The sequence below is a fragment of the Triticum urartu genome, chromosome 1A, assembly GCF_056163025.1.
Source record: "Triticum urartu cultivar PI428250 chromosome 1A, HENAU_Tu73, whole genome shotgun sequence".
Lineage (NCBI taxonomy): Eukaryota > Viridiplantae > Streptophyta > Magnoliopsida > Poales > Poaceae > Triticum > Triticum urartu.
In genome coordinates, this window is record NC_141873.1 from 360,779,970 (window position 1) to 360,852,058 (window position 72,089).

Here is a 72,089-nt window from a genome sequence, read left to right on the forward strand (position 1 = left end):
GGCTACGGAATAAACGGAGACTAGCTAAAGGTGAGCTGACGATAAGTGTTGGAAGTGTTTCCAATGTTGATATGATCAAGCATCGCACGCTCCCTCTACCATCGAGATTGGTGTTTGCGTTGAGCATAGACATGATTGGATTATGTCTATCGCAATACGGTTATTCATTTAAGGAGAATAATGGTTACTCTGTTTATTTGAATAATACCTTCAATGGTCTTGCACCTAAAATGAATGGTTTATTGAATCTCGATCGTAGTGATACGCATGTTCATGCCAAAAGATATAAGATAGTAATGATAGTACCACCTACTTGTGGCACTGCCACATAAGTCATATCGGTATAAAACGCATGAGGAAGCTCCATGTTGATGGATCTTTGGACTCACTCATTTTTGAAAAGTTTGAGACATGCGAACCATGTCTATTGGTGTATATGCATGAAGAAACTCCATGCAAATGGACCGTTTGGACTCACTTGATTTTGAATCACTTGAGACATGCAAATCATACCACATGGGCAAGATGACTGAAAGCCTCGTTTTCAGTAAAATGGAACTAGAAAGCAACTTGTTGGAAGTAATACATTTTGATGTGTGCAGTCCAATGAGTGCTGAGGCATGTAGTGGATATCGTTATGTTCTTACTTCACAGATGATTTGAGTAGATGTTGAGTATATTTACTTGATGAATCACGAGTCTGAATTATTGAAAGGTTCAAGTAATTTCAGGGTGAAGTTGAAAGATCGTCGTGACAAGAGGATAAAAGATCTATGATATGATCATAGAGATGAATATCTGAATTACGAGTTTGGCACAGAATTAAGACATTGTGGAAATTGTTTCACAACTAATACAGCCTGGAACACCATAGTGTGATGGTGTGTCTGAACATCATAACTGCACCCTATTGGATATGATGCATACCATGATGTCTCTTATCGAATTACCACGATAGTTTATGGGTTAGGCATTAAAGACAACCACATTCACTTTAAATAGGGCACCACGTAATTCCGATGAGATGACACCGTATGAACTATGGTTTAGAGAAACCTAAGCTGTCATTTCTTAAAAGTTTGGGGCTGCGACGCTTATGTGAAAAGGTTTCAGGCTGATAAGCTTGAACCCAAAGCGGATAAATGCATCTTCATAGGACACCCAAAACAGTTGGGTATACCTCCTGTCTCAGATCCGAAAGCAATAAGGGATTGTTTCTTGAATCGGGTCCTTTCCCGAGGAAAAGTTTCTCTCGAAAGAATTGAGTGGGAGGATGGTGGAGACTTGATGAGGTTATTGAACCGTCTCTTCAACTAGTGTGTGGCAGGGCACAGGAAGTTGTTCCTGTGGCACCTACACCAATTGAAGTGGAAGCTTATGATAGTGATCATGAAACTTCAGATCAAGTCACTACCAAACCTCGTGGGATGACAAGGATGCGCACTACTTCAGAGTGGTACGTGATCCTGTCTTGGAAGTCATGTTGCTAGACAACAATGAACCTACGAGCTATGGAGAAGCGATGGTGGGCCCGGATTCCGATAAATGGCTCGAGGCCATATAATCCGAGAGAGGATCCATATATGAAAACAAAGTGTAGACTTTGGAAGAACTACTTGATGGTCGTAAGGCTGTTGAGTACAGATGGATTTTAAAAGGAAGATGGACAATGATGGTAAGTATAACCATTAAGAAAGCTCGACTTGTCGTTAAGATGTTTTCCGACAAGTTCAAGGAGTTGACTACGATGAGACTTTCTCACCCATGGCGATGCTAAGAGTCTGTTGGAATTATGTTAGCGATTACTGCGTTATTTATGAAATCTTGCAGATAGGATGTCAAAACATTGTTTCCTCACGATTTTCATGAGGAAAGGTTGTATGTGATACAACCGGAAGGTTTTGTCAATCCTGAAAGATGCTAATAAGTATGCAAAGCTCCAGCAATCCTTCTGAGGACTGGAGTAAGCATCTCGGAGTTGGAATGTATGCTTTGATGAGATGATCAAAGATTTTGGGTGTATACAAAGTTTATGAGAAACTTGTATTTCCAAAGAAGTGAGTGGGAGCACTATAGAATTTCTGATGAGTATATGTTGTTGACATATTATGGATCAGAAATGACGTAGAATTTCTGGAAAGCATATAGGGTTATTTGGAAAGTGTTTTTCAATGGAAAGTCTGGATTAAGCTACTTGAACATTGAGCATCAAGATCTATAAGGATAGATCAAAACGCTTAATGGTACTTTCAAATGAGCACATACCTTGACCTGATCTTGAAGGTGTTCAAGATGGATCAGTCAAAGAAGGAGTTCTTGCCTGAGTTGTAAGGTATGAAGTTAAGACTTAAAGCTCGACCACGGCAAAATAGAGAGAAAGGACGAAGGTCGTCCCCTATGCTTAAGACGTAGGCTCTACAGTATGCTATGCTGTGTACCGCACCTGAAGTGTGCCTTGCCATGAGTCAGTCAAGGGGTACAAGAGTGATCCAAGAATGGATCACAGTACAGCGGTCAAAGTTATCCTTAGTAACTAGTGGACTAAGGAATTTTCTCGGTTATGGAGGTGATGAAGAGTTCGACGTAAAGAGTTACGATGATGCAAGCTTAACACCTATCCGGATAGCTCTGAGTAGAGATACCGGATACGTATAATGGAGCAACAATTTAGAATAACTCCAAGTAGAACATTTATTTGAAATGGCTCCAAATAGAGTGTGGTAGCTGCATCTAGGAGATGACATAAAGATTTGTAAAGCACACACGGATCTGAAAGGTTCAGACCCGTTGACTAAAACCTCTCTCACAAGCAACATGATCAAACCCAGAACTCATCGAGTGTTAATCACATAGTGATGTGAACTAGATTATTGACTGTAGTAAACTCTTTGGGTGTTAGTCACATGGGGATGTGACCTTGAGTGTTAATCACATGGCGATGTGAACTAGATTATTGACTCTAGTGCAAGTGGGAGACTGTTGGAAATATGCCCTAGAGGCAATAATAAATTAGTTATTATTATATTTCCTTGTTCATGATAATTGTTTATTATCCATGCTAGAATTGTATTGATAGGAAACTCAGATACATGTGTGGATACATAGACAACACCATGTCCCTAGTAAGCCTCTAGTTGACTAGCTCGTTGATCAATAGATGGTTACAGTTTCCTGACCATTGACATTGGATGTCATTTGATAACGGGATCACATCATTAGGAGAATGATGTGATGGACAAGACCCAATCCTAAGCATAGCACTAGATCGTGTAGTTCGTATGCTAAAGCTTTTCTAATGTCAAGTATCATTTCCTTGGACCATGAGATTGTGTAACTCCCGGATACCGTAGGAGTGCTTTGGGTGTGCCAAACGTCACAACGTAACTGGGTGGCTATAAAGGTACACTACGGGTATCCCCGAAAGTGTCTGTTGGGTTGGCACGAATCGAGACTGGGATTTGTCACTCCGTGTGACGGAGAGGTATCTCTGGGCCCACTCGGTAGGACATCATCATAATGTGCACAATGTGACCAAGGAGTTGATCACGAGATGATGTGTTACGGAACGAGTAAAGAGACTTTCCGGTAACGAGGTTGAACAAGGTATCGGGATACCGACGATCGAATCTCGGGCAAGTATCGTACCGCTAGACAAAGGGAATTGTATACGGGATTGATTAAGTCCTTGACATCGTGGTTCATCCGATGAGATCATCGTGGAACATGTGGGAGCCAACATGGGCATCCAGATCCCGCTGTTGGTTATTGACCGGAGAGTCATCTCGGTCATGTCTGCATGTCTCCCGAACCCGTAGGGTCTACACACTTAAGGTTCGGTGACGCTAGGGTTATAGAGATATTAGTATGCGGTAACCCAAAAGTTGTTCGGAGTCCCGGATGAGATCCCGGACGTCACGAGGAGTTCCGGAATGGTCCGGAGGTAAAGAATTACATATAGGAAGTGCTATTTCGGCCATCGGGACAAGTTTCGGGGTCACCGGTATTGTACCGGGACCACCGGAAGGGTCCCGGGGGTCCACCGGGTGGGGCCACCTGCCCCGGGGGGCCACATGGGCTGTAGGGGGTGCGCCTTGGCCTATATGGGCCAAGGGTACCAGCCCCAAGAGGCCCATGCGCCAAGTGTAGAGGAAAAAGGGAGAGTCCTAAAGGGGGAAGGCACCTCCGAGGTGCCTTGGGGAGGATGGACTCCTCCCCCCCTTGGCCGCACCCTTCCTTGGAGGAAGGGGAAAGGGCTGCACCTCCCCCCTCTCCCTTGGCCCTATATATAGTGGGGAAAAGGAGGAGCAACCATATATAAGCCCTGGCGCCTCCCTCTCCCTCCCGTGACACATCTCCCTCTTCCCGCAGCGCTTGGCGAAGCCCTGTTGGAATCCCGCTACTTCCACCACCACGCCGTCGTGCTGCTGGATCTCTGTTAACCTCTCCTCCCCCCTTGCTGGATCAAGAAGGAGGAGACGTCGCTGCTCCGTACGTGTGTTGAACGCGGAGGTGCCGTCCGTTCGGCGCTAGGATCATCGGTGATTTGGATCACGACGAGTACGACTCCATCAACCCCGTTCTCTTGAACGCTTCCGCGCGCGATCTACAAGGGTATGTAGATCCACTCCTCCCTCGTTGCTATATGACTCCATGGATAGATCTTGGTGACACGTAGGAAAATTTTGAATTTATGCTACGTTCCCCAACATAGTCTCCATCATCCTTTCCTCACCGGGACAATGCTCTAATAATGATGATCATCACACTTTTATTTTCTTACAACTCAAGAATTACAACTCAATACTTAGAACAAGATATGACTCTATATGAATGCCTCGACGGTGTACCGGGATGTGCAATGACTCATGAGTGACATGTATGAAAGAATTATGAACGGTGGCTTTGCCACAAATACGATGTCAACTACATGATCATGCAAAGCAATATGACAATGAAGCGTGTCATAATAAACGGAACGGTGGAAAGTTGCATGGCAATATATCTCGGAATGACTATGGAAATGCCATAATAGGTAGGTATGGTGGCTGTTTTGAGGAAGGTATATGGTGGGTTTAAGGTACCGGGAAAATTGCGCGGTACTAGAGAGGCTAGCAATGATGGAAGGGTGAGAGTGTGTATAATCCATGGACTCAACATTAGTCATAAAGAACTCACATACTTATTGCGAAAATCTATTAGTTATCAAAACAAACTACTACGCACATGCTCCTATGGGGATAGATTGGTAGGAAAAGACCATCGCTCGTCCCCGACCGCCACTCATAAGGAAGACAATAAATAAATAAATCATGCTCCGACTTCATCACATAACGGTTCACCATACGTGCATGCTACGGGAATCACAAACTTCAACACAAGCATTTCTCAAATTCACAACTACTCAACTAGCATGACTCTAATATCACCATCTTCATATCTCAAAACCATTATCAAGTATCAAACTTCTCATAGTATTCAATGCACTTTATATGTAAGTTTTTATTATATCCCTCTTGGATGCCCATCATATTAGGACTAAATTCATAACCAAAGCAAATTACCATGTTGTCCTAAATTCTCTCAAAATAATATAAGTGAAGCATGAGAGTTCATCTATTTCTTCAAAATAAAACCACCACCGTGCTCTAAAAGATATAAGTGAAGCACTAGAGCAACAACAAACTACTCCGAAGGATATAAGTGAAGATCAATGAGTAGTCGAATAATTATGCAACCATGTGAAGACTCTCTAACATTTAATAATTTGAGATCTTGATACTTTATTCAAACAGCAAGCAAAACAAAATAAAATGCCATTCTAAGAATAGCAAACATCATGTGAAGAAGCAAAAACTTAGGATCAACCGAAACTAACCGATAGTTGTTGAAGAAGAAAGGTGGGATGCCAACCGGGGCATCCCCAAGCTTAGACACTTGAGACTTCTTGAAATATTACCTTGGGGTGCCTTGGGCATCCCCAAGCTTGAGCTTTTGTGTCTCCTTAATTCCTCTCATATCACGGTCTCCCTAAATCTCAAAAGCTTCATCCACACAAAACTCAACAAGGACTCGTGAGATAAGTTAGTATAAACCATTGCAAAAACCTTATCATACTCTACTATAGCAAATCACTAAAATTATTATTCAACATTGCATACTAAATGCCTCTGCATATTTAATAGTCCTATCCTCAAATAGAATCATTAAAGAAGCAAACATATGCAAACAATGCAAACATAACAGCAATCTGCCTAAATAGGACAGTCTGTAAAGAGTGCAGCAAGATCCATACTTCCCTAGTTGGTGTGTACTTACAAACCCAATGCACTCCACGAAAATTGACATGTTTATAGGAGACATTTTCATCATAACTAGTGCAATCATCATTAGTATCATGGATATTAAAAGAATTCGTACTAACAACATTGCAATCATGCTCATCATTCACATATTTTATGCCAATCATTCAATGTAATTCTTCTTCTAGTATTTGAGCACAATTTTCCTTTCAATCATACTCACGAAAGATATTAAAAAGATGAAGCGTATGAGGCAAACTCAATTCATATTTTTTTTGTAGTTTTCTTTTATAAACTAAACTAGTGCTAAAACAAGAAACAAAAAGATTCAATTGCAAGATCTAAAGATATACCTTCAAGTGCTAACCTCCCTGACAACGGCGCCAGAAAAGAGCTTGATCTCTACTACACAACCTTGTTCTTGTAGACGTTGTTGGGCCTCCAAGTGCAGAGGTTTGTAGGACAGTAGCAAATTTCCCTCAAGTGGATGACCTAAGGTTTATCAATCCGTAGGAGGCGTAGGATGAAGATGGTCTCTCTCAAGCAACCTTACAACCAAATAAAAAAGAGTCTCTTGTGTCCCCAACACACCCAATACAATGGTAAATTGTATAGGTGCACTAGTTCGGCGAAGAGATGGTGATACAAGTGGTATATGGATAGTAGATAATGGTTTTTGTAATCTGAAAATACAAAAACAGCAAGGTAACTAATGGTAAAAGTGAGCGTAAACGGTATTGCAATGATAGGAAACATGGCCTAGGGTTCATACTTTCACTAGTGCAAGTCCTCTCAACAATAATAACATAATTGGATCATATAACTATCCCTCAACATGCAACAAAGAGTCACTCCAAAGTCACTAATAGCGGAGAACAAACGAAGAGATTATGGTAGGGTACGAAACCACCTCAAAGTTATTCTTTCCAATCAATCTGTTGGGCTATTCCTATAAGTGTCACAAACAGCCCTAGAGTTCGTACTAGAATAACACCTTAAGACACAAATCAACCAAAACCCTAATGTCACCTAGATACTCCAATGTCACCTCAAGTATCCGTGGGTATGATTATACGATATGCATCACACAATCTCAGATTCATCTACTCAACCAACACATAGAACCTCAAAGAGTGCCCCAAAGTTTCTACCGGAGAATCACGACGAAAACATGTGCCAACCCCTATGCATAGGTTCATGGGCGGAACCCGCAAGTTGATCACCAAAACATACATCAAGTGAATCACGTGATATCCCATTGTCACCACAGATACGCACGGCAAGACATACATCAAGTGTTCTCAAATCTTTAAAGACTCAGTCCGATAAGATAACTTCAAAGGGGAAACTCAATCCATTACAAGAGAGTAGAGGGGGAGAAGAAACATAAGATCCAACTATAATAGCAAAGCTCGCGATACATCAAGATCGTGCCAAATCAAGAACATGAGAGAGAGAGATCAAACACATAGCTACTGGTACATACCCTCAGCCCCGAGGGAGAACTACTCCCTCCTCATCACGGAGAGCACCGGGATGATGAGTATGGCTACCAGAGAGGGATTACCCCTCCGGCAGGGTGCCGGAACGGGTCTAGATTGGTTTCCGGTGGCTACAGAAGCTTCTGGCGGCGGAACTCCTGATCTATTCTGCTCCCGGATATTTTTTTAGGGTATATGGATATATATAGGCGGAAGAAATACGTTAGGGGAGCCACGAGGGGCCCATGAGGGTGGAGGGCGCGCCCAGGGGGGTGGGCGCGCCCCCTACCTCGTGGCCTCCTCGTTGCTTCCCTTATGTGGACTCCAAGTCTCCCGGGTTGCTTTCCTTCCAAAAATAAGTTCCGTGAAGTTTCAGGTCAATTGGACTCTGTTTGATTTTCCTTTTCTGCGATACTCTAAAACAAGGAAAAAACAGAAACTGGCACTGGGCTCTAGGTTAATAGGTTAGTCCCAAAAATAATATAAAAGTGTATAATAAAGCCCATAAACATCCAAAGTTGATAATATAATAGCATGGAACAATAAAAAATTATAGATATGTTGGAGACGTATCAGTCATCTCAACGGATTTAGATGGTGCCTTATTTAACATGAATGCAGTTGTCTCTAATGCATAACCCCAAAGCGATAGTGGTAAATCGGTAAGAGACATCATAGATTGCACCATATCCAATAAAGTACGATTACAACATTCGGACACACCATTATGCTGTGGTGTTCCAGGTGGCGTGAGTTGCGAAACTATTCCACATTATTTTAAATGAAGACCAAACTCGTAACTCAAATATTCGCCTCCGCGATCAGATCGTAGAAACTTTATTTTCTTGTTACAATGATTTTCCACTTCACAATGAAATTCTTTGAACTTTTCAAATGTTTCAGACTTATGTTTCATTAAGTAGATATACCCATATCTCCTCAAATCATCTGTGAAGGTCAGAAAATAATGATACCCACCGCGAGCCTCAACACTCATCGGATCGCATACATCAGTATGTATTATTTTCAATAAGTTAGTGGCTCGCTCCATTGTTCCGGAGAACGGAGTCTTAGTCATCTTGCCCATGAGGCATGGTTACCAAGCATCAAGTGATTCATAATAAAGTGATTCCAAAAGCCCATCTGTATGGGGTTTCTTCATGCACTTTACACCAATATGACCTAAATGGCTGTGCCACAAATAAGTTGCACTATCATTATTAACTTTGCATCTTTTGGCATCAATATTATGAATATGTGTATCACCACGATCGAGATTCAACAAAAATAGACCACTCATCAAGGGTGCATGACCATAAAAGATATTACTCATATAAGTAGAACAACCATTATTCTCTGATTTAAATGAATGACCGCCTCGCATCAAACAAGATCCACATATAATTTTCATGCTTAACGCTGGCACCAAATAACAATTATTTAGGTCTAAAACTAATACCAAGGGTAGATGTAGAGGTAGCGTGCCAACGACAATCACATCGACCTTGGAACGATTTACGACGCGCATCGTCACCTCGTCCTCAGCCAATCTTCGTTTAATCTGTAGCCCCTGTCTCGAGTTGCAAATATGAGCAACAGAACCAGTATCAAATACCCAGGCGCAACTATGAGCATTAGTAAGGTACACATCAATAACATATATATCAAATATACCTTTCACTTTGCCATCCTTCTTATCCGCCAAATACTTGGGGCAGTTCCGCTTCCAGTGACTAGTCCCTTTGCAGTAGTAGCACTCAGTTTCAGGCTTAGGTCCAGACTTGGGCTTCTTCCTGGGAGCAGCAACTTTCTTGCTATTCTTCTTGAAGTTCCCCTTCTTTCCTTTGCCCTTTTTGTTGAAACTAGTGGTCTTGTTAACCATCAACACTTGATGCTCCTTCTTGATTTCTACCTCCGCAGTTTGGAGAATTGCAAAGAGGTCGGGAATAGTCTTTTCCATCCCTTGCATATTATAGTTCATCACGAAGCCTTTATAGCTTGGTGGCAGTGATTGAAGAACTCTGTCAATGACACTATCATCCGAAAAATTAACTCCCAGTTGAGTCAAGTGGTTATGGTACCCAGATATTCTGAGTATGTGTTCACTCACAATACTGTTCTCCTCCATCTTGCAGCTATAGAACTTGTTGGAGACTTCATATCTCTCAACTCGGGCATTTGCTTGAAATATTAACTTCAACTCCTGGAACATCTCATATGGTCCATGATGTTCAAAATGTCTTTGAAGTCCCGATTCTAAGCCGTAAAGCATGGCACACTGAACTATCGAGTAGTCATCAAATTTAGCTTGTCAGACGTTCAAAACATTTGGAGTTGCTCCTGCAGTAGGCCTTGCACCTATTGGTGCATGAAGGACGTAATTCTTCTGTGCAGCAATGAGGATAATTGATAACCCACAAGTATAGGGGATCAATTGTAGCCTCTTTCGATATGTAGGAGTGTCGAACCCAATGAGGAGCTAAAGTTAGAAGAAATATTCCCTCAAGTTCTATCGACCACCGATACAACTGTACGCATGCTTAACATTCGCTTTACCTAGAACAAGTATGAAACTAGAAGTACTTTGTAGGTGTTGTTGGATAGGTTTGCGAGATAATAAAGAGCACGTAAATAAAAGCTAGGGGCTGTTTAGGTAAATACACAACTAATTGAGTGTCAGTAGAGAGCTTTTTGTCATGAGAAAGTTATTTGTCCCTAGACAATCGATAACTAGACCGGTAATCATTATTGCAATTTTATTTGAGGGAGAGGCATAAGCTAACATAATTTCTCTTCTTGGATCATGTGCACTTATGATTGGAACTCTAGCAAGCATCCGCAACTACTAAAGATCATTAAGGTAAAACCCAACCATATCATTATAAGGCATCAAGTCCTCTTTTACTCCCATACACAAACAACCTACTTACTCGGGTCTATGCTTCTGTCACTCATGCCACCCACCATAAGCAAATCTTGAACATATTGCAAACCCTACATCAGGGATCCCTCATGCTTGCATGACACGGAGAGCACCATAGGACATCACCAATGATAAAACATGCAACTCAAACCAATCACGATCATCAATTAACCCATAGGACAAAACGGATTTACTCAAACATCATAGGATAGCCATACATCATTGGGAAATAATATATAGCGTTGAGTGCCATGTTTAAGTAGAGTAGAGATTACAACGGGTAGAAGAGGGGTTACACCGCTGCATAGAGGGGGAAGAGTTGGTGATGACGGCGGTGAAGTTGTTGGTGTAGATCGTTGTCGCGATGATGTCCCCGACGGTGTTCTGGCAGCACCGGGGATAGGGGGAGAGAGCCCCCCTTCTTGTTCTTCTTCCTTGACCTTCCCTCTAGATGGGAGAAGGGTTTCCCCTTGAATGAAATATGCCCTAGAGGCAATAATAAAGTTATTATTTATTTCCTTATATCATGATAAATGTTTATTATTCATGCTAGAATTGTATTAACCGGAAACATGATACATGTGTGAATACATAGACAAACAGAATGTCACTAGTATGCCTCTACTTGACTAGCTCGTTAATCAAAGATGGATATGTTTCCTAGCCATAGACATGAGTTCTCATTTGATTAATGGGATCACCTCATTAGGAGAATGATGTGATTGACTTGACCCATTCCGTTAGCTTAGCACTTGATCGTTTAGTATGCTGCTATTGCTTTCTTCATGACTTATACATGTTCCTATGACTATGAGATTATGCAACTCCCGTTTACCGGAGGAACAACTTGTGTGCTACCAAATGTCACAACATAACTGGGAGATTATAAAGGTGCTCTACAGGTGTCTCCAAAGTTACTTGTTGGGTTGGCGTATTTCGAGATTAGGACTTGTCACTCCGATTGTCGGAGAGGTATCTCTGGGCCCACTCGGTAATGCACATCACTATAAGCCTTGCAAGCATTGTAACTAATGAGTTAGTTGTGGGATGATGTATTACGGAACAAGTAAAGAGACTTGCCGGTAACGAGATTGAACTAGGTATTGAGAAACCGACGATCAAATCTCAGGCAAGTAACATACCGATGACAAAGGGAACAACGTATATTGTTATGCGGTTTGACCGGTTAAGTTCTTCGTAGAATATGTGGGAGCCAATATGAGCATCCAGGTTCCGCTATTGGTTATTGACCGGAGACGTGTCTCGGTCATGTCTACATAGTTCTCGAACCCGTAGGGTCCGCACGCTTAAAGTTTCGGTGATGATTGTATTATGAGTTTTTGTGTTTTGATGTGTCGAAGGTATTTCGGAGTCCCAGATATGATCATGGACATGGCGAGGAGTCTCGAAATGGTCGAGACATAAAGATCAATATATTGGACGACTATGTTCGGACACCGGAATGGTTTCGGGGAGTTTCAGACATATACCGGAGTACCGAGGGGTTACCGGAACCCCCCGGGGAGTTTAATGGGCCAAGATGGGCCTTAGTGGAGAATAGGAGGGACGGCTAGGGCAGGCCGTGCACCCCCTCCCCCTCTAGTCCGAATTGGACAAGGAGGGGGGCGGCGCCCCCCTTTCCTTCCTCTCTCTCCTTCCCTTCCTTTCCCCCTCCTACTCCAACTAGGAAAAGAGGGAGTCCTACTCCCGGTGGGAGTAGGACTCCTCCCTGGCGTGCCCTCCCCTGGCCGGCCGCCTCCTCCCCCTGGTCCTTTATATACGGGGGCAGGGGGCATCTCTAGACACACAAGTTGATCTATTGATCTATTCCAGCCGTGTGCGGTGCCCCCCTCCACCATATTCCACCTCGGTCATATCGTAGCGGTGCTTAGGCGAAGCCCTGCGTCGGTAGCAACATCATCACCGTCACCACGCCATCGTGCTGACGGAACTGTCCCGTGAAGCTCTGCTGGATCGAAGTTCGCGGGATGTCATCGAGCTGAACATGTGCTGAACTCGGAGGTGACGTACGTTCGGTACTTGGATCGGTCGGATCGTGAAGATGTACGATTACATCAACCGCGTTGTGCAAACGCTTCCGCTTTCGGTCTACGAGGGTACGTGGACCATACTCTCCCCTCTCGTTGCTATGCATCACCATGATCCTGTGTGTGTGTAGGAATTTTTTTGAAATTACAATGTTCCCCAACAGTGGCATCCGAGCCAGGTTTTATGCGTAGATGTTATATGCACGAGTAGAACACAAGTGAGTTGTGGGCGATACAAGTCATACTGCTTACCAGCATGTCATACTTTGGTTCGGCGATATTGTTGGATGAAGCGGCCCGGACCGACATTACGCGTACGCTTACGCGAGACTGGTTCTACCGACGTGCTTTGCACATAGGTGGCTGGCGGGTGTCAGTTTCTCCAACTTTAGTTGAACTGAGTGTGGCTACGCCCGGTCCTTGAGAAGGTTAAAACAACACTAACTTGAAGAACTATCGTTGTGGTTTTTGATGCGTAGGTAAGAACGGTTCTTACTCAGCCCGTAGCAGCCACGTAAAACTTGCAACAACAAAGTAGAGGACGTCTTACTTGTTTTTGCAGGGCATGTTGTGATGTGATATGGTCTAGGCATGATGCTATATTTTATTGTGTGAGATGATCATGTTTTGTAACCGAGTTATCGGCAACTGGCAGGAGCCATATGGTTGTCTCTTTATTGTATGCAATGCAATCGCCCTATAATTGCTTTACTTTATCACTAACGGTAGCGATAGTCGTAGAAGCAATAGTTGGCGAGATGACAACGATGCTACGATGGAGATCAAGGTGTCACGCCGGTGACGATGGTGATCATGACGGTGCTTCGGAGAATGAGATCACAAGCACAAGATGATGATGGCCATATCATATCACTTATATTGATTACATGTGATGTTTATCTTTTATGCATCTTATTTTGCTTAGATCGACGGTAGCATTATAAGATGATCTCTCACTAAATTTCAAGGTATAAGTGTTCTCCCTGAGTATGCACCGTTGCGAAAGTTCTTCATGCTGAGACACCACGTGATGATCGGGTGTGATAAGCTCTACGTTCACATACAACGGGTGCAAAATAGTTGCACACGCGGAATACTTAGGTTAAACTTGACGAGCCTAGCATATGCAGATATGGCCTCGGAACACTAAGACCGAAAGGTCGAGTGTGAATCATATAGTAGATATGATCAACATAATGATGTTCACCATTGAAACTACTCCATCTCACGTGATGATCGGACATGGTTTAGTTGATTTGGATCACGTGATCACTTATATGATTAGAGGGATGTCTATCTAAGTGGGAGTTCTTAAGTAGTATGATCAATTGAACTTAAATTTATCATGAACTTAGTCCTGATAGTATTTGCATATCTATGTTATAGATCAATAGCTCGCACATAGCTTCCCCGTTTATTTTTGATATGTTCCTAGAGAAAAATAAATTGAAAGATGTTAGTAGCAATGATGCGGATTGGATCCGTGATCTGAGGATTATCCTCATTGCTGCACAGAAGAATTATGCCCTTGATGTACCGCTAGGTGATGGACCTATTGCAGGAGCATATGCAGACGTTATGCACGTTTTACAAAGCTCGGTATGATGACTACTTGATAGTTTAGTGCACCATGCTTTATGGCTTAGAACCGGGTCTTCAAAAATGTTTTGAACGCCACGGAGCATATAAGATGTTCCAAGAGTTGAAATTAGTATTTCATACTCATGCCCATGTCGAAAGGTATGAGACCTTTGACAAGCACTTTGCCTACAAGATGGAGGAGAATAGGTCAGCTAGTGAGCATCTGCTCAGAATGTCTGAGTACTACAATCACTTGAATCAAGTGGGAGTTAATCTTCCAGATAAGATAGTGATTGACAGAGTTCTCTAGTCACTATCACCAAGTTACTAGAACTTCGTGATGAACTATAATATGCAAGTGATAACGGAAACGATTCCCAAGATCTTCGTGATGCAGAAATCAACGAAGGTAGAAATCAAGAAAAGCATCAAGTGTTGATGGTTGACAAGACCACTAGTTTCAAGAAAAGGGCAAAGGGAAGAAGGGGAACTTCAAGAAAAACGGCAAGCAAGTTGCTGCTCAAGTGAAGAAGCCCAAGTCTAGACCTAAGCCTGAGACTAAGTGCTTCTACTACAAAGGGACTGGTCACTGGAAGCAGAATTGCCCCAAGTATTTGGCGGATAAGAAGGATGGCAAAGTGAACAAAGGTATATTTGATATACATGTTATTGATGTGTACTTTACTAGTGTTTATAGCAACCCCTCAGTATTTGATACCGGTTCAGTTGCTAAGATTAGTAACTCGAAACGGGAGTTGCAGAATGAACAGAGACTAGTTAAGGGTGAAGTGACGATGTGTGTTGGAAGTGGTTCCAAAATTGATATGATCATCATCGCACACTCCCTATACTTTTGGGATTAGTGTTGAACCTAAAATAAATGTTATTTGGTGTTTGCGTTAAGCATGCATATGATTTGATCATGTTTATTGCAATACGGTTATTCATTAAAGTCAGAGAATAATTGTTGTTCTGTTTGCATGAATAAAACCTTCAATGGTCATACACCCAAGGTGAATGGTTTATTGAATCTCGATCATAGTGATACACATATTCATAATATTGAAGCCAAAAGATGCAAAGTTAATAATGATAGTGCAACTTATTTGTGGCACTGCCGTTTAGGTCATATTGGTGTAAAGAGCATGAAGAAAATCCATGCTGATGGGTTTTTGGAATCACTTGATTATGAATCAGTAGATGCTTGCGAACCATGCCTCATGGGCAAGATGACTAAGACTCCGTTCTCCGGAACAATGGAGCGAGCAACAGACTTGTTGGAAATAATACATACTGATGTATGCAGTCCAATGAGTGTTGAGGCTCGCAACAGGTATCGTTATTTTCTGATCTTCACATATGATTTGAGTAAGATATGGGTATATCTTCTTGATGAAACATAAATCTAAAACATTTGAAAAGTTCAAATAATTTCAGAGTGAAGTGGAAAATCATCGTAACAAGAAAATAAAGTTTCTACGATCTGATCGTGGAGGAGAATATTTGAGTTACGAGTTTGGTCTACATTTGAAACAATACGGAATAGTTTCGCAACTCACGCCACCTGGAACACCACAGCATAATGGTGTGTCCGAACATCGTAACCGTACTATATTAGAAATCATGCAATCTATGATGTCTCTTACCGATTTACCACTATCGTTTTGGGGTTATGCATTAGAGACAGCTGCATTCACGTTAAATAGGGCACCATCTAAATCCGTTGAGATGACGCCATATGAACTGTGGTTTGGCAAGAAACCAAAGTTGTCATTTCTTAAAGTTTGGGGTTGCGATGCTTATGTGAAAAAAGTTTCATCCTGATAAGCTCAAACCTAGATCGGAGAAATGTGTCTTCATTGGATACCCAAAGGAGGCAGTTGGGTACACCTCCTATCACAGATCTGAAGGCAAGACATTCGTTGCTAAGAATGGATCCTTTCTAGAGAAGGAGTTTCTCTCGAAAGAAGTGAGTGGGAGGAAAGTAGAACTTGATGAGGTAACTATACCTGCTCCCTTATTGGAAAGTAGTTCATCACAGAAATATGTTCGTGTGACTCCTACACCAATTAGTGAGGAAGCTAATGATGATGATCATGTAACTTCAGATCAAGTTACTACTGAACCTCGTAGGTCAACTAAAGTGAGATCCGCACCAGAGTGGTACGGTAATCCTGTTCTGGAGGTCATGTTACTTGACCATGATGAACCTATGAACTATGAGGAAGCGATGATGAGCCCAGATTCCGCAAAATGGCTTGAGGCCATGAAATCTGAGATGGGATCCATGTATGAGAACAAAGTGTGGAATTTGGTTGACTTGCCCGATGATTGGCAAGCCATCGAGAATAAATGGATCTTCAAGAAGAAGACGGACGTTAACGGTAATGTTACTGTCTACAAAGCTCGACTTGTTGCAAAAGGTTTTCGACAAGTTCAAGGAGTTGACTACGATGAGACCTTCTCACCCATAGCGATGCTTAAGTCCGTCCGAATCATGTTAGCAATTGCCGCATTTTATGATTATGAAATTTGGCAAATGGATGTAAAGACTTCATTCCTGAATGGATTTCTGGAAGAAGAGTTGTATATGATTTAACCTAAAGGTTTTATCGATCCAAAGGGTGCTAACAAAGTGTGCAAGCTCCAGTGATCCATTTATGGACTGGTGCAAGCCTCTCAGAGTTGGAATATACACTTTGATGAGTTGATCAAAGCATATAGTTTCATACAGACTTGCGGTGAAGCCTGTATTTACAAGAAAGTGAGTGGGAGCACTACATAATTTCTGATAAATATATGTGAATGACATATTGTTGATCAAAAATAATGTAGAATTTTCTGGAAAGCATAAAGGAGTATTTGAAAGGAGTTTTTTCAAATAAAGACCTCGGTGAAGCTACTTACATATTGAGCATCAAGATCTATAGAGATAGATCAAGACGCTTGATAAGTTTTTTTCAATGAGTACATACCTTGACAAGATTTTGAAGTAGTTCAAAATGGAACAAAGAAAGAGTGCTTACCTGTGTTATAAGGTGTGAAATTGAGTAAGACTCAAAGACCGACCACGACAGAAGATAGAAAGAGAATGAAAGTCATTCCCTATGCCTCAGCCATAGTTTCTATAAAGTATGCCATGCTGTGTACCAGATCTATTGTATGCCCTACACTGTGTTTAGCAAGGGAGTACAATAGTGATCTAGGAGTAGATCACTAGACAACGGTCAAAATTATCCTTAGTGGAATAAGGGTATATTTCTCGATTATGGAGGTGACAAAAGGTTTGTCGTAAAGGGTTACGTCGATGCAAATTTTGACACTGATCCAAATGACTCTAAGTCTCAATCTGGATACATTTTGAAAGTGGGAGCAATTTAGCTAGAGTAGCTCCGTGCAGAGCATTGTTGACATAGAAATTTGCAAAATACATACGGATCTAAATGTGGCAGACCCGTAGACTAAACTTCTCTCACAAGCAAAACATGATCACACCTTAGTACTCTTTGGGTGTTAATCACATAGCAATGTGAACTAGATTATTGACTCTATTAAACCCTTTGGGTGTTGGTCACATGACAATGTGAACTATGGGTGTTAATCACATGGTGATGTGAATTGTTGATGTTAAATCACATGGCGATGTGATCTAGATTATTGACTCTAGTGCAAGTGGGAGATTGAAGGAAATATGCCCTAGAGGCAATAATAAAGTTATTATTTATTTCCTTATATCGTGATAGTTGTTTATTATTCATGCTATAATTGTATTAACCGGAAACATGATACATGTGTGAATACATAGACAAACAGAATGTCACTAGTATGCCTCTACTTGACTAGCTCGTTAATCAAAGATGGTTATGTTTCCTAGCCATAGACATGAGTTGTCATTTCATTAATGGGATCACATCATTAGGAGAATGATGTGATTGACTTGACCCATTCCATTAGCTTAGCACTTGATCGTTTAGTATGCTGCTATTGCTTTCTTCATGACTTATACATGTTCCTATGACTATGAGATTATGCAACTCCCGTTTACCGGAGGAACACTTTGTGTGCTACCAAATGTCACAACGTAACTGGGTGATTATAAAGGTGCTCTACAGGTGTCTCCAAAGGTACTTGTTGGGTTGGCGTATTTCGAGATTAGGATTTGTCACTCCGATTGTCGGAGAGGTATCTCTGGCCCACTCGATAATGCACATCACTATAAGCCTTGCAAGCATTTTAACTAATGAGTTAGTTGTGGGATGATGTATTACGGAATGAGTAAAGAGACTTGCCGGTAACGAGATTGAACTAGGTATTGAGATACCGACGATCAAATTTCGGGCAAGTAACATATCGATGACAAAGGGAACAACGTATGTTGTTATGCGGTTTGACCAATAAATATCTTCGTAGAATATGTGGGAGCCAATATGAGCATCCAGGTTCCGCTATTGGTTATTGAACGGAGACGTGTCTCGGTCATGTCTACATAGTTCTCGAACCTGTAGGGTCCGCACGCTTAAAGTTTCGGTGACGATTGTATTATGAGTTTTTGTGTTTTGATGTACCGAAGGTAGTTCGGAGTCCCGGATATGATCATGGACATGATGAGGAGTCTCGAAATGGTCGAGACATAAAGATCGATATATTGGACGACTATGTTCGGACAACGGAATGGTTTCGGGGAGTTTCGGACATATGCCGGAGTACCGGGGGGGGGGGGGGGGGGGGTTACCGGAACCCCCCGGGGAGTTTAATGGGCCAAGATGGGCCTTAGTGGAGAAGAGGAGGGGCGTGTAGGGCAGGCCGCGTGCCCCTACCCCTCTAGTCCAAATTGGACAAGGAGGGGGGCGGCGCCCCCCCTTTCCTTCCTCTCTCTCCTTCCCTTCCTTTCCCCCTCCCACTCCAACTAGGAAAAGAGGGAGTCCTACTCCCGGTGGGAGTAGGACTCCTCCCTGCCGCGCCCTCCCGTGGCCGGCCGCCTCCTCCCCCCTGGTCCTTTATATACGAGGGCAGGGGGCACCTCTAGACACACAAGTTGATCTATTGATCTATTCCAGCTGTGTGCGGTGCCCCCCTCCACCATATTCCACCTCGGTCATATCGTAGCGGTGCTTAGGCGAAGCCCTGCGTCGGTAGCAACATCATCACCGTCGCCACACCGTCGTGCTGACGGAACTCTCCCGTGAAGCTCTGCTGGATCGGAGTTCGCGGGACGTCATCGAGCTGAACGTGTGCTGAACTCGGAGGTGACGTACGTTCGGTACTTGGATCGGTTGGATCGTGAAGACGTACGACTACATCAACCGCGTTGTGCAAACGCTTCCGCTTTCGGTCTACGAGGGTACGTGGACCATACTCTCCCCTCTCGTTGCTATGCATCACCATGATCTTGTGTGTGCATAAGAATTTTTTTGAAATTACTACGTTCCCCAACACCCCTCTGGTCCATGGCCTCCATGGAGGCGGAGGGGCGAGAGCCCCTCCGAGATTGGATCTCTCTCTTTGCTTCCTTCTGTTTTGGCGCTCTAGGATTCTGCCCTTTCACCGTTTCTTAAATTCTCGAAGATCCGTAACTCCGATTGGGCTGAAATTTTTGACATGATTTTTATCCGAATATTGGATTTTTTGCGGCGAAAGAAGGGCACCAACCGCCTTACGGAGTAGCCACAAGGGCTCAGGGCACGCCCTACCCCCTGGGGCGCTCCCCTCACCCTCGTGGGCCCCTCGGGCATCGTCTTGCGTTGATTCCACTTCCCAAAATTCACATATATTCCAAAAAATCTCCATAAGTTTTTATCCCGTTTGGACTCCGTTTGATATGGATTTTCCGCGAAACAAAAAACATGCAACAAACAGGAACTGGCACTGGGCACTGGATCAATATGTTAGTCCCAAAAATAGTATAAAAAGTTACCAAAAGTATGTATAAGTTGCAGAATATTGGCATGGAACAATAAAAATTATAGATACGACGGAGACGTATCAGCATCCCCAAGCTTAATTCCTGCTCGTCCTCGAGTAGGTAAATGATAAAAAAGATAATTTTTGATGTGGAATGCTACCTAGCATAATCTTGATCATGTAATCTAATCATGGCATGAATATTAACACACGAGTGATTCAAAGCAATAGTCTATCATTTGACATTAAGACAATAATACTTCAAGCATACTAATAAAGCAATCATGTCTTTTCAAAATAACATGGCCAAAGAAAGTTATCTCTACAAAATCATATGGTCTCGCTATGCTCCATCTTCATCACACAAAATATTCAAATCATGCACAACCCCGATGACAAGACAAGCAATTGTTTCATACTTTTGATGTTCTCAAACCTTTTCAACTTTCACGCAATACATGAGCGTGAGCCATGGATATAGAACTATAGGTGGAATAGAATATGATGATGGAGGTTGTGTGGAGAAGACAAAAAACGGAGAAAGTCTCACATCGATGCGGCTAATAAACAGGCTATGGAGATGCCCATCAATTGATGTCAATGCGAGGAGTAGGGATTGCCATGCAACATATGCACTAGAGCTATAAGTGTATGGAAGTTCAAACTGAAACTAAGTGGGTGTGCATCCAACTTTCTTGCTCATGAAGGCCTAGGGCACTTGAGGAAGCCCATCGTTGGAATATACAAGCCAAGTTCTATAATGGAAATTCCCACTAGTATATGAAAGTGATAACTCAAGAGACTCTCTATATGAGGAACGTGGTGCTACTCTGAAGCACAAGTGTGGTAAAAGGGTAGTAACATTGTCCCTTCTCTCTTTTCTCTCATTTTTTCTCTTTTTTGGTGTAGGCTTCTTTGGCCTCTCTCTTTTTTTGGGGGGGGGGGCTTCTCTGGCCACTTTTATTTTGATAACCTTACATGGGACAATGTTCTAATAATGATGATCATCACACTTTTATTTACTTATAACTCAATATTACAACTCGATACTAGAACAAAGATATGACTATATATGAATGCCTCCGGCGGTGTACCGAGATGTGCAATGATCTAGCGTGGCAATGAAATCAAAAAACGGACAAGCCATGAAAACATCATGCTAGCTATCTTACGATCATGCAAAGCAATATGAAAATAAATGATCAAGTCATGTATATGTTATGATGGAAGTTGCATGGCAATATATCTCGGAATGGCTATGGAAATGCCATGATAGGTAGGTATGGTGGTTGTTTTGAGGAAGATATAAGGAGGCTTATGTGTGATAGAGCGTATCATATCACGGGGTTTGGATGCACCGGCGAAGTTTGCACCGACTCTCAAGGTGAGAAAGGGCAATGCACGGTACCGAAGAGGATAGCAATGATGGAAGGGTGATAGTGCGTATAATCCGTGGACTCAACATTAGTCATAAAGACTCACATACTTATTGCAAAAATTTATTAGTCATCGAAACAAAGTACTACGCGCATGCTCCTAGGGGGATAGATTGGTAGGAAAAGACCATCGCTCGTCCCGACCGCCACTCATAAGGAAGACAATCAATAAATACCTCATGCTCCAACTTCCTTACATAACGGTTCACCATACGTGGATGCTACGGGAATCACAAACTTCAACACAAGTATTTCTACAATCCACAACTACCCACTAGCATGACTCTAATATCACCATCTTTATATCGCAAAACTATTGCAAGGAATCAAACATATCATATTCAGTGATCTACAAGTTTTATGTAGGATTTAATGACTAACCATGTGAATGACCAATTCATGTCATCTCTCTAAATAGATATAAGTGAAGCAAGAGAGTTTAATTATTTCTACAAAAGATATGCCCACACTCTAACAAATATAAGTGAAGCAAAAGAGCATTCTACAAATGGCGTTTTTCTATGTGTAGGGAAATAGGCAATCCAAACTTCAAATGATATAAGCGAAGCACATGAAGCATTCTATAAAGCCATACTCAAAAGATATAAGTGAAGTGCAAAGAGCATTTTATAAATCAACCATGGACTATCTCATACCAGCATGGTGCATCAAAGAAAAGTGAAAACTGAATGCAAAAGACGCTCCAAGATTTGCACATATCACATGAACGAAACGAAACCGAAAACATACCGATACTTGTTTGTCAGGACCCCGATCCTAAGTCACACTGATCTAGCATGTAACACATCATATCACTTTGCGGCCTCACGCACGGTATTCCCACGGATTCCACCTTACCTGGCCCAGGACCGTTTGCGCCTTTTGGCTCACGTATATGATAGTGTCGCTAGCATCCATATGACAAAGAACCCGGGCCGACATGACTAGTCGTGAACCCAAAGTGGCACTAACTTACGGGGACATGCATACATGAATCAACATCGAGCATGTCGGTCAGCAGCGTGCGAATCCGGGCTGTAGCACTAGGCTAACAGGACTCCGCTGAATCGGGCTGTAGCAGGCTAGGCAGGACTCCGGATGTCACCGCGTGACATTTCCCCGAAGGGACTAACACATGAACAAAGTGAATCACATGCCGGCCAGTCAAGTGTTCCGGAGCAGTAGTGCTGGGCTAGCAGGACTCCAGTGAACCGGGCTGTAGCGGACTACTATGGCTCATGGAGGCACAAGACTACATTTCCCCATAAGAGAGGCTACCAAGGATAAACAACTAGGTTGTCGGATCCCACACATACCAAGCATTTCAAATCATACACACAATATGCTCGATATGTGTAAATACAACATGGCATCACAACTAGACTCTACGACTCAAAGTATTTATTCATTAAGCTCCGAGGAGCCAAGCATTACAAACATGGGTCTCATGACCCCAACATACAGAGCATACAAGCAACAAGCACACGCGGAAGCTTAACATGTCTGAGTACAGACATCTACAAATGAAAAAGGCTGAGAAGCCTGACTATCTACCAGATCCTGCCGAGGGCACAAGATCGTAGCTGAGGTATCAAGCTAAATGTCGAAGTCCACACGGAACTACTAGCGAGACTGACATCTCTCTGCAAAACATAAAATAGGCAAACATGAGTACAAATGTACCCAGCAAGACTTACATCAGAACTATCTATATATGCATCGGTATCAATAAAGGGGGTGGTGGAGTTTAACTGCAGCAAGCCAGCTTTGACTCGGTGTCTATCCTGAACTACGACTGCAAGTAACTCCTTTGTGGTGGCGCACACGAGTCCACATATTCACCAATCAATACACCACTATGGATCCGCTCCCGTCTCCCTACGAGAACGCCATCCATAGCACTCACTCTTATCTTGCGCATTTTAGAGTATCCACTTTCGCTTGTCTATGAACTGTACAGGCAACCCTGAAGTCCTTTACCGCGGACACGGCTATTCGAATAGATCATTTATAACCCTGCAGGGGTGTACTTCTTCACACACGCTCTCGCCACTTACCACCATGTACACGTCGTGTATCTCGACAACCTTCAAGCGGAAGCCTGGCGAGGGAGTTGGCCACGACCTGACTAACCACACAAGTCTCTAGTCCAGGTTTATCGCCTATTCAGGTTCCATCCGCGAGGAGATCCGGCCAGGGTTTCGCTCACAACCCCAAACGATGTGTGCAGGGTTCCCGAGACACCAAACGGGTGCTCGGTACACTGGGCCACGGTGTATCTACCGCATCATAGCCCACCCCTAGGGTCAGTGCTACGCACGGCCGCCAACACATATCCTACAAACACCAGAAACTAGTTGCAACTCCTGGACAGAGGACAAGGGCGGTTAATAAGTCGAGAGGGTCAATTAAGGATCCCAATGAGTGGTAGTAGCTGTTCATGGATCACAAACACAGAACTCAGTTCCTGAGGACGGCTTCAATGAGACAACCCACCATGTACTCCTACATGGCCTCTCACCGCTACCTTTACCAAATCGTGTTCACACACTTAGCTCACACACAGTAGGACATGTTCATCACCATTCCAATTCATTCCCGATGAATCAGACCCGACTCAACTCTAAGCAGTAGCAGGCACGACAAACAAGCATGAATGGTAGGCAAATCAGGGCTCAAACAACTCCTACTCATGCTAGTGGGTTTCATCTATTTACTATGGCAATGACATGTCATGCAGAGGAAAAGGGGTTCAGCTACCGCAACATGTAACAGTTGAATCGATGTTGTCCTAATGCAGTAAAAGAGAGCAGGAGCGAGAGAGTGGGATTGTATCGGAATGAACAAGGGGGTTTTGCTTGCCTGGCACTTCTGAAGATAATATAGCTCTTCATCGGTGTCATCAAACTCATCGTCGGAACCATGTCTATCGAGAGGGGACAAATACCGGCAATAGAGAAGGAAAACACAATCAATGCAATGCACAATATGATGCATGATCATGACATGTCAATATGCTGTGTTTTGAGCTAATGCAACTAGCAACATGTTAAATGGAGTTGGTTTGAACCATAGGTTCAAATTCAAACTCCATATGTGAGGGTTTAAATGCCATTTATATGATTTCTCCTAAACAACAGCGATAAGTTGTTCCAACATGCATGAAAATGGTACAGATGGATAGATTGGATTTTTCTGATCATTTTTCATATATAATTTATTTCATTTGGAGTTACAGTTTAATTGGTATGAATTTTATAAGTTTAGGATATTTTCTGAAATTTCCTGGATTTATCTCTAAATAAGAAAATCCAGTTAACTGCATTATGACGTCATCACTGCATCAACATGGCGTCAGCAGGTCAACCGAGTCAAATCTGACGTGTGGGTCCTACATGTCAGCGTAACAGTGGCAAATTGGGCTTAATTAATTCCTAACCAAAACATTAGCGGGGCTGGGACCCACTGTCAGTGGCTCAGTGGTGCGGTTAGGGCTAATTAAGCACGCCACATCGGCATGGCCGGGGTTAACCGCCGGCGACCATTGACCATGGCGGAGGCTCACCGGAAACACTGCTCCGGCAGTATTTCGATGCACCGAGGGCACCAGGAGATGCCACTTTCTCGCCCCCATCCAACGGACCAAGCTAGAGGGCACGGGGTGGTCAGAATCTCGCCGGCGTTGAGGTTTGGCGGCAGCAGAGCCACGGGCTTGAGGCAGGCAACAACTGCGGTGCACGGAGGTAGGCGTGGCTGGTGGCACTAGGTTGCTAGGGAGGTGGTGAGCACGGTGGCACGCACGGATGCGAGCTGCAGTGGCTGTAACCACGGAGGCAACATGGCCGGCGGCAGTGAGGTTTCGGCTCTGACGACTAACGCGGCTAGGAGACGATATCGAGCTCGGGGAGCAGGGGGAAAGATGGAGGCGCTCACAGCGGGGCTAGCAGAGGCGACGACGAGGTCGGGGAAGTTCTGTGGCCGGCGGATCGACAATGGCAGTGACGAAGCAGAGGCGGCGATGGAGACGACGGGGGCGGCGCTCTCCTGCTCCTGGTGTTGCGTGTGTCCACGAGGAGATGAAGATCGGGAAGGCGGGGCATCTGGACCGGTCGGAGAAGCGAAGGGGAGGCTGTGGATGCGGCGGTGCTCGTCGGCGTTCTCGGGCGCCCATGAACAGAAAGAGGGGAGGGAGCAGAGGAGGGGAAGAGAGAGCTGCGAGGGGAACAGGGGGAGAAGGTCTCGGGCGTCTCCGTGGCGCGTTTAGAAGAGCTGGGGCGTCGCGGTGGAAGCAGGAGCTGGCACGCGCGCGACGAGCACGCGCCCTGTCTACTGGCACGGGGAGGAAGACGATAGAGGGGGCTGCGGTGGTGGGCTGGGCTACCTGATGGGCCGGCTCAGGTGGGCTGCTGCTATAGGTAAGTTCTGTTCTGTTTTATTTTCCTTCTGTTTTCTTTTATTTAATCCTTTGCCACTGTTTTGAATTCAAACAAAATTCAAACAATGCCAGAACATCCTCTGAGTATTTTTATGTTGCCTCATGGACTTTTCTAGAGGCACATAAATTATCACAGAGCATTTGAAAACATATCCCATATATATTTGAATATATTTTCAAATTCAAATAGAATATTGTTTTAAATTCAGAGACCAAATAATCCCTTAAAATGTTCCAAAATTTTGGTTTGGTATATAACCCTTGCCAAAATTCTCAACACTATTTTTAAGGCAATTTGGAATCACTGAATGCAATTTAAAGGGTTCTTGCCCTTCTTTTAAGATAATTTCTGGGGCTTCGAATATTCCTCATTTCAATTTCCTTGAAATATAAACATGATGCAGGCTCACTAATGCAACTATTACACTTAGATATTCTAGGGTTGTGACATTGTTGAAGAAAGATGGGATGCCTTCTGGGGAATCCCCAAGCTTAGACGCTTGAGTCTACTTGAATATTTACTTGGGGTGCCTTGGGCATCCCCAAGCTTGAGCTCTTGCCTCTCCTCCTTCTCCTCAAATCGAGACCTCCTCGATCCTTGATCACTTCGTCCACACAAAACTCAACAAAAAGTTCGGTAAATCCGTTAGTATAATAAAGAAAATCGCTACTCTAAGTACTATCGAAAACCAATTCATATTTTGTTTTTTAATTTTTGCTACTGTAATATAACTTTTCTGTGGCTTAATCCACTGATAGAAATCAATAGTTTCATCAAAACAAGCAAACAATGCATCAAAAACCGAATCTGTCTTAAACAGGACAGTCTATAGTAATCTGAAAATTCACCAACTTCTGGTACTCCAATTTTTTTGAAAATCTTGGGAAAAATAAACAATTTGTATAGAAAGACAGTGCAAAAAGTTTCAGAACCGTTTGAGGTTCCAGTAAAAAAAATGTAAAATCGCGCACTACAACCAAAGTTTCTTTTTTGCACCGCACAAACCAACAAGCAATGTAAACATCCTAAAGGAAAATCTTAGCACATTATTTCTATAATACAATGGAATTTTACAAGGTGACAATTATTTTTGTTGAAAAGTTTCTGTAATCAAGATTCACAAAGTTTCCATGAGCATGAACAAAGTTCAAGGAGCTCCCTCACTTCAACAATGCTTGTCTCTCTCACTTTCACTTTCCTTTTTGAAAAGTTTTGGGTTCCCCTCTTTATTTTTTTTGTTTTTAAACTCTATAAAATCACTCAACAGAAATAAATGACTCTCTAAAACTTCCGGGTTGTCTCCCTGGCAGCGCTTTCTTTAAAGCCATTAAGCTAGGCATAAGGTGCTCAAGTAATGAATCCACCAAGGATCCCAAGGTATATCAAAGCCAATTTGCATTAGCAATGATTTGGAATTTAGTAGTGAGCACAAAGCAACATATATCAAGCAATGATGAAGTCTAACTCTCTTCCTATGCATCGACATGTCATACAAGAACAATTCATGCACATCAAGTAAAGGCCAATGCATAGCATAAGAAGTTTCTTGCAATTTTATCATGTTGGAAACATAGAGAGGCGAAGATGTAGTTCCTCTCTCATAATAATGGCAAGTAGGAGCAGCAAGCACATGCATATTATATTCAACAAAATTATCATGTGCAATGGTAAAAGGCCACCCATCAATATAATCCTTAATAAGTGCAAACTTCTCCGATATAGTGTAGTTTGGAGAATTAAAAAAGATAACAGGACTATCATGTGTGGGTGCAATAGCAACAATTTCATGTTTAACATAAGGACCAATAGCAAGTTCATCTCCATAAGCATAATTCATATTGGCATCTTGGCCACAAGAATAGCTAGCATCAAGTTCATCAAAAAGGGATATTTCAAATGAATCAACGGAATCATAGCAATTATCATGGCATTCATCCTTCGGTAAGAACGAAGGGACATTAAATAATGTATGAGTTGGAGAGTTACTCTCATTAGAAGGTGGGCACGGGTAGCTAATCCAATCTTCCTCCTTTTGTTCTTCGCTCTCCTCATCATCTTTTTCATCCAATGAGCTCATAGTTTCATCAATTTCTTCTTCTATAGACTCCTGCAAAATATTAGTCTCTTCTCGGACAGCGGAGACTTTCTCAATAAATTCATCAATATCATAATTGTATTTATAATTCTCATAGCAATATTTAAGGATAGCTAAATTTTCAGGTCTATAAACTGAATCATCAAAATCTTCAAACTCTTTAAACAAAGATTCAATTTCACAAGCACCCTTAAAAGCAACAAATTCTTCTATTCGTTCCACATCATAGTAATCATATATACCATTAGCGTAAGAAACTAAGGTTTCATTATCATTAAATTTGCATGAAAAGGGAAGGTGTGGAGCCTTCATCCTAGAGCAACAAGTATAATCATATCTCAAGCATAGTTGCCGATCATACCAATGCAACATATAAATTCGATCCAATAATAGTTTCCCTTTTTGAGTCAAGCGATAATCCCTAAAGTATTTACGTTGATCCAATGTGTCTCCCATTATATAATTGAATCGGGTTTTCTCAGGATTATTAAAGTAGTGCATAATATCTTTCACATAATGAGCATCGGGGGTTTTAGAAGGTTCCCCATCTTCATGAGTAGCAAGTAAACCTAAATTTTTTGGTATTTCGTGTTCCATATCCATAACTAAAGATAGAGAACAACTTAGAACAGCAAATAAAATCCACTTAGTGATAAAGCAAACAAGCACACACAAGAATATTCACCCCACGCTATTGCTCCCCGGCAACGGCGCCAAAAAAAGGTCTTGATAACCCACAAGTACATGGGATCAATTGTAGCCTCTTTCGATAAGTAGGAGTGTCGAATCCAGCGAGGAGCTAAAGGTAGAACAAATATTCCCTCAAGTTCTATCGACCACCGATACAACTCTACGCACGCTTAACATTCGCTCTAGCTAGAACAAGTATGAAACTAGAAGTACTTTGTATGTGTTGTTGGATATGTTTGCAAGATAATAAAGAGCACGTAAATAAAAGCTAGGGGCTGTTTAGATAAAGACACAACTAAATTTGTTTCAGTAGAGAGCTTTTTGTGATGAGAAAGTTATTTGTCCCTAGACAATCAATAACTAGAACGGTAATCATTATTGCAATTTTATTTGAGGGAAAGGCATAAGCTAACATACTTTCTCTTCTTGGAAAATATGCACTTATGATTGGAACTCTAGCAAGCATCCGCAACTACTAAAGGTCATTAAGGTAAAACCTAACCATATCATTATAAGGCATCAAGTTCTCTTTTACTCCCATACGCAAACAACCTACTTACTCGGGTCTGTGCTTTTGTCACTCACGCCACCCACCATAAGCAAATCATGAACATATTGCAAACCCTACAACGGGGATCCCTCACGCTTGCGCAACACGGAGAGCACCATAGGACAACACCAATAATAAAACATGCAACTCAAAGCAATCACGATCATCAATTAACCCATAGGACAAAACGGATCTACTCAAACATCATAGGATAGCCATACATCATTGGGAAATAACATATAGCATTGAGCACCATGTTTAAGTAGAGATTACAATGGGTAAAAGAGGGGTTACACCGCTGCATAGAGGGGGGAAGAGTTGGTGATGGCAGCGATGAAGTTGTTGGTGTAGATCGTTGTCACGATGATGTCCCTGACGGTGTTCCGACACCACCGGGAGAGAGGGGGAGAGAGCCCCATTCTTCTTCTTCTTCCTTGACCTTCCCCCTAGATGGGAGAAGGGTTTCCCCTCTGGTCCATGGCCTCCATGGCGGCGGACGGGCGAGAGCCCCTCCGATATTGGATCTCTCTCTCTTTTTCCTTCTGTTTCTGCGCTCTCGGATTCCGCCCTTTCACCGTTTCTTAAATTCCCGGAGATCCGTAACTCCGATTGGGCTGAAATTTTTGACATGATTTTTATCTGGATATTGGCTTTTTTGCGGCGAAGGAAGGGCACCAACCACCTTACGGAGTGGCCACGAGGGCCCAGGGCGCGCCCTACCCCCTGGGGCACGCCCCTCCTCGTGGGCCCCTCGGGCATCGTCTCGCGTTGATTCCACTTCCAAAAATTCACATATATTCCAAAAAAATCTCCTTAAGTTTTTATCCCGTTTGGACTCCGTTTGATATGGATTTTTTGCGAAACAAAAAACATGCAACAAACATGAACTGGCACTGGGCACTGGATAAAAATGTTAGTCCCAAAAATAGTATAAATGTTGCCAAAAGTATGTAAATGTTGTAGAATATTGGCATGGAACAATAAAAAAATTATAGATACGACGGAGACGTATCAATAATCCTCAAGTTACGGATCCAGTCCGTGTAGTTGCTACCATCATCTTTCAACTTAGGTTTCTCTAGGAATGCATTAAAATTCAAGGGAACGGTAGCACGGGCCATTGATCTACAACATAGATATGCAGAAACTATGAGGACTAAGTTCATGATAAATTTAAGTTTAAGCATATTACTTATGAACTCCCACTTAGATAGACATCCCTCGAGTCATCTAAATGATCACGTGATCCGTATCAACTAAACCATGTTCGATCATCACGTGAGATGGAGTATTTTTCAATGGTGAACTGTAAGTGCATCTAGTGCCACCCCTAGTTGGTTTTGGAGGATTGACGACAAACTTGGTTGAGGGACTAATGTGTTTGTGAGAATTGCAGGATAACACATGTAGTAGTCCCTCATTGATTCGGTTTACCTACCAGAGATGACCCCTAAAAATGTGTGAAGACATTGAAGACAATGGTGGTTCGTGAAGACATTCACGATGAAGATTATGACATGTGAAGACATTCACTTGAAGACTGTGGAGTGCGAAGACATAGTTGTTTCGTAGTTTCCTTTCTTCTTTACTGAGTCATAGGAACCACCGTACTATTAAGTGGGGTCCAAGTGAACAAAATCAGAGTGACTGATGTGATGCTCGACCAAAATCCTATGTCTTCGAGCGAAGACAATAAGGGCAAATCTTATCCAGAGTTGGATGAGTCATCTTGGCTTGTAACCCAAGTAAAGCTGTCGCGTGTGTTTGAAATCCAACCGTTGGACACATGTCGGTTCCTTAGTGACCCAGGGTCCTTTCAGACATATCAGGTCGGGTTGCCTCCTGGCTATAAATAGCCCACCCCTACACCATAAATTGGTGGCCGCTCAGAGTTAGTGCACGGCTTTTGTCATTTGAGAGCAACCCACCTCCGAAGCATTTGAGAGAAAGTTCCTTGCGAGGACAAAGCACAAAACACCCAGAGCCAAAGAGTGTTAGGCATCACTGAATGTTGGGGAACATAGTAATTTCAAAATTTTACTACACACACGCGAGATCATGGTGATGCATAGCAACGAGAGGAAAGAGTATCATCCATGTACCCTCGTAGACCATAAGTGGAAACGTTATGAGAATGCGGTTGATGTAGTCGTACGTCTTCACGATCCAACCGATCCAAGTACCGAACGTACAACACCTCCGAGTTCAGCACACGTTCAGCTCGATGACGTCCCACGAACTGCGATCCAGTAGAGCTTCACAGGAGAGTTCCGTCAGCACGACGACGTGATGACGGTGATGATGTTGCTACCGACGCAGGGCTTCGCCTAAGCACCGCTACGATATGATCGAGGTGGATTATGGTGGAGGGGGGCACCGCACCCGGCTTGGAACAATCAACTTGTGTGTCCTAGGGTGCCCCCCTGCCCCCGTATATAAAGGAGCAAGGGGGAGGCCGGCCGGCCCTTGCAGGGCGCGCCAGGAGGAGGAGTCCTTCTCCTAGTAGGAGTAGGACTCCCCTTTCCTACCCCTACTAGGAGGGGGAAAGGAAGGAGGATAGGAAGAAGGAAAGGGGGGCGCCGCCCCCCTTCCCTAGTCCAATTCGGACCAGAGGGGGAGGGGGCACGCGGCCTGCCCTGGCCGGCCGTTTCTCTCTCTCTCCACTAAGGCCCATGTGGCCCATTATTTCTCTGGGGGGGGGGTTCCGGTAACCCTCCGGCACTCCGGTTTTCTCCGAAATCACCCGGAACACTTCCGGTATCCGGACATAGTCGTCCAATATATCGATCTTTATGTCTCGACCATTTCGAGACTCCTCGTCATGTCCATGATCATATCCGGGACTCCGAACTACCTTCGGTACATCAAAACACAAAAACTCATAATACAATCGTCACTAAAACTTTAAGCCTGCAGACCCCACGGGTTCGAGAACTATGTAGACATGACCGAGGCACAACTCCGGTCAATAACCAATAGCGGAACCTGGACGATCATATTGGCTCCTACATATTCTACGAAGATCTTTATCGGTCAAATAGCATAACAACATACGTTGTTCCCTTTGTCTTCCGGTATATGTCCGAAACTCCCCGAAACCATTCCGGTGTCCGAACATAGTCGTCCAATATATCGATCTTTATGTATCGACCATTTAGAGACTCCTCGTCATGTCCATGATCATATCCGGGACTCCAAACTACCTTCGGTACATCAAAACACAAAAACTCATAATACAATCATCACTGAAACTTTAAGCGTGCGGACCCTACGGGTTCGAGAAACTTGACCGAGACACGTCTCCGGTGAATAACCAATAGCGGAACCTGGATGATCATATTGGCTCCTACATATTCTACGAAGATCTTTATCGGTCAAACCGCATAACAACATACATTGTTCCCTTTGTCATCGGTATGTTACTTGCCCGAGATTCGATCGTCCGTATCTCAATACCTAGCTCAATCTCATTACCGGAAAGTCTCTTTACTTATTTTGTAATGCATCATCCTGCAACTAACTCATTAGTTGCATTACTTGCAAGGCTTATAGTGATGTGCATTACCGAGAGGTCCCAGAGATACCTCTCCGACAATCAGAGTGACAAATCCTAGTCTCGATCTATGCCAACTCAACAAGTACCATTGGAGACACCTGTAGAGCACCTTTATAATCACCCAGTTACGTTGTGGGTAGCACACAAAGTATTCCTCTGGTAATCGGGAGTTGCATAATCTCATAGTCATAGGAACATGTATAAGTCATGAAGAAAGCAATAGCAGTAAACTAAAATGATCAAGTGCTAAGCTAACGGAATGGGCCAAGTCAATCACATCATTCTCCTAATGATGTGATCCCGTTTATCAAATGACAACTCATGTCTATGGTTAGGAAACATAACCATCTTTGACGAACGAGCTAGTCAAGTAGAGGCATACTAGTGACACTTTGTTTGTCTATGTATTCACACATGTATTATGTTTCCGGTTAATACAATTCTAGCATGAATAATAAACATTTATCATGAAATAAGGAAATATATAATAACTTTATTATTGCCTCTAGGGCATATTTCCTTTAGTCTCCCACTTGCACTAGAGTTAATAATCTAGATTACACAATAATGATTCTAACACCAATGGAGCCTTGGTGCTGATCATGTTTTGCTCGTGAGAGAGGCTTAGTCAACGGTTCTGCAACATTCAAATCCGTATGTATCTTGCAAATCTCTATATCTCCCACCTAGACTTGATCGCGGATGGAATTGAAGCGTCTCTTGATGTGTCTGGTTCTCTTGTGAAATCTGGATTCTGCCAAGGCAATTGCACCAGTATTGTCACAAAAGATTTTCATTGGACCCGACTGAGGGAGTCCTATACTAAGGGGTCCTTGGGCGTCCGGCCTGCTAGCCATGGGCCGGATTGATGGGCTGTGAAGATACAAAGACCGAAGACTACACCCGTGTCCGGATGGGACTCTCCTTGGCGTGGAGGGCAAGCTTGGCGACTAAATATGTAGATTCCTTTCCCTGTAACCGACCTTGTGTAACCCTAGATCCTCCCGGTGTTTATATAAACCAAAGGACTTAGTACAGATAGGGGAGATACTCATTACCATAGCCATACAAGCTAGACCTCTAGGGTTTAGCCATTATGATCTAGTGGTAGATCAACTCTTGTAATACTCATATTCATCAATATCAATCAAGCAGGACGTAGGGTATTACCTCCATAGAGAGGGCCCGAACCTGGGAAAATATTGTGTCCCTTGTCTCCTATTACCATCGACCTAAGACGCACAGTTCGGGATCCCCTACCCGAGATCCGCCGGTTTTGACACCGACATTGGTGCTTTCATTGAGAGTTCCACTGTGCCGTCAATGAAAGGTCCGATGGCCGTTTCAATCGTCGATAGTGACGTTGTCCAAGGAGAAACCTTCCTCCCCGGATAGATCTTCGTGTTCGGCAGCTTCGCACTGTGGGCCAACTCGTTTGGCCACCTGGAGCAGATCGATAGCTACGCCCCTGGCCATCAGGTCAGATTTGGGAGTTTGAACTACATTGAGGACATCCGTGGAGATTTGATCTTCACCGGATTCGAGACCGCGGCGACCGCTCCCGGTCACCTTGACGAACATGACCTAAATCTGTGGTCAGACCACATCTAGGAGATAGCTCCTGCGACCACCCCGGCCTGAAATCCAGAGCACACTGCGGCATCCAAGGATTGGAGGTTCAACCCCACCACGGAGGCCACAGATTCTCCAGCGTTGGAGCCGCACATGGACTTAATCTCACGCAATACTCGTGTCACTGGAACTCCAGACTCTTCTCTGGGTATAAGTTCCGAACCATGTAATTCTGCGGATACCGAACTTGATTGTTTATCGATCTTCGAGTTCAGCGCCGCAGACATCTTCTAGCACTCGCCTTTGGGTGATGTGCTAAACTCATTAAAGAGCCTGTCCTTGGCGGGGGACTCACAACCGAACTCTGTCTAGTTCGGACTAGGGGCTGATGATCGAGAATTTTGCTTCCCACCCGCCACCCACTTCATAGCCACTGTCGAGGATTTAACCGACATACTTGACTATGGCTCCGAAGACATCGCCAGTACAGACGGCGATGCCGACAAGGAGCAAGGCCAAAACCCGTCATTCACTAGACGACAGACGACCACTTCTTCCTACGGCGTATACATGGTGGACACGCCTGAAAAAACTAACAACAATGACAAAGAGGATCCAGTTGAGGATAAACCTCCTGAGAGACAGCCCAAGCACCAACTTCCTCGATGCCACTCTAAGTCATGTCGTTCCAAAGACTGCAGTACGGGCACCGGAAAAAATAATACTCTAGACGATGCCAAAAATAGTGAAGACCCCGTCAAGGTAACCTCTGAACAGGGGGAACGGGAAAATGGGCAAGTTAGCCCTGATGAACAAGCCATACACGGAGACTCAGAGGACACTAATTATCTTCCGCTCTACGAGGAAGAGGAGAGTCTCGGCAACGAGGATTTCATCGTGCCTGAGGAACCTCTCGAGCAGGAGTGCTTCAAACGCCGGCTAATAGCCACTGCAAGGAGCGTGAAAAAGAAGCAGCCGCAGCTTCAAGCGAACCAAGATCTGCTCAATGATAGATGGACCAAAGTCCTGGCCACCGAAGAATACAGCCTTAGTGGCCTAGCCAAAAGCTACCCGAAGCGTAGATTGCTACCTCAGTTCGATGACGAGGCGCTGGAGCTCGTACCATCATCGCGCAATGCGACATGTCAACCACAACTTGGTCCGGATAAAGGGGCAACTCAAGCCGAACACCAGACCACCCCACCTCGCCGTAAAGGCAAGAATAAAATAGCTTGGGGTTGTACATACGACCTTTGACATGACTTGGATAGTAGAGCAGGACACGCAAGATCGATCTATGGATCGCGAGGACATGCCTCAACACGTGGTGACGGCTACCTATTCGGACATGACAAACCCAGCCACGCCCGGGCCGAAAACCCCAAATGCACTCCATCGGAGGTACGTCGCAGTGTGGCCCAACATAGAGGCGCCGCACACCCTCTTTGCTTCACAGACGAAGTAATGGAGCATGAATTCCCAGATGGGTTCAAACCCATGAATATCGAATCTTACCATGGAACAACGGATCCTGCGGTATGGATCGAGGACTTCCTCCTCCATATCCACATGGCCCGTGTAGATGTCCTTCATGCCATCAAATACCTACCACTAAAACTCAAAGGACCAGCTCGGTACTGGTTAAACAGTCTGCCGGAAAATTCTATTGGCAGCTGGGAAGATTTGGAAGATGCCTTTCGCGACAACTTCCAAGGAACATATGTCTGGCCACCGGACGTCGATGACTTAAGTCACATTGTCCAGCAGCCCGGAGAGTCAACTAGGAATCTCTGGAATAGGTTCTTAGTTGAAAAGAACCAAATCATCGACTGTCCGGACGCGGAAGCCCTTGCGGCCTTCAAACACAACGCCCGAGATGAATGGCTTGCATGCCACCTCGGTCAAGAAGGACCTAAATCTATGATAGCCCTTACCGCTCTAATGACTCGCTTTTGCGCGGGAGAAGACAGCTGGCTCGTTCGTAGAAGCAACAGCGCCAGGGACTCGGGCACTTCCGAAATCCGAGACGGCAATGGCAAGCCACGAGGAAGCAAACACAACAGTCGCAATGATAATGAAAGATCACGCGACACAGCGGTCAACGCCGGATCAGCAATCCCAAACCCGGTCAACGGAAAAAGCCATTCAAGGCGAATAGAGACGGACCATCCAACCTAGACAGGATACTGGACCGACCCTGCCAGATTCACAGCCACCCCGATAAACCAGCTAATCACATCAACAGAAGCTGTTGGGTCTTCAAGCAGGCCGGCAAGCTCAACGCCGAACATAAGGGAAGGGGGCCGCCAGGCAATAGGGACGACGGAGTGGTTCACCAGCCAAATACCGGGGGTCAGTAGCAATTTGCCCCTGAGGATCGATCAATCCTGGAGCAGAAATAGCTGTTCGGCTTCCGCTGCCCACCTCATATACCCGCAAAATTTGTATCGTGCATACATCTCTACGCACTTAAGATACCATGGGCATTGGTGGAAGCACAATGCGGACAAGCCTGCAAGCACTCCCGTAACATTTTTTATCTACTTTCCTTTTTTCTTTCTTCATTATCCCTTAAAAACAGGTGGTGCAAAGGAAAAACATCTAAAACCGACTCTATCGGAGTTCGGATCCGTAGACTCACCTACGGGGCTACTTCCGTCAAGGATTCCCCTCGCCCAGGACAGGCGGCGCAGATGTGCGATAGGAGGTCCAAAGTAACTTTTTGTAGACCACACTCTTTTTCGAGCCTGTAACATGCCTTTTTCCTCCGCCTTCGACCCCGGCCATATCAAATAGCCGGGGTTGTGGACTTTATATATATATCAAGTAATCATTGGCATATCGCTCAGGTCCCACTAAACATTATCCGAATTAATCATCCGCGTCTTTTCAGAAATGAATACGCCTATTATGGTTGTTTCACAGATATATCCCAGCTTAACCTGCCAGGGGCTCGGTACGGGAATAAATGAGCTGCCAACAAAGTCCGAACAGCTTTTACAACGTACTTCGGCGTCACGAATTTGGCCTTATATGCATCAGCTCCGAATCATGTCTTAGGTCAATGGTTGGGTTGCCCGGCTCCTGTGTTTGCCACCCTACGTTCCGCTCTATCGGCTAGGGTAGTAAAGGGAGAACTACTGCAATTGTGTTTCCGGTTCATCTGGTCAAGCACCTTAGTAGAGAAAGCTGAAAACCGACTGTCATGATGCTGCGAGAGCTGGTCAACCACTCGATGACTTATTGGAATCCGTCGCGATTCCCTCCATATCACACGAAGGACCCTTTTTAGGTCATATATGTAACACATCATATTGGAATAAGCCGTATGCATACCAGGGGCTATATCGTAGCCCCCCCTGTAAAACTCCTATGGCTAAGTGAAACTGTTAACTATAGCCTGATTGCCTGGTTCGCTGCATTATCACCTCCTTCATGGACCAAGACGTTGGGCCAAGAGTGATCAAATGCTTTTCCGAACACCCCCATACTTCCTACGAGGGGGCTGAAGCCAATGACTGGAAAACTTTCAGATTATGTTAAAAACGGCCGCACAGGAGGAACACAAGCTTTCAAGCAAAATATAAAATAGATTAACTATAAAATTGTCTTTTTACAATTCTCATACACCTCACTCGAACATTTGTCTTTCGAGCATTGACCCTCTATCAAGCGGCCGGCCTCTAGGACGTCTTCAAAATAAGGGGTCCTCGGGCGTCCGACCTGCTAGCCATGGGCCAGACTGATGGGCTGTGAAGATATGAAGACTGAAGACTGCACCCGTGTCTGGATGGGACTCTCCTTGGCATGGAGGGCAAGCTTGGCGACTAAATATGTAGATTCCTTTCTCTGTAACCGACCTTGTGTGACTCTAGATCCTCTCGGTGTCTATATAAACTGGAGGACTTAGTCCGGATAGGGAAGATACTCATTATCATAGCCATACAAGCTAGACCTCTAGGGTTTAGCCATTATGACCTCGTGGTTGATCAACTCTTGTAATACTCGTATTCATCAATATCAATCAAGCAGGACATAGGGTATTACCTCCATAGAGAGGGCCTGAACTTGGGTAAACATCGTGTCCCCTGTCTCCTATTACCATCGACCTAAGACGCACAGTTCGGGACCCCTACCCGAGATCCGCCGGTTTTGACACTGACACCGATGCACTAGGTATGACACCTAGATCGGATATGACCTCCTTCTTCGAGACTCCTTCATTTGCTGCTTCCGAAGCAGCTATGTACTCCGCTTCACACGTTGATCCCACCACAACGCTTTGTTTAGAACTGCTCCAACTGACAGCTCCACCATTCAATATAAACATGTATCCGGTTTGTGATTTAGAATCGTCCGTATCAGTGTCAAAGCTTGCATTGACGTAACCATTTACGACGAGATCTTTGTCACCTCCATAAACGAGAAACATATTAAGGGAGTCCTAGATTAGGGGGTCTCCGGACAGCCGGACTATATCCTTTGGCCAGACTATTGGACTATGAAGATACAAGATTGAAGACTTCGTCCCGTGTCCGGATAGGACTCTACTTGGCGTGGAAGGCAAGCTAGGGAATACGGATATGTATATCTCCTCCTTTTGTAACCGACCTTCTGTAACCCTAGCCCCCTCTGGTGTCTATATAAACCGGAGGGTTTTAGTCCGTAGGACAACATACAATCATACCATAGGCTAGCTTCTAGGGTTTAGCATCTCCGATCTCGTGGTAGATCAACTCTTGTACTACTCATATTATCAAGAATAATCAAGCAGGACGTAGGGTTTTACCTCCATCAAGAGGGCCCGAACCTGGGTAAAACATCGTGTCCCCTGCCTCCTGTTACCATCCGCCTTAGACCCACAGTTCGGGACCCCCTACCCGAGATCCGCCGGTTTTGACACCGACATTGGTGCTTTCATTGAGAGTTCCTCTGTGTCGTCGCCGTTAGGCTTGATGGCTCCTTCGATCACCGATAGCGATGCAGTCCAGGGTGAGACTTTTCTCCCCGGATAGATCTTTGTATTCGGCGGCTTCGCACTGCGGGCTGATAAGCACATTTCATATACATAATTTTGGCATTGAATTATACCATTCGTTGAGTTATGCCCATCAATTCTTGCTAAGTTTAGTTGAATATTTGCATGAAAATCATATAATGAATCATTTATTAGTCATTGTGTTTCTTTTGCAGAAAAGTGCGACAAGGCACTATAATCTACAAGTTTCTGTCTAGAAAGAATTGAGGAACAAGATCACGGGCAAGAAGAGAAGAAAGCGGGACTCAAGCTTGAAGAAGATTAAAGCTTAGGGGGGCTAGCTTAAGAAGTGGAGGGATTATCTTGTGCCAAAAGAAGGAAGAAGGAGGGAAAACGTGCAAATGGAAGATCTGATCGAGGGGGTCAAATCCCTAGCGCTCTCAATCCCCAAAAGGAGGCCTGACATCTCTCTCTCCTTCCCCTGCATCCTTCTCCACCTCCGGCCGCTGCCGCGGTCAGGTTGGCGTGGCGGCGCGCCACTGCATATCCATCCACCACTCCACACCCATCCAACAACGCATCTACCGGCGCTGCATTAGCACCACCATTCGCTGCATCTCCCTTCACCGCGCCACCACTCAACCTTCCTCCGCACGAGTGCCCCTGCTGCCATCCTTCTCCACTCTCCAAGCGCCTCCTGCCGTCTCTCTTCTCCATGCCCTTGCCGCTGCTTCTCTTCTTGCCCAAACCTTGCTGCTGCTCCTTCTCTGAACCTGCTGCTTATACTGCTTCTTCTCCCACGTCTTTGCTGTTGCTCCTTTTCTTGCGTCCCTGCTGCTTCCTCTGCTTCCCTTGCTCTGCTTCTTCCCCTACCTTGCTGCTGCTCTATCCTCCGTTGCTGCTGCTTCTCTTCACCCGCATCAACTGCTGCTGTTCCTTTTCCCCGCGATCTGCTTCTACTCCTTCACACTCATCTCCCTACTGCTGCCGTTCTCTCAGAAGTTTATGTAATTTGAGATGTTTAGTACTTGATATATTCAGATTTTATAAGAGCTAGCAACTTGTTATTTGTTCAGTTTGGTACGGGTAAAATATATTGTTAATTTGGGAGATAATTGATCTATTAGAAATTGCTTCGGTGTATTAATATTCTGCTAGCATATGAATGTATTCACCCCTGTGTGTTTGTTCTCCCTGTACTAGTTTATTTCTACTAGTAACTTTTAGTTGTTAATTACTGTTGTGTTGATCTGTGGGTACTAGTCTTGTGGTTTGTATAATCTCGTTCATTTATGTGTTGTCACTCGTGTACTGCTCTTATTTCAAAGAAACTTGTTCAGTTTTGTAGTATATGTTTTAGCTCCAGTACTTGTGTTATAAAGGACTGTGATATAAATGCATCTTCCTTTTCTTATATATGTCTGCTAGATATATTTGTGATCATCTCTTGTTACTTTCTCTCTGTAGATGCTGATGTCCTGTGTCAGTATTTAGTTTCTAAAATGATATGAAAATACCAATATGAGAAAGTGAAGATAATCTTCATCTCCCTTTGCCTCTGTGTCATTCCCTTTGTTGATGATCCTTGTTGGTGTTGGTATTATTTTCTATTTTCATCACGCAACATCATGTGATCTAGATTTAGCCGAGCATAGTCGCCGTCGCCTAGTCCCTGTGGAGAACACGACACCCGTAGCTTTGGGTGTAGAAACCCCACTATACTTTCAATTGATTATTTTGGCGCCGTTGCCGGGGACTAGCGCCGAACGATTGTGTGAAGCTATAGACTAGGCTTAGTATAGTTTTTGTTTAAATTTCTAGTCAAATTTATTTCGGTGCTTCTTTTACCTTCTTACCTTTTGTTGCTTCGACTTATTAGGATACTAACTTTTTGACTAGTGTTTACTGTTTATGAGTGTGCGTAGGAAATCTGAACTAATTGTAGGTTGTTCTATAGTTACACTCGGTTAAGATGGCATTGCTTCGTGACCTTTGGATGCCCAAAAGTCAGTGCTATATCACAAGACCGGTTTGGCCAACTATTGAGGCAGAGAACTTCGAGCTGAAACCTAGTCTTATTGCTTTGGTTCAACAACAACAGTTTGAAGGACTGCCTACTGAAGACCCTTATGAGCACTTGCTCCGAGTCATGGAGTATTCAGATACAGTAAAGTATCATGGAGTTCCTCAAGATGTTATCAAGTGCATGCTGTTCACATTCTCTCTCCGAGATGATGCTCATGCTTGGTATCGATCCTTTCCATCAAGATCATTCAGTTGGAATGAGATATCACGAGCTTTCTTGGATAAATATTTCCCACTACACAAGTAGTCCGCAATTCAAGATGAGATCTTCAACTTCGTTCAGCGTGAAGGCGAGAGCTTGTATGATGCTTGGGAGAGGTACAACGCCTTATTCAGGAGATGTCCTAACCACGGGCTCGAGAGATGGTTAGAGCTGCAGCTATTCTATAGAGGATTAACTTCGGACACTCGATCTTACGTCGATATGGCAGTGGGTGGAGCTATTACAAACAAGACACTTGATGATGCTTTTCTGCTGATTGAGAACCTAGCCTTCCACCAACTTCAGTGGTACAACGAGAAGCCCACCTCTGGCCCAGTTGCTTGCTTGCAACAAATCACTTTATCTCAGCAAGAATCTCTTACACAAAAGCCGGAACCAGTTTCTCCGTGTGACAAGATTGAGCTTTCATGGATTATCCTTGATGATGATGACACCATTCTAGTTGACACACACACTTCAGATCATATGGATACTAGCATTCTAGATTCAGTTTTGCATTGTGATGATTCTTCTATGGATGAACCAGAGCTACAGTTAGTTACTTTTGATATTGAGGAGATACCTTTAGTTGATATTGATCATGTGCTGCTAGAGCCAGATATGGAAAAGTTCACCTTTGATGATGTTAGCCACATCGATTCTTCAACGCTTGAGCCTGAGATGGAAATCTTCATTGTTGATTATGATGAGGTCACTTCAGATGTCAAGGAGCAAAGCCCTACTATTTCACCTGTCGATACGAGCCCGATGGAAGTTTCTACTACCATGCCTTCCATGGTATCTTCAATTGAGGTAGTCATAAAACTTCTCCAAGGCCATTTCAGGTATTATCTCAGCTTTCTGGATAAGTTATGTCATATCGCTGATATTGCCTATGCACCATGTGACTTGTTGTTGATACATGTTCCTGATTTTCTCAATAGATATACTTATATGATAGGGTACTCTATCGATGAATTAGAGGGCATTCTCTCTGTCACTTGTATTGGCTTGGTTGTCGAGTGTTCTTTCAGGTTGATGCTTGTGCACCATTTACTGCGAGTTGACCGAGTTCGAGATGACATTCCCTGGGATCCTGGTGGATTCACGGCATGGTGATGAGGAGAAGCAATGGGCACACGCAAAGAAGAGTGAAGCTGGAGCATGCACGAGGAAGCAAGGGAGAAGAGGTGCAGCTTAGAGAGTGATCAAGCAAGTGTTACTCCATAGTGCCCGGTGAGCTGTTTCATGACCCATTCTGAGTATATCATCCATTGATACATGCTGAAATCAAATGTTATTTGGGTTGCTTATTAAGTCAGTTCTTAAATGTTGCCCCATTGAATTTTATTTGACATATGGTGCTTGATGAGAATATGCGAACCGATTGTTGAATGCCATGTAAACTAGTGATCTACATATTGCGTGCTTTGCTGAAATTAGTGAGAACTATTAGTTTTGAGTGCTCAAATCCCTAGCACACTAGAAAACTTTATCATTTTCTGCTTTTACCTCGATATACCTAGATCATTAAGTGTCAGATGCTGAGTTTGTGCCCAATGTGTTCCCATTCAGAGCAATCACTCACCACTATGGACTAGCATGCTATGTTCCCTGGATCGGTAGTATGTGAACCAGACTTGGATGAGTGATGATTCTTGTTTCCTTTTTGTATTCATTTGTTAAATAAGTAATAATGAATAAATAATTATCTGATCTTACCTAACAGTAGCATGTCATGTTCCCTGGATCGGTGGCTTGTGAAATCTGGTTGAATCGGATAGGACTTAATTATATTAAAAAAATTGTGATTGTCGAACCAGGTGTATACCATGTTCTCGGGATCGGTGGTATGTTCCTTTGGGGAGACAAACTAAAAAAACTAATAATTGGTCGAGCCAGGTGTATACCATGTTCTCGGGATCGGTGGTATGCTCCTTTGGTGAGACTGGTAAAATGTTATCATTACTTCCTTCACATTTAATAAGTGGTTCAACCACAATGTTATATTTCTGCAAATAAGTGATTTAATTCAAGTTCCTTTTGTTCTCAGGATCATGCTCTCTTTAGGAACCTTTTGGCACAGTCAGCATTTGAACTTGCTAATCTTCGTTTATCGTTGCAAAAGTTTAAAAATGGTCGAGTTTACTAGTGTCCTACTGCTTTCTAGCACTCTAACCATTAATTTTCAGTAAGTCTGAAGCATGCACTGTTTAGAGATCTACTTCACTTGACATTCTGCAGTCAGTTCACAATTCACTATCTAGTTCTTGTCATATTCCTTTGCTCGAGGACAAGCAAAGATTTAAGTGTGGGGGAACTTGATAAGCACATTTCATATACATAATTTTGGCATTGAATTATACCATTCATTGAGTTATGCCCATCAATTCTTGCTAAGTTTAGTTGAATATTTGCATGAAAATCATATAATGAATCATTTATTAGTCATTGTGTTTCTTTTGCAGAAAAGTGCGACAAGGCACTATAATCTACAAGTTTCTATCTAGAAAGAATTGAGGAACAAGATCACGGGCAAGAAGAGAAGAAAGAGGGACTCAAGCTTGAAGAAGATTAAAGCTTAGGGGGGCTAGCTTAATAAGTGGATGGATCATCTTGTGCCAAAAGAAGGAAGAAGGAGGGCCAACGTGCAAATGGAAGATCTGATCGAGGGGGTCAAATCCCTAGCGCTCTCAATCCCCAAAAGGAGGCCTGACATCTCTCTTTCCTTCCCCTGCATCCTTCTCCACCTCCGGCCGCCGCCGCGGTCAGGCCGGCGTGGCGGCGCGCCACTGCATCTCCATCCACCACTCCACACCCATCCAACAACGCATCTACCAGCGCCACATCAGCACCACCATCCGCTGCATCTTCCTTCACCGCGCCACCACTCAGCCTTCCTCCGCGCGAGTGCTCGTGCTTCCATCCTTCTCCACTCTCCAAGCGCCTCCTGCTGTCTCTCTTCTCCACGCCCTTGCCGCTGCTTCTCTTCTTGCCCAAACCTTGCTGCTGCTCCTTCTCCCACGTCTTTGCTGCTGCTCCTTTTCTTGCGTCCCTACTGCTTCCTCTGCTTCCCTTGCTCTGCTTCTTCCCCTACCTTGCTGCTGCTCTATCCTCCGTTGCTGCTGCTTCTCTTCACCCGCATCAACTGTTCCTGTTCCTTTTCCCTGCGATCTGCTTCTACTCCTTCACACCCATATCCCTACTGTTGCCGTTCTCTCAGAAGTTTATGTAATTTGAGATGTTTAGTACTTGATATATTCAGATTTTATAAGAGCTAGCAACTTGTTATTTGTTCAGTTTGGTACGGGTAAAATATATTGTTAATTTGGGAGATAATTGATCTATTAGAAATTGCTTCGTGTATTAATATTCTGCTAGCATATGAATGTATTCACCCCTGTGTGTTTGTTCTCCCTGTACTAGTTTATTTCTACTAGTAACTTTTAGTTGTTAATTACTGTTGTGTTGATCTGTGGGTACTAGTCTTGTGGTTTGTATAATCTCGTTCATTTATGTGTTGTCTCTCATGTACTGCTCTTATTTCAAAGAAACTTGTTCAGTTTTGTAGTATATGTTTTAGCTCCAGTACTTGTGTTATAAAGGACTGTGATATAAATGCATCTTCCTTTTCTTATATATGTCTGCTAGATATATTTGTGATCATCTCTTGTTACTTTCTTTCTGTAGATGCTGATGTCCTGTGTCAGTATTTAGTTTCTAAAATGATATGAAAATACCAATATGAGAAAGTGAAGATAATATTCATCTCCCTTTGCCTTTGTGTCATTCCCTTTGTTGATGATCCTTGTTGGTGTTGGTATTATTTTCTATTTTCATCACTCAACATCGTGTGACCTAGATTTAGCCGAGCATAGTCGCCGTCACCTAGTCCCTGTGGAGAACACGACACCCGTAGCTTTGGGCGTAAAAACCCCACTATACTTTCAATTGATTACGGGCCAACTCGCTTGGCCATCTGGAGCAGATCGAGAGTTATGCCCTTGGCCATCAGGTCAGGTTTGGAAGCTTAAACTACACAGCCGATATCCGCGGAGGCTTGATCTTCGACGGATTCGAGCCCCTGCCTAGTGCGTCACACGGCCATGATGAGCATGATTTAGCCCTGTCATCGGACAGTGTCCAAGAGATCACGCCGGCAACCGCTCCGACCCTCAATTCAGAGCCAGCTGCGCCTTCCATGGGCGGGTGGATAGACCCCGCCACGGAGGCCGCTCTCTCATCGGCGATCAAGCCAAGTATCGACCTTACCCTTCATGAGAGCCATGACGCCGAACTACCGAATTCCTCCCCGGCCACGGATTCCCAACCGCCTGCGCCCGTGCCTATCAAATCCGATTCGGCGCCGATCATGGAGTTTACCTCCACGGATATCTTTCAGCACTCGCCCTTCGGCGACATACTAAACTCATTAAGGTCTCTCTCTTTGTTAGGAGAGTCCTGGCCGAACTATGTCTGGCAGGATTGGGATGCGGATGACGAAGAAATTCGCCGCCCACCCACTACCCACTTAGTAGCCACTGTCGACGACTTAACCGACATGCTCAACTTTGACTCCGAAGACATCGACTGCATGGACGACGATGCGGGAGGCGAAGAGGAACCACTGCCCACTGGGCACAGGACAACCACCTCATCATATGATGTATACATGGTGGACATACCCAAAGAAAACGACGGCGAGGAACAGAAGGACGCAACAAAGGGTTGTTCCCTCGAGAAGCAGTCAAAGCGGCGGCGTAAGCGCCGCTCCAAATCCCGCCTCGGAAGAAACAACGGTCACATAGACCCAGCGATAGAGCAGGGTGAACCATCGCCCGACCAGGGCAACACGGAGAATCAAACCAAACAACCCGACTCTGTCGAAGATAACAGTCCGGACGACATCACACCGGACAGGCGCCCGGAGCAACAGAAGGCCCATCAAAGGCTTGTTGCTACTGCGAGGAGTCTAAAAAAGCAGAAGCAAAGGCTCAAGGCTGTGCAAGACACACTCAGAATCAGATGGAGTGAAGTACGCAACACTGCAGCGAAGTACGGCGGTAATCGCCACACCAAGAGCTACCTGAAGCGAAAGTTGCTACCTGAATTCGACGAGGAGGCCTTAGATCCCCGCAATTAGAAAATAAAACGGCCATCCGGTCGGATAGACGACCTCGCGGCCAATATAGATCGGCAAACGACGCCGCACATAAGCCAGTACTCGATCCACGCGAGGGCTCGCATCAAAAGGACGGCGCCACCAGATCCATATACGGGCCACGCAAGCGCGCTCCAGTATGCAATACAACACAACAAACGTCCGAACACCACGGTACACCCAAATACAGGGGTGCCGCACGCCCCCTATGTTTTACCGATGAGGTGCTGGACCATGAATTCCAGAGGGATTCAAACCCGTAAACATAGAGGCGTACGACAGAACAACAGACCCTCGGGTCTGGATTGAGGACTATATCCTCCATATCCACATGGCTCGGGGAGACGATCTCCACACCATCAAGTACTTACCCCTCAAGCTCAAAGGGCCAGGTCGGCACTGGCTTAAAATCCTCCCCGAAAACTCCATTGGAAGATGGGAAGAGCTCGAAGACGCCTTTCGGGAAAATTTTCAAGGGACCTATGTCCGACCACCAGATGTAGACGATTTAAGTCATATAACTCAACAGCCCGGAGAGTCAGCCCGAAAGCTTTGGAACATGTTCCTCACTAAGAAGAACCAAATAGTAGACTGTCCGGATGCCGAAGCCTTAGCAGCTTTCAAGCACAACATATGAGACGAATGGCTCGCCAGACACCTCGGCCAAGAAAAGCCGAGAACAATGGCAGCATTAACAAGCCTCATGACCCGCTTTTGCGCGGGCGAGGACAGCTGGTTAGCCCGATGCAGCACCAGCGACCCAAGTACATACGAAGTCAGGGACGGAAACGGGAATCACGAAGCAGCAAAAACAAGCGCCAGAATAAAGAAGACAGCCCGAAGAGCACAACGGTAAACGCCGGATTAAGAAGCTCTCGGCCAGGTCAACAAAAGCCGCCCTCCAAAGGCAACAGAGACGAACTGTCCAGCCTAAACAAGATTCTGGACCAAATATGTCAGATCCATAGTACCCCCGACAAACCTGCAAATCATACCCATAGAGAATGTTGGGTCTTCAAGTAGTCCGGCAAGTTCAACGCCGAACATAAGGGGCAGGATACACCAAGCGAAGACAAGGACGAGCCTCGCAAGTAAAGCATTGGGGAACAGAAGAAATTCCCACCTGAAGTTACAACAATCAACGTGTTACATGTAATAAAGGGGAGAAACAAAGCGGCACTCCCAGAGACACATGCCCCAGGGCCTATCACCGCGGAATTCTGCCACTGGTCGTCCCAACCGATCACTTTTGACCATCGGGATTACTCAGCAAGTGTCCAGCGTGCAGGATGGGCTGCCTTGGTGTTAGACCCAATAATTGACGGATACCACTTCACACGAGTTTTGATGGACGTCGGCAGCAGTTTAAATATGATATATCAGGACACAGTACGCAACATGGGGATAGACCCAGCAAAAATTAGCCATAGCAATACTACCTTTAAAGGAGTAACGCCAGGCCCAGAAGCCCATTGCATGGGCTCCCTACTACTAGAGGTTATATTCGGCTTCCCCGATAACTTCCGCAGCGAAAAATTAACCTTTCACATCGCTCTGTTCCAAAGCGGCTATCAAGCACTACTCGGACGCGAAGCTTTCGCTCGCTTTAACGCAATACCGCATTACGCATCCCTCATGCTTAAGATGCCCGGTCCACGCGACATCATTATAGTAAATGGAAATATTGAGCGCTCCTTGCGCGCAGAAGACCGTGCGGCTGCCTCGGCAGCCGCACACTAAACGGCCTCACTAACTAAAGCATCTGACAGGTCGTTAAGACCACAGACACGGTTGGACGAGTCTGGCGTAGTTATATGTAATTGATACAGGTTTGATGGCTATACCCCTATTACAATACAAGGGGATCAACGCGCGCAAACAAGTGGCAATTAGGCTCAACTTTACTCATCTTGAACTGTACATATTTTCTTTAGTATAACCTACCTTTTTGCACATCAACTTTTCAACTAAGCTCCTCTCTTTTATAGATGACCATCGTGCTACACTCGTCCAGGATACGGCACAACGGAGACACAGGCGCAGACGTGCAGCAGGGACCCGTTCCAAGGATTCTTTTTAGATTAAGACCCTGCGTAAACCCTTTTTTACTGTCTCTTGTTGATACACATCCCCCAGATTCTCAGTACAATTGAGAAGGATGCTGACGTATTGGCATGTGGCCACGTCAGAATATTGCGCATACCTGGACACCAGGGGCTTATTACAAAGGGCACTATCTAGGCCCGGTTCACACCATAAAGACCGAATACCTTAGGGAGTGTTTGGCGTCGCGAGTTTGGCCTTATATGCATCAGCTCCGAGTCATGTCTTTGGTCAAATGTTGGGTTTTCCCGGCTCCTGTGTTTTGCTGCCTTACGTTCCGCTCTATCAGCTAAGGCGGCACCAGGAGAACTACTGCGATTGTGCCCTGGTTCATCCGGACGAGCACCTCAGTAGAGAAAGCCGAAAACTGGCTGTCATGATATAGCGTGAGACTGGTCAACCACTCGATGACCTACCGGAATCTTTGGGATTCCTCCGCCTTAACGAAGGGCCGTTTCTCGGCCAGGCATGTGCGCACCCCGAATTCGGATGAGTGCGGAGCCACTAGGGGCTATATAGTAGCCCCATTGTCAAACTCCTCTGGCTAAGTGAAAGTGTTAAAGCATTATAGTCCGGTTTCCTAGTTCGCTGTGCTATCACCTCCCTCATGGACCAAGACGTTGGGTCAAGTGTGAACATGCGTCTTCTGTGAATACCCCCGCATTATATGCGTGGGGGCTGAAACCGACGACTGCAATCTTTTAGGTTATATACATATATACATAAACGGCCGCACAGGAGGCATCGTAATACTTTCGGGCAAAAGTATAAATACAGCTTTCATAAACTTAATAAAACATTGTTTTTACAATGGGAATACATGTCATTCAAACATAATATTCTTCGAGCACTAGGCCTCTATCGAACGAGCGCCTTCAAGAACTTCTTCAAAATAGTGCTCGGCAGCCACTCGGCCTATCGCCGAGCCCTGCGCCGCGACAGTGGTGGCATCCATCTCTGCCCAGTATGTTTTGACACGAGCAAGGGCCATCCGCGAGCCTTCTATGCATGCCGACCTCTTAATCGCATTAATACGCGGCACCGCACCAAGGAACTGCTGCACCAAACTAAAATAGCTGTTCGGCTTTGGCCTTTCCGGCCACAGATGATCCACAATAGACCTCATGGCGAGTCCGGACAATCTATTCAGCTCGGCCCATTCGGCAAGCCGATCAGTCAATGGAAGCGGACACTCTGGAACATTAAACTATGACCAGAATAGCTCATCCACTTCACAATCTGTTTGATCTCGGAAGTATTCGACCGCATCGACAGCACTCGCCGCCAAGTCCAGATATGCGTCCGCCGAACTCCACAGCCGGTCCAGAGGGGCATACTGAGGATCTCCAAACTTCCTCCGCAGCATGAAGGGTTTCCCAGCCGCGATATCCCTGGCTTGACGCAGCTCCTCCTTCTTCGCTCTCATCACAGAGCGGGTGTCTTTGGTCGCCATCGTGGCCTTTTCCAGGTCCGTCGCCTTCGCCCAGTTTTCTTCTTCAAGAAGCTGGCAATGGTCGGCAGTGTCTTTTAACTTTACAGCCATCTTGGCCATTTTCTCTTTGCTCTCGCAATGCGCGGCCTTTTCGGCTCTTAACTCTTTGGCCGCCTTTAAAGCGGCCGCATTACTACTCCTTGCTTGCTCCTTGGCTCGGGCAAGCTCCGCCCAAAGGGCCTCCACGGTGGCAGCTCCATCTGCAGTCACAACATATTAAAGATACTGGCATCATGCTGCTCTTATTATGTGACGATCACCAGATAAATCACTCACCCTGTGCCCCGTCAAGCCGCTTGTTGACAAGCACAATGTCGGCATCTGCCACATCTAGTTGCTGCTTTAGTCCGGCAAACCCATCAGTCCGGCTAGCCACCAGAGCTTCAACCACCTAGAAATAAAGGCGGTCTGGTCATTACCTAGGACTACGATCCTCTGTTCGCCGCCGTTCTCGACGACAACCAGAGTCTCAGGGGCCACTATCTACATAGGGCACACCTTAAAATGTGCGGTACTGTCAAAAATGTATATCATTTCACGTACCTCAAAACCCGTCAGTAGACTCATAAAGGCTTCGTGCAACCCGCTTTCGGCGGAAGAAATCCTTTCAATCACCATACCCATCAACGTACGGTGCTCTTCTGAGATAGTCGCTCGCTCTAGCAGATCCCTCAGTACGTCCGACCGCATACCAGACGGTGCCGGACTCTTTCGGTGGCTCTCTTCAAGAGCCGGATACTGGGGACTTCGGGTGGCCATAGGATTGTCTTCTGGCCTCGCCGGATCCGGAGAGACCCTCCGCAACGACACTTCAAGGTCACCCGCTTCTTGAGCTGGGGAGTCTAGGGGAGGCATTTTGCTCTCCATCATCTCCGGAAGAAGATCCCTCGAAGACGAGCTCTGCTGGGAAGGGCTAAGATCCGAACTGCAAGATAAATGCTTCGGTTATTTCCCTCAGAAGTAAGGTAGGATATCTTCACTATTAAGTACTTTTTGATTACTTACAACTTGTTACAGGGCTGATCCCCGCCCAGACATTGTACGGCAAGAGCACCCTCCGAGGCAGGACCCTCCGGTGGAGATTTCTTCTCCTGTTTGGAAGCCTTAGTTTCCGGATCTTCAGAGGTAGTCCTCTTCCTTCCCCGGGGCGAGAGAATGTCAGATTCTTCCCCTGGGTTGTCCTCCCTCACGGAGACGCTCATTCCCTCGGTTGGAATAGGTAGCGGTGGAGGCCCGCTTTCGCCCTCTTTATTCCCCCCTTCATCTTCCTTTGAGGGCACCAGGCAAGGTGCTGGCTCGAGCATCTTTTCCAGCACCGGATTGTCCAAGCCTTCAGGAAGGGGGGCCGAACAGCGGATCATCTTCGCCTTTGTTATCCAGTACTGGTCAAAGAGCGATTCTTCAGAACAATGTCATGATAAAAAAAAGGATAGTGTGTTCGGCCATGGGATTACTTACTTGGGCCGCGGTGCGGTTGCTACTCAGGCCCACATCCTCGGTAATGTCCGGACACTCTATTTGGGGTCCGAAGAACGATTTATACATCTCCTCGTGCGTCAGGCCGAGGAAATTCTGAATAGTGCGCGGTCCTTCCGGGTTGAATTCCCACATGCGGTGGGGCTGGCGTTTGCAAGGCTGGACGCGACGAACCAGCATGACTTGCATTACCATAACCAGACTGAAATCTCCCTCGAAGAGATCTTGGATGCGGCTCTGCAGTATGGGCATGTCCTTGGTCGGGCCCCAGCTCAGCCCCCTGCCGATCCATGACATCAGTTGGGGTGGAGGGCCCGAGCGAAGGTAGGGGCGGATACCCACTTGGCACTTCGAGGAGCTATGATGTAAAACCACTCCCGTTGCCACAATCCGGACACCTCTGGAAAGGAGCCCTTCGGCCATGGAGCGCCAGCAATTTTGCTTATTAGAGCACCTCCGCACGCTGCGTACGGCCCCTCGACCGTCTTTGGCTTCACGTCAAAGGTCTTGAGCCATAGGCCGAAGTGAGGGGTAATGCGGAGGAAGGCCTCACAAACGACAATAAATGACGAGATGTGAAGGAGGGAATCCAGGGCTAGGTCGTGAAAATCCAGCCCGTAATAGAACATAAGACCCCTGACAAAGGGATCCAGAGCGAGGCCTAGTCCTCGAAGGAAGTGGGAGACGAACACAACACTCTCATTGGGTTCGGGAGTAGGGATTACCTGCCCTCGGGCGGGCAGCCTATGCGAAATTTCGGCGGTCAGGTATCTGGCCTCCCTCAACTTCTTGATATCCTCCTCCGTGACGGAGGAAGGCATCCACCGGCCTTGAAGGCTGGATCCGGACATGATTGAAGGTCCGAAGCACCTGACCTAGGATTTGGGTGTTAGAACTCGAGGCGGGGGAAGGATTCGATTGAGCACGGGAGGGAAGAAGTAAACGCCTCGTCCCTTTATAAAGAGGGTGAATATCAAGCGTCCTCCTCGTGGCCGTTTGGGACTTGCCTAAAATCTAGGAGTCCTAGGCACGGTTGGGTTACCCACGTCCGTATTAATGAGGATCCCGTAATAAGGGGGACACGATCTCTGATTTGACAAGACATGTCAAGAAACCGCCTCGCGTTATGTATGGGGCTGGTTAAGGAAAAACGGTTCGAATAATTACCGGGCCATGGCATGATGTCATGTTGCCAAAACGTGTCAGCAGATTGGATTCGTGGAAATATTATTCTCTGTACGGTGGTATGTGGAACTTATTTTGTAGGGTCGGACACTATCCTTGTATTCAAAAATCTTCTGTGGTGTATTCGTAGGAGGAACCCGCCTTGCAATGCCGAAGACAACACTGTGCGCTGGACTCATCGTCATTGAAGCCTGGTTCAGGGGCTACCGAGGGAGTCCTGGATTAGGGGGTCTCCGGACAGCCGGACTATATCCTTTGGCCGGACTGTTGGACTATGAAGATACAAGATTGAAGACTTCATTCCGTGTCCGGATAGGACTCTACTTGGCGTGGAAGGCAAGCTAGGCAATACGGATATGTATATCTCCTCCTTTTGTAACCGACCTTGTGTAACCCTAGCCCCCTCTGGTGTCTATATAAACTGGAGGGTTTTAGTCCGTAGGACAACATACAATCATACCATAGGCTAGCTTCTAGGGTTTAGCCTCTCCGATCTCGTGGTAGATCAACTCTTGTACTACTCATATTATCAAGAATAATCAAGCAAGACGTAGGGTTTTACCTCCATCAAGAGGGCCCGAACCTGGGTAAAACATCGTGTCCCCTGCCTCCTGTTACCATCCGCCTTAGACCCACAGTTCGGGACCCCCTACCCGAGATCCGCCGGTTTTGACACCGACACATATCCTTAGTCCTTTTCAGGTATTTCAGGATGTTCCTGACCGGTGTCCAGTGATCCACTCCTGTATTACTTTGGTACCTCCCTGCTAAACTAACAACAAGGCACACATCAGGTCTGGTACACAGCATTGCATGCATGATAGAGCCTATGGCTGAAGCATAGGGAACACTTTTCATTTTCTCTCTATCTTCTGCAGTGGTCGGGCATTGAGTCTTACTCAACTTCACACCTTGTAACATAGGCAAGAACCCTTTCTTAGCTTGGTGCATTTTGAACTTCTTCAAAACTTTATCAAGGTATGTGCTTTGTGAAAGTCCAATTAAGCGTCTTGATCTATCTCTATAGATCTTGATGCCCAATATATAAGCAACTTCACTGAGGTCTTTCATTGAAAAACTCTTATTCAAGTATCCTTTTATGCTATCCATAAATACTATATCATTTCCAATCAACAATATGTCATCCACATATAATATTTGAAATGCTACACAGCTCCCACTCACTTTCTTGTAAATACAGGCTTCTCCAAAAGTCTGTATAAAACCATATGCTTTGATCACACTATCAAAACATTTATTCCATCTCCGAGAGGCTTGCACCAGTCCATAAATGGATTGCTGGAGCTTGCACACTTTGTTAGCACCCTTTGGATCGATAAAACCTTCAGGTTGCATCATATACAACTCTTCTTCCAGAAATCCATTCAGGAATGCAGTCTTCACATTCATTTGCCAAATTTCATAATCATAAAATGCGGCAATTGCTAACATGATTCAGACAGACTTAAGCATCGCTATGGGTGAGAAGGTCTCATCATAGTTACTCCTTTAACTTGTCGAAAACCTTTCGCAACAAGTCGAGCTTTGTAGACATTAACGTTACCGCCAGCGTCAGTCTTCTTCTTGAAGATCCATTTATTCTCGACGGCTTGCCGATCATCGCGCAAGTCAACCAAAGTCCACACTTTATTCTCATACATGGATCCTATCTCAGATTTCATGGCCTCAAGCCATTTTGCGGAATCTGGGCTCATCTTCGCTTCCTCATAGTTCATAGGTTCGTCATGGTCAAGTAACATGACCTCCTGAACAGGATTACCGTACCACTCTGGTGCGGATCTTACTTTGGTTGACCTATGAGGTTCGGTAGTAACTTGATCTGAAGTTTCATGATCATCATCATTGGTTTCCTCACTAATTGGTGTAGGTGTCATAGGAACCGGTTTCTGTGATGGACTACTTTCCAATAAGGGAGTAGGTACAGTTACCTCATCAAGTTCTACTTTCCTCCCACTCACTTCTTTCGAGAGAAACTCCCTCTCTAGAAAGGATCCATTCTTAGCAACAAATGTCTTGCCTTCGGATTTGTGATAGAAGGTGTACCCAACAGTCTCCTTTGGGTATCCTATGAAGACACATTTCTTCGATTTAGGTTCGAGCTTATAAGGTTGAAACTTTTTCACATAAGCACCGCAACCCCAAACTTTAAGAAACGACAACTTTGGTTTCTTGCCAAACCATAGTTCATAAGGCGTCTTCTCAACGGATTTAGATGGTGCCCTATTTAACGTGAATGCAGCTGTCTCTAAGGCATAACCCCAAAATGATAGCAGTAAATCAGTAAGAGACATAATAGATCGCACCATATCTAGTAAAGTACAATTACGACGTTCGGACACACCATTACGCTGTGGTGTTCCGGGTGGCGTGAGTTGCGAAACTATTCCGCATTGTTTTAAATGAAGATCAAACTCGTAACTCAAATATTCTTCTCCACGATCAGATCATAGAAACTTTATTTTCCTTTTACGATGATTTTCCGCTTCACTATGAAATTCTTTAAACTTTTCAAATATTTCAGACTGATGTTTCATCAAGTAGATATACCCATATCTGCTCAAATCATCGGTGAAGGTGAGAAAATAACGATATCCGCCGTGAGCCTCAACATTCATCGGACCACATACATCAGTATGTATGATTTCCAACAAATCTATTGCTCACTCCATAGTTCCGGAGAACGTCGTTTTAGTCATCTTGCCCATGAGGCATGGTTCGCAAGTACCAAGTGATTCATAATCAAGTGATTCCAAAAGTTCATCAGAATGGAGTTTCTTCATGCGCTTTACACCAATATGACCTAAATGGCAGTGCCACAAATAAGTTGCACTATCATTATCAACTCTGCATCTTTTTGCTTCAACATTATGAATATGTGTATCACTACTATCGAGGTTCATTAAAAATAGACCACTCTTCAAGGCTGCATGGCCATAAAAGATATTACTCATATAAATAGAACAACCATTATTCTCTGTTTTAAATGAACTAGCACACATGCCCGTGCGTTGCAACGGGATGATAAAATTACATGCCTCTAGCTTAATATAAGAATGGATCAAGACTCTCACATGACCGTATTCTCTACTTGAACATGGCACCATTTAATTAGAGCCGAACCAGTATATTCTGTTGTATTGGCACGTGCCCATAATTTCTTTCAATAATAATTAACCTGCATATTCTTTTTTATTGGCACATGGAAGCTATCACCATTAAAATTTATGGTGTCCCTTATTCTGAACAAGCTGACTTAGCTCGATGTGCCAGATACGGAGTATGGGAGTGATCGAACTCACGACCTTAAAAACCCGACCACATGTTGCTAGCCACTCAAACAAACGCATCCTGTTAACCAATGGTCAGCGTGAACATTAAAGAACATAATGCAACGCCAACTTCAAAACATTTTTTTTGAACTTTTCAGAAACTGATAACTATGAACTGCCAAATATACTTGGCAACATGAACAATTTTACAAATTACGAACATTTGTTTTTGAAAATTCCATACATTTAAAAAAACACGAATTTTTTAGCGGAACATTTGTTGAAATTCACAAATCTTTCCTAAAAGCATGGAGATTCTTTTAATTTGTTTACAATTTTAGGAAATGGGAACATATTTTGAACACATAGAAGAAATTTAGAAAATGTGTCATTTAATGCAAACATTATTTTCAACTTTTTCAATATATCACAAAAACAAGAATATTTTTCAAATTTGCAACATTTTTAAAATCTTCAACAAATTCGAAAAAACTACATATTTTCCAAAAAAATGGAATAATTTTTAAAACTCGGAAAAAATCAGAATGACAAAAAAATTAAATTGCAAACATTTTTTAGAATGAACACAATTTTGGAATTCATAACATGAACTACCGAATAAACTTGGTAATGTGATTTTTTTTGAAAATTCCATAGATTTTAAAAGAAAGCAAGAACAAAAAATTTGAATGGAACATTTCCCGAAATTCACATAAATTTCTTAAAAACATGAACCTTTATAAAAAATACGAACAGTTTTTAAGTTGTGAACAATTTCTGAAATTAGCATATATTTTGAAAATTTAGAAGAGTTTTAGAAAATGTGTTTCTTTAATGCCAACATTACTTTCAATTTTTGCACATATCGCTAAAAAAAAATATTTTTCAAATTTGGAACATTTGTCAAATGTTTTTTTTCAAAATCTTGATTTTTTCAAAAATAACAAAACATTTTTTTTGAAAAAATGGGAATATTTTTAAAATTTCGAACAATTATTGGCATGAGAAAAAGATCCAAACATTTTTTAGAATAGGAACACATTTTTAATTCATAAATTTTTTCGAAATTTTAAATAAAAAAAGAAATTGCAAACATTTTTTGAAAATTTCGAATTTCAGAAGAAAACTGAAAAATAGACTTAGAATGTGAAAAATAAAAAAGAAACAGGAACAACAAAGAGGTTGGAATAATTTTTAAAACTCGGAAAAAAATCAGAATGACAAAAAAATTAAATTGCAAACATTTTTTAGAATGAACACAATTTTGGAATTCATAACATGAACTACCGAATAAACTTGGTAATGTGAACAATTTTTTGAAAATTCCACAGATTTTAAAACGAAGCAAGAACAAAAAATTTGAATGGAACATTTCCCGAAATTCACATAAATTTCTTGAAAACATGAACCTTTATAGAAAATACGAACAGTTTTTAAGTTGTGAACAATTTTTTAAAATTAGAATATGTTTTGAAAATTTAGAAGAATTTTAGAAAATGTGTATCTTTAATGCCAACATTACTTTCATTTTTTGCACATATCGCTAAAACAAAATATTTTTCGAATTTGGAACATTTGTCAAATGTTTTCTTTCAAAATCTTGATTTTTTCGAAAATAACAAAACATTTGTTTTGAAAAAATGGGAATATTTTTAAAATTTCGAACAATTATTGGCATGAGAAAAAAATCCAAACATTTTTTAGAATAGGAACACATTTTTAATTCGTAACTTTTTACGAAATTTTAAATAAAAACAGAAATTGCAAGCATTTTTTGAAAATTTCGAATATCAGAAGAAAATTGAGAAATAGACTTAGAGTGTGAAAAATAAAAAAGAAACAGGAACAACAAAGAGAAAGAAATAGAAAAAGGAAAATTGAAAGAGAACACGAGCAAAAATGGGCCGCCGAGTGTTGGGTGCCCTGTGCGTAGCTGAAACTATTCCTCGCACTGTGCGGGAAATATGATTTTTTATTGTTGCGTGGGCAGGGAAAACTGGGCTGACTTTACTGGGCCATAGCGTGCACGGCTCACGCACGTAATCCTGCAGAAATCGTTTTTCCTTTGCTAACAGACGACGACAAAAGTTTAGTACCACCTCGGATAGAAAAAAAAACTTTTGATGGTGAACGGATGAAAAAATTGGAGAAACGCACCTTGCTTTATTAGTAGGTATAGATAACTGTCTCGCATCAAACACGATTCAGATATAATGTTCTTGTTCAACGCTAGCACCAAATAACAATTATTCAGGTCTAATACTAATCCCGAAGGTAGATGTAGAGGTAGCGTGCCGACGACGATCACATCGACTTTGGAACCATTTCCCACGCGCATCATCACCTCGTCCTTAGCCAATCTTCGATTAATCCATAGTCCCTGTTTCGAGTTGCAAATATTAGCAACAGAACCAGTATCAAATCCCCAGGTGCTACTGCGAGCTTTAGTAAGGTACACATCAATAACATGTATATCACATATACCTTTGTTCACCTTGCCATCCTTCTTATCTGCCAAATACTTGGGGAAGTTCCGCTTTCAGTGATCAGTCCCTTTGTAGTAGAAGCACTCAGTCTCAGGCTTAGGTCCAGACTTGGGTTTCTTCTCTTGAGCAGCAACTTGTTTGCTATTCTTCTTGAAGTTCCCTTTCTTCTTCCTTTTACCCCTTTTCTTGAAACTGGTGGTCTTATTGACCATCAACACTTGATGCTCCTTCTTGATTTCTACCTCCGCAGCTTTTAGCATTGCGAAGAGCTCGGGAATCGTCTTATCCATCCCTTGCATATTATAGTTCATCACGAAGCTCTTGTAACTTGGTGGCAGTGATTGAAGAACTCTGTCAATGGCACTATCAACAGGAAGATTAATTCCAGTTGAGTCAAGTGGTTATGGTACCGAGACATTCTGAGTATATATTCACTGACAGAACTATTCTCCTCCATCTTGCAGCTATAGAACTTATTGGAGACTTCATATCTCTCAATCAAGGCACTTGCTTGAAATATTAACTTCAACTCCTGGAACATCTCATATGCTCCATGACATTCAAAACGTCGTTGAAGTCCCGCTGTAAAGCATGGCACACTGAACTATCTAGTAGTCATCAGCTTTGCTCTGCCAGACGTTCATAACATCTGGCGTTGCACCCGCAGCGGGTTTGTCACCTAGAGGTGTTTCCAGGACGTAATTCTTCTGTGCAGCAATGAGGATAATCCTCAAGTTACGGACCCAGTCCGTGTAATTGCTACCATCATCTTTCAACTTTGCTTTCTCAAGGAACGCATTAAAATTCAATGGAACAACAACACCGGCCATCTATCTACAACAACATAGACAAGCAAAATACTACCAGGTACTAGGTTCTTGATAAATTAAAGTTCAATTAATCATATTTAAGAACTCCCACTTAGATAGACATCCCTCTAATCATCTATGTGATCACGTGATCCAAATCAACTAAACCATGATCGATCATCACGTGAAATGGAGTAGTTTTCAATGGTGAACATCACTATGTTGATCATATCTACTATATGATTCATGCCCGACCTTTCGGTCTCAGTGTTCCGAGGCCATATCTTCATATGCTAGGATCGTCAAGTTTAACCTAAGTATTCCGCGTGTGCAACTATTTTGCACCCGTTGTATGTGAACGTAGAGCTTATCACACCCGATCATCACGTGGTGTCTCAGCATGAAGAACTTTCGCAACGGTGCATACTCAGGGAGAACACTTATACCTTGAAATTTAGTGAGAGATCATCTTATAATGCTACCGTCGATCTAAGCAAAATAAGATGCATAAAAGATAAACATCACATGTAATCAATATAAGTGATATGATATGGCCATCATCATCTTGTGCCTTTGATCTCCATCTCCAAAGCACTGTCATGATCACCATCGTCACTGGCGTGACACCTTGATCTCTATCGTAGCATCGTTGTCGTCTCGCCAAATATTTCTTCTACGACTATCGCTACCAATTAGTGATAAAGTAAAGCAATTACTAGGCGATTGCATTGCATACAATAAAGCGACAACCATATGGCTCCTGCCAGTTGCCGATAACTCCGTTACCAAACATGATCATCTCATACAATAAAATATAGCATCATGCCTTGACCATATCACATCACAACATGCACTGCAAAAACAAGTTAGACGTCCTCTACTTTGTTGTTGCAAGTTTTATGTGGCTGCTACGGGCTGAGCAAGAACCATTCTTACCTACTCATTAAAACCACAACGATATTTCGTCAAGTTAGTGTTGTTTTAATCTTCAACAAGGACAAGGCACAGTCACACTCGGTTCAACTAAAGTTGGAGAAACTGACACCCACCAGCCACGTGTGTGCAAAGCACGTTGGTAGAACCAGTCTCGCGTAAGCGTACGCGTAATGTCGGTCCGGGCCGCTTCATCCAACAATACCGCCGAACCAAAGTATGACATGCTGGTAAGCAGTATGACTTGTATCGCCCACAACTCACTGGTGTTCTACTCGTGCATATAACATCTACACATAAACCTGGCTCGGATGCCACTGTTGGGGAATGTAGTAATTTCAAAATTTTCCTACGCACACGCAAGATCATGGTGATGCATAGCAACGAGAGGAAAGAGTATCGTCCACGTACCCTCGTAGACCGTAAGCGGAACCGTTATGAGAACGCGGTTGATGTAGTCATACGTCTTCACGATCCGACCGATCCAAGTACCGAGCGTACGGCACCTCCGAGTTCAGAACACGTTCAGCTCGATGACGTCCCACGAACTCCGATCTAGCAGAGCTTTACAGGAGAGTTCCGTCAGCACGACGACGTGATGACGGTGATGATGTTGCTACCGACGCTGGGCTTTGCCTAAGCACCGCTACGATATGATCGAGGTGGATTATGGTGAAGGGGGGCACCGCACACGGCTTGGAACAACCAACTTGTGTGTCCTAGGGTGCCCCTGCCCCCGTATATAAAGGAGCAAGGGGGGAGGCTGGCCAGCCCTTGCAGGGCGCGCCAGGAGGAGGAGTCCTCCTCCTAGTAGGAGTAGGACTCCCCTTTCCTACTCCTACTAGGAGGGGGAAAGGAAGGAGGAGAGCGAGAAGGAAAGGGGGGCGCCGCCTCCCTTCCCTAGTCCAATTCGGACCAGATGGGGAGGGGCTGCGCGGCTGGCCTGGCCGGCCCTCTCTCTCTCTCCACTAAGGCCCATGTGGCCCATTACTTCTCCGGGGGGGGGGGGGGGTTCTGGTAACCCTCCGGCACTCCGGTTTTCTCCGAAATCACCCGGAACACTTCCGGTATCTAAATATAGTCGTCCAATATATCAATCTTTATGTCTCGACCATTTCGAGACTCCTCGTCATGTCCATGATCACATCCAGGACTCCGAACTACCTTCGGTACATCAAATCACATAAACTCATAATACCGATCGCCACCGAACATTAAGCGTGCGGACCCTACGGGTTCGAGAACTATGTAGACATGATCGACACACGTCTCCGGTCAATAACACCAGTAGCGGAACCTGGATGCTCATATTGGCTCTTACATATTCTACGAAGATATTTATCGGTCAAACCACATAACAACATACTTTGTTCCCTTTGTCATCGGTATGTTACTTGCCCGAGATTCAATCGTCGGTATCTCAATACCTAGCTCAATCTCGTTACCGGCAAGTCTCTTTACTCGTTCTGTAATGCATCATGCCGCAACTAACTCATTAGTTGCATTGCTTGCAAGGCTTATAGTGATGTGCATTACCGAGAGGGCCCAGAGATACCTCTTCGACAATCGGAGTGACAAATCCTAATCTCGATCCATGCCAACTCAACAAGTACCATTGGAGACACCTGTAGAGCACCTTTATAATCACCCAGTTATGTTGTGACGTTTCGTAGCACACAAAGTGTTCCTCCTGTAATCAGGAGTTGCATAATCTCATAGTCATAGGAACATCTATAAGTCATGAAGAAAGCAATAGCAGTAAACTAAAACGATCAAGTGCTAAGCTAATGGAATGGGTCAAGTCAATCACATCATTCTCCTAATGATGTGATCCATTTATCAAATGACAACTTGATACGTATCCAACGTATCTATAATTTTTGATTGTTCCATGCTATATTATATTCTGTTTTGGACATTATTGGGATTTATTATACACTTTTATATTATTTTTGGGACTAACCTATTAACCGGAGGCCCAACCCAGAATTGCTGTTTTTTTGCCTATTTCAGACTTTCATAGAAAAAGAATATCAAATGGAGTCCAAACGGAATGAAACCTTCGCGAACGTGATTTTTCAGAACGAACATGATCCAGAGGACTTGGACCCTACGTCAAGACATCAACCAGGAGGCCACGAGGTAGGGGGCGCGCCCTCCACCCGTGTGGGCCCCCTGTTGCTCCACCGACGTACTCCTTCCTCCTATATATACCTACGTACCCCCAAACTACCAGATACGGAGCCAAAAACCTAATTCCACCACCGCAACCTTCTCTACCCGTGAGATCCCATCTTGGGGCCTGTTCCGGAGCTCCGCCGGAGAGGGCATCGATCACGAAGGGCTTCTACACCAACACCATAGCCTCTTCGATGATGTGTGAGTAGTTTACCTCAGACCTTTGGGTCCATAGTTATTACCTATATGGCTTCTTCTCTCTTTTTGGATCTCAATACAATGTTCTCCCCCTCTCTTGTGGAGATCTATTCGATGCAATCTTCCTTTGCGGTGTGTTTGTTGAGACCGATGAATTGTGGGTTTATGATCAAGTTTATCTATGAACAATATTTGAATCTTCTCTGAATTATTTTATGTATGATTGGTTATCTTTGCAAGTCTCTTTGAATTATCAGTTTGGTTTGGCCTACTAGATTGATCTTTCTTGCAATGGGAGAAGTGCTTAGCTTTGGGTTCAATCTTGCGGTGTCCTTTCCCAGTGACAGCAGGGGTAGCAAGGCACGTATTGTATTGTTGCCATCGAGGATAACAAGATGGGGTTTATATCATATTGCATGAGTTTATCCCTCTACATCATGTCATCTTGCTTAAAGCATTACCCTGTTCTTATGAACTTAATACCCTAGATGCATGCTGGATAGCGGTCGATGTGTGGAGTAATAGTAGTAGATGCAGGCAGGAGTCGGTCTACTTGTCTCGGATGTGATGCCTATATACATGATCATACCTAGATATTCTCATAACTATGCTCAATTCTATCAATTGCTCAACAGTAATTTGTTCACCCACCGTAAATACTTATGCTCTTGAGAGAAGCCACTAGTGAAACCTATGGCCCCCGGGTCTATTTTTCATCATATTAATCTTCCAACACTTAGTTATTTTTGTTCCCTTTTATTTTACTTTGCATCTTTATCATAAAAAATACCAAAAATAGTATCTTATCATATCTATCAGATCTCAGTCTCGTAAGTGACCGTGTAGGGATTGACAACCCCTTATCATGTTGGTTGCGAGGATTTATTTGTTTGTGTAGCTGTGAGGGACTCGTGCGTGGCCTCCTACTGGATTGATACCTTGGTTCTCAAAAACTGAGGGAAATACTTACGCTACTTTGTTGCATCACCCTTTCCTCTTCAAGGGAAAACCAACGCAGTGCTCAAGAGGGAGCAAGAAGGATTTCGGGCGCCGTTGCCGGGGAGGCCTACGCAAAAGTCAACACACCAAGTACCCATCACAAACCCTTATCTCCCGCATTACATTATTTGCCATTGCCTCTCGTTTTCCTCTCCCCCACTTCACCCTTGCCGTTTTATTCGCCCTCTCTCTCTCCATCCTCCCTCTTTTTCTCTATTTGCCTCCTTTTGCCCGTCTCTTGTTTGCTCGTGTGTTGGATTGCTTGCTTGTCATGATGGCTCAAGATAATACTAAATTGTGTGACTTCACCAATACCAACAACAATGATTTCCTTAGCACTCCGATTGCTCCTCTTACCAATACTGAATCTTATCATGAAAGATCAATTCGCTGGCCTTCCTAGTGAAGATGCCGCTACCCATCTAAATAGCTTCGTTGATTTGTGTGATATGCAAAAGAAGAAAGATGTGGATAACGATATTGTTAAATTGAAGCTATTTCCTTTTTCTCTTAGAGATCGTGCTAAAGCTTGGTTTTTGTCTTTGCCTAAAAATAGTATTGATTGTTGGAATAAGTGCAAAGATGCTTTTATCTCTATGTATTTTCCTCTCGCTAAGATTATCTCTCTTAGAAATGATATTATGAATTTTAAGCAACTTGATCATGAACATGTTGCACAAGCTTGGGAGAGGATGAAATTAATGATACGGGATTGCCCTTCACATGGTTTGAATTTGTGGATGATTATACAAAATTTTTATGCCGGACTGAAGTTTTCTTCTAGAAATCTTTTAGATTCGGCCGCGGGAGGCACTTTTATGGAAATCACTTTAGGAGAAGCTACTAAACTCATAGATAATATTATGGTTAATTATTCTCAATGGCACACTGAAAGATCTACTAATAAGAAAGTGCATGCGATAGAAGAAATTAATGTTTTGAGTGGAAAGATGGATGAACTTATGAAATTATTTGCTAATAAAAGTGTTTCTTCTGATCCTAATGATATGCCTGTGTATACTTTGATTGAGAATAATAATGAATCTATGGATGTGAATTTTTTTGGTAGGAATAATTTTTGTAACAACGCATATAGAGGAAACTTTAATCCTAGGTCGTATCCTAGTAATTCCTCTAATAATTATGGCAATTCCTACAACAATTCTTATGGAAATTATAATAAGATGCCCTTTGATTTTGAATCTAATATTAAAGAATTTATTACTTTGCAAAAGAATTTCAATGCTTTGATTGAAGAAAAATTGCTTAAGATTATGAGTTGGCTAGGAACGTTGATAGAATTACTCTTGATGTTTATTCTTTGAAACTTAGATCTATTTGTAACATCCCAAATTTTCAATTTGGAATGTTATACATTAGATCATCATTGCGTATCATATTTTATTGCATTTTTGGCTTGATCCTAGAAATTCTACGCAACTCAAGGACCTCCGGAGAGAGTTGGGGATTTCATTATTTTCATATTCGAGTTTTCTCGAATTTTGGACAGAGGATCGTTTGATTTTAATTATTTTCTCTTCGAATATTTTTTTATAAAAAAAGAGAGAGGATAAAATGACTTCCTCAAAGTAGAGAAATACCGAAGATTTAATATTAAAATCAAATAAGATTTTTATTCGGAGTTTTATCGCTATTTTATTTCAATTAGGAAAAATATGCGTTTTTCAAAGTTGCGTTTTAGGCCCAAATAAATGTTCACCTTGTACAAGCTAGGCATATCCAAACGAGTTGAAATTTTGCAAGGTCCTTCATATGATCAAATAATGACTCTCGACCAAATTTGAGCTCATGTAACTTATCTATGTGATCCCAGCTCCAAATCTTAGTTTCTAGTCAGATTTTCAGTTTGTGAAGAAACTATATTTTATATTGCTTCAATTGAGCTGAAACTTTACCAGGACATGCTCCTACCTATATCAACTCCCTCCACCAAGTTTTAGCTCAATTAGGTAATCCATTTGCCCTATGCAATTTTTCCAAGTTCCTATCTAGAGCAAAGCTATATGAAGCAAGTGTTATTTTGGCTGATCCAAATGGCCTGAAACATTTTGGGCATCTTCATATCTTAAAATCATTAGGCCATGACCAATTTCAGCTCAACTTTCCTCTCCATGTGAGTGCATCATCCAAATCCCTTATTCTGGTCATTATAGTGGTTTCTACATCAACCCTCATCTAAACTCCTCCTCTTAGTCTGATTTTTGGTATTCGGCATCAGCTTAGTGTGTGATCAACACTGGACAAACTATTTACTGCGTTACCAAGCTGGTGTCCCCACTGCACAGCACACACACTTGGTTGTTGGCTTGCTTTGGGGCCATATGCAAATCTCTTCTTTGCCCCTGGACCCAATTCTTTCTTCAGTTGGACTAAGGGCACTAAGGTCCATCTACTAGACATGGTCGGCCCGGCCAGAACGCGTCGTTTGCTCCAGTGCACGTGGTGATCACGCTGGCATCACGCACATTGCAAGATCTGGCTCGGTCCGGCCACTGCTCTCGTCTCCTCCCTCCTCGTCTGGATGTCCAACCATGTCCTGGAGCTTCCCCGTGATCGATTGAATCTCACTGCGTTGATGCCTCGTCATGGTTCGCCTTAAATGCGTCGCAAACGCCATGCCTGTGCCATGCCCAGCCTCTGTCCACCACTGGAGCATTGCACAAGCTCGCTAGCGTTGCTCTAGAGCCCTCCCCGCGGCTATATAAGGAGTGCCCGAGTCCTCCAGCACCTCACCAACCTCTTCCCTGCCTCCCTAGCCCACTGGAATCGCCACACCTCGCCTCACTTCGCCTCTGTTCGCCATGGCCGCCGCAGTTCCTCCTCGGTTCTAGCGAGCCTAGCCCCTCTCCTCTCCTCAAGAGCTGTCCACTAGCTTCCCCGCATCCACTACAAAAAAAGACACATCCGTGACATTTTGGGCCGAACGAAATTTTTTCCTGTCATACATATGACACTTCTATGACAATAATTGTGACAAAACCCAGTATCATCATAGATGTGGCGGGCTCCTACTTCTATGACAAAAAATCATGACAGAAAATGGGCTTTTCGTCCTGGGCGGGCCGGAGACGCAGCCGCATAACATTCTTTGGGCCGTCCATGACGGAAAAAACCGTGGTAGAAGTGAGGGCGAGGAAAATTTCGGGGAGTTCCCGGTTACGGTGGGAGGTCGGGGGCCGAGCGATGCGCGTTTCTCTCGTACACGTACGCGCGTGTGTGCGAGGCATTGGCTCTAATTGAACCTGAGCGAGGCGTTGGGCTCTAACTGAACCCGAGCGATTGCACTGCAGGCTACGTGTTACTGAACCTGAGCGATCGATCGATGGCTGTTAACTGAACCCGATCAATCGATTCCTTCGCTACTGCTGCTAACTAAAGCTGATAGATGCTGCCTCTGGGATGAACGGTGAGTGTTGCGGGGGGGGGGGGGGGTTGGATGAACAGTGAGCGGTGGCGTTGCCTCTGGATGAACAGGACCCCGTGGTGTGGAGGGCCGGATGAACAGTAGATGGTGGAGGGGTGCCCGTGGAGGGGTGGTTGAACAGTAGCCGGTGGAGTAGCGCGCGGTGGAGGCTGGATGAACAGGAGCCCGTGGAGGCTGGAGGAGGTCGACGGTAGCCCGTGGAGGCTGGAGGAGGTCGATGGTGGAGATGAACAATATCCCGTGGAGTCCCGTTTTGTGGTACGCCACACCCCTCCCGATGAACAGGACCCCTGTTTCGACCGTAGGAGGTCCGTTTCATCCGTTTTGCGGTACGCCACACCCCTCCCGATCAACAAGACCCCCGTTTCAACCGTAGGAGGTCCGTTTCCTCTGTTTGCGGTACGCCACACCCCTCCCGATCAACAGGACCCCCGTTTCAACTATAGGAGGTCCGTTTCGTCCGTTTTGCGGTACGCCAGACCCCTCCCGATGAACAGGATCCCGTTTCGAACGTGGCTGGTCGAACACAAGGCCGTTTCCTCCGTTCTGCGGTATGCCAGGCCTTGTTTCCATCGCCTGTTCCGTCCAAGCCCTCCCGATGAACACGACCACGCGTTCTGTTCCGACCCAGCCGGTTGGCTCCCACGCGTTCCGTTGCCTCCTAATGAACACGACACATTCCATTGCCTCCCCATGAACACGACACATTCCGTTGCCTCCCCATGAACACGACGACAATGCTGTTTCTCCGTTCGGACCCAGCCATGTCAACGAGCCCTCGCCGTACGTATGCGCGAGTAGGCGTTCGAGACCCCGCCCGTATGTACACATACGTGGCCATATTTTCTTTCTTGCACCCTAGCTGCTATACGTACGTGTACATGCTACGTGCGCGCCTCTACTACGACACGTGCATGCCTCTACATCCACCAGTATATATGTATGTACGCGTTCGCGACCAGAATGACAACGCTACGTACGCTTCGACCAGTTGGGTCCCGACTGTTAGGCACTTCCTTGCGTGCGAAGATATAGCTGGTGGGTCCCAGCAGTCAGTGGGGCGAATCATTTTTTTACCCGGACGCACTTCCTTGCGTGCGAAGGTGTAGCTGGTGGGTCCCAGCAGTCAGGGGGGAAACGTTTTTTTCGCGAAATACAGTGGCCCGTCTGGTGGGTCTCCGCTGTCAGGTGGAGGAATAATTATTTTGCGCCTAATAAGGAGGCACTTCCTTGCTGCGACCGTGGACCCAGCTGTCAGCGTCTCCACGCATAGTACTCTTCCGATGTAAGTCGGTCGTTGACCACATTGACCACGCTGCGCCGAGAGCACCACGGCGGTGGACGACGGCGAGGCCTAGGAAGGGGACGACACGGAGGCAGGGAAGACTCGGCAGTTGTTTCCGACGTGGAGGGGAGTATGATTGTACGAGGGTTTACTGGTTCGTCTACCGTCGCCGGAGAATAACAGCAGGGGTGGGTGACTGGAGGGATGGCTAGGCCAACGATGGGAGTACGATGGGGTGGTGAGGCCTGCGCGGCAGTACAGCCGACCACGGGGAGGAGGGAGCAGGCAGTTCCGCCGACGCTTGTTTGAGCGGCTGGAGCAGGAAGAGCAGAGATTGAAGAAGCATGACGGCAGTTGGATGGACATCCAAAAGTCAGTGCTTGTGCATCAACCTTTTTTAGGAAAGCCTCAAATCTGTGGAAAACAGTATACAACCCATCTGCCATTATTTCTAATAATTTACAGCCCATTTGCTAAATCTTAAGGTTTTTTGGGAGCCCATATTCTTTTTGTTAGCATTACAGCCCATATTGTGGCCATGGTTAAAAAATATACGAATTTTTGCATATTTCGGTGCGGTCCGAACTATTTTTAATCCCGAAATTTCGACTCACATTCAAACTGATTTTAAAAATAAATGTATATCAATATAAAATCCAACAAATTCTCCACGCATAAAAATTAATGTAATTTAAAATCTTGAAATAAAAAAAGATATTTGAAACTAATTGCCGGTTTGATGTGTTTTTAAAATGTACATCCCATTTCTCATTATTGAAGGGCCATTTTCTCGGCCAGCCGAAAGAAAGCTCTCCTCGTCTTGAAAGATTTGCAGCCCAACAGGCCTGACAAAGTGACTTACTTGGCAAATCACAAAAAAACTGGCCTGTGGCTGTGGACCCAGCTGTCAGCCTCTCCACGTACAGTACTCTTCCGATGGAAGTCGTTCCTTGACCACGTTGACCACGCCGCGCGGAGAGCACCACGGCGGTGGACGACGGTGAGGCCTAGGAAGGGGACGACGCGGAGCTGGGGAAGACGCGACAGTGGAAGCCCGCACGGAGAGGAGTACGAGGGTTCACTGGTTCGGCTGCGGTGTGAGGCTGCCGTCACCGCAGGGCCTGGCCAGCGGTGGGAATAGTAGGGGGCGGTGAGGCCTCTGCGGCAGCACAGCCGGCCACGGGAGGCAGGAGCATGCGCCACGACCAGCGCTGCTTTGGGTGGCTGGAGCAAGAAGACCAGAGGTTGAAGAAGCACTACGGCCGTTGGATGGACATCGTATGGTCACTAGAGCTAGAATCGTTCATATTGACTAAGTTGACAAAGCCCTTCGTCCCCATCAACTTAGTGGGCCCACAAGTCAGCCTCCCACCAAGGTGGGTCCCAGCTAGCCGATGGAGTATTCGTTTTTTTGTGCGTAATAAGGAGGCACTTCCGCTGGGTCTGAGCTGACAACGGGGGGAACGTTTTTTCGCAAAATACGATGGCCCGTCCGGTGGGTCCCAGCATTTAGGGGGAAATGATTTTTTTCGCAAAATACTGGTGGCCTGTCCGGTAGGTCCCCGCTGTCAGGTGGAGGAATAATTATTTTCCGCGTAATAAGGAGGCACTTCCTTGCAGCTGCTGTGGACCTAGCTGTTAGCCTCTCCACGTACAGTACTCTTCCGATGGAAGTCAGTCGTTGACCACATTGACCACGCCGCGCCGAGAGCACCACGGCGGTGGACGATGGCGAGGCCTAGGAAGGGGACGACGCAGAGCCGAGCAAGACGCGGCAGTGGATGCCCACGCAGAGAGGAGTACGAGCGTTCACTGGTTCGGCTGCGGTGTGAGGCTGCCGTCGCCGCAGAATAACAGGGGGTGTGGGTGAGTGGAGGGATGGCCTGGCCAGTGATGGGAGTAGTATGGGGGTGGTGAGGCCTCCGCGGTAGCACATCTGGCCACAGGAGGCAGGAGCAGGCAGCACGACCGGCGCTGCTTTGGGCGGCTGGAGCAATAAGACCAGAGGTTGAAGAAGCACTATGGCCGTTGGATGGACATCATACGGTCATTGGAGTATTGACTAAGTTGACAAAGCCCTCCGTCCCCGTCAACTTAGTAGGCCCACAAGTTAGCCCAACAATATGGTGGGTCCCAGCTAGCAGGGGGTATTCATTTTTTGGGCGTAATAAGGAGGCACTTCCTTGCATGCGAAGATATAGCTGGTGGGTCCGACCTGTCAGCGGGGGGAACATTTTTTTTCGTGAAATACAGAGGCCCTTCCTGTGGGTCCTAGCTGTCAGGTGGAGGAATCATTATTTTACGCGTAATAAGGAGGCATTTCCTTGCGTGCGGCCGTGGACCCAGCTGTCAGCCTCTCCACGTACAGTCCACTTCCGATGGATGTTGTTCATTGACCACGTTGACTAGGCCGCGCCGAGAGCACCAAGGTGGTGGACAACGGCGAGGCCTAGGAAGGGAACGACGCGGAGCCAGGGAATACTCGACAGTTGTTTTCCACGTAGAGGAGTACGAGGGTTTACTGATTCGTCTGCCGTCGCTGGAGAATAACAGCATGTGTGGGTGAGTAGAGGGATGGCTAGGCCAGCGATGGGAGTACGGTGGGGCCGTGAGGCCTGCGCGGCAGCATAGCCAGCCACGGGAGGAGGGAGCAGGCAGTCCCGCCGGCGCTTGTTTGAGCGGCTGGAGCATGAAGAGCAGAGACTGAAGAAGCACAACAGCCATTGGATGGACATCCAACAGTCACTGCTCTCGTGTGTTGACTAAGTTGACAGGGCGTTGCGTGTGCGTCAACCTTTTTTTATGAAAGCATACGCGTCAACCTGTAGTAGGCGCACAAGTCAGCCTCAAATATGTCGAAAACAGCATACAACCCATCTGCCATTATTTCTAATAATGTACATCCCATTCGTTAATTCTTAAGAATTTTTTTGGAGCCCATCTTCTTTTTGTTATCATTACACCCCATATTGTGGCCACGGTTAAAAAGTATACGAAATTTTGCATATTTCAGTGTGGTCAACTGTTTTTAATCCAGAAATATCGATTCACATTCAAACTATTTTGAAAAATAATTTATATAAATATAAAATCCAAATAATTGTCCACGCATAAAAATCAATGGAATTTAAGATTTTGTAATGAAAAAAAATTGAAACTAATTCCCGGTTTGATGTGTTTTGAAAATGTACAGCCCATTTTTGGGCAAACCGAATG

At 44.5% G+C, this 72,089-nt stretch overlaps 1 protein-coding gene and 1 non-coding gene across 2 annotated transcripts; one reads left to right on the plus strand and one right to left on the minus strand.

The window, feature by feature from the left end:
• Nucleotides 1-41,884: 41,884 nt before the first annotated feature.
• LOC147991239 (small nucleolar RNA R71) lies at nucleotides 41,885-41,988 on the minus strand. The gene has a single exon (XR_015614451.1). It is a non-coding gene; the product is annotated as a small nucleolar RNA R71 (small nucleolar RNA).
• Nucleotides 41,989-42,040: 52 nt separating this feature from the next.
• LOC147991240 (uncharacterized) lies at nucleotides 42,041-42,952 on the plus strand. The gene is made up of 2 exons (XM_087538002.1): nucleotides 42,041-42,678; nucleotides 42,868-42,952. Exons 1-2 carry the CDS (start codon nucleotides 42,056-42,058, stop codon nucleotides 42,950-42,952), a joined length of 708 nt encoding a protein of 235 aa, XP_087394128.1. The 5' UTR covers nucleotides 42,041-42,055.
• The last annotated feature ends 29,137 nt before the right edge of the window (nucleotides 42,953-72,089 follow it).

Excerpts from the sequence above, each read along its gene's own strand:
- LOC147991240 (XM_087538002.1), top strand. The coding sequence starts at position 42,056 with ATGGCAGTGGGTGGAGCTATTACAAACAAGACACTTGATGATGCTTTT. Across the intron at positions 42,679-42,867 it reads CTTCTCCAAGGCCATTTCAG|GTTGATGCTTGTGCACCATT; the intron begins GTATTATCTCAG and ends GTGTTCTTTCAG.